Source organism: Hypomesus nipponensis, chromosome 20, assembly GCF_054491055.1.
Source record: "Hypomesus nipponensis isolate SF chromosome 20, ASM5449105v1, whole genome shotgun sequence".
In the NCBI taxonomy this organism is placed as follows: Eukaryota; Metazoa; Chordata; class Actinopteri; order Osmeriformes; family Osmeridae; genus Hypomesus; species Hypomesus nipponensis.
This window is the reverse complement of record NC_140380.1, coordinates 11,382,984-11,447,500: the sequence shown is the minus strand read 5'-3', so window position 1 is coordinate 11,447,500 and position 64,517 is coordinate 11,382,984. Positions and strand designations below refer to the sequence as shown.

Below are 64,517 nucleotides of genomic sequence, written 5' to 3'. Positions count from 1 at the left end.
ATCTGGAACAGGGGATGGGGGGAAGCAGTAAACATTGTGGTATATTTCAAAATAGACAATTACACGCATTACTGGTACAAATAATAATTAATATCAAATTGGAAAATGTAATTTGGAAAACATCTGCCCTTCATCTCGAACTACAGGTGCACTTCCAATTCAAACAAGTAGGACTACATCTCCCACGATGCACCTTGTCATCAGAGTGTCCACCATTCTTAATGCCAGAACCATCCACTGTCAGGGCTGCTGTCATGAGGCCATACATGCATCATATATGGAGCATCCACACACACTGCATCCACACACACTGCAGTCACACACACTGCATCCACACACACTGCATCCACACACACTGCAGTCACACACACTGCATCCACACACACTGCATCCACACACACTGCAGTCACACACACTCCAGTCACACACACTGCAGTCACACACACTCCAGTCACACACACTGCAGTCACACACACTGCATCCACACACACTGCATCCACACACACTGCATCCACACACACTGCAGTCACACACACTGCAGTCACACACACTGCAGTCACACACACTGCATCCACACACACTGCATCCACACACACTGCAGTCACACACACTCCAGTCACACACACTGCAGTCACACACACTGCAGTCACACACACTCCAGTCACACACACTGCAGTCACACACACTGCAGTCTGGGGTTGAGTGACAGTGCTGGAGCTGACGTGTGTCACTTCCTGAGCGCCTCCTGTCTGCATGTGACTTCATGATCACAGAGCAGTGTGTCAGCTGCATGGAGACCCTGCTTGGGATCCCTTCACATTCTGGTGAATGACGTGTGTGTGATGTGCAGTGGCGGTTCTAGACTAATCTACTACTTTACTGGGGAGGCAAAGGGGGGGCCAGTGTTTAATCAGAGGGGCACATTAAAAACGGAAACAAATGATATTTAAACATGAAATACTTTAATTTTGCTTTACATTAAAATCATACAAAATGCTCTAGCTCTCCCTCTTCCAGCTCCTCAACTCTCTCAATACCTTGATATGTTTCACTAACTTTTTAATGATATGTTTCTCTAACTTTTTTTTATTAAAAAGGCTGCAATGTCCCTTCCTCGGTTCATGATAACTACTAGAAGAAGAAAAACGTGTAAAAAAACAAAAAATACTTATTTTTTTGTCAGCTCAGGGGGGCAACAGGGGGGGCCAGGCACATTTTTACTGGGGCACTGGCCCCTGTAGGCCCCCGTGTAGAAACGCCCCTGGTGATGTGTACTGTATCCATGATGAGAGGCTTGTGTAAACGACACGAGATATTGGAAGGTGGCTCACGTGAGATAGTGTACCTGGGGTTAGGGTTAGGTGAGTTTGAGGAGCAAAATCATTTGGAATTGTTTCAAAACCGTTTTTACACAAAGCACGGTCTCAATTACGTACTTGATAATTATGAACAAAGTGTGCCATCACATTAAACTTGGAGTGGTGTGGTTGCAGTACTCAATTGTCAGTCATCTGTGACCTTGGGCCTTTAGAGGCGTCGAACAAAAGCAAATGTTCTCTCTTGACAAATGATCTTTTCTTCGTTTGATAATACTTGCAATCACACCTTGTGACGGCTACTCAAACAATCCATCAACACTTGTGATTAAGTGAGCCACTCCAAAAAGGTGCATGAAAAAGAGCAGGAGATATAATAATTGGACTCCTTTCATGTGAGTACCTGTGGTTTGGCTCTTTCTCTCTCTCCCTCCCTTTATCTCTCTCTCTCTCTCTTGGGCCAGAGAGCGAGTGTGGGCAACAATGCTGCCAGCTGCGACCTCAAGCTGTGAGCAAAAGCCATTCATTTTGAGAGGAGTTTTTGTTCGGCTGAGGAAGTGAAGTGGGAAGTTATTTCTTTGAAGAAGCCCCCCTGCAACAGTTGTTATGATCAGAAACCTGCATCTTGTCGAGCGAGACGTGTTCCTGACATCCCTCGTCTGCCTCTGAACACGAGGAGTATGGGCTGGGATCATTCCTGTCGTGCTGCACAGCGCTGGACTCACCTGAGGGTGAGACTCCTCCTTCCTGCTGCATCCAGGAACCCTGTTATTGTCTTTCTCTCTCGTACATGTTGACATTTATTACAAATATTGCTGCTGTATTCTTGTTGTAAATGTAGATTTGTTAAATGTGAAACCATATCTATTAGTTTATCACTATTTATCACCTAGCACTCTTTCATCAGCACGATTATCATAATAAAGCGTTGCTCACCAGTGGAATGTATCTGTACGTAGTGATGTTACAGAGCTGACCATGTGTTTGACAAACAGTCCTCTCTCCTCAACACCTCCACACTCATATCTTCTAAGACAGGAAGTAGGAAGGAGCACTTCCTGAGTGTTAAAGGTCAACCGTCCTCTCATTTCCTTCTTGGTGACAACAACACTACATTTTAAGAGAGAAAGAGAGAGAGAGAGAGAGAGAGAGAGAGAGAGAGAGAGAGAGAGAGAGAGAGAGAGAGAGAGAGAGAGAGAGAGAGAGAGAGAGAGAGAGAGAGAGAGAGAGAGAGAGAGAGAGAGAGAGATTTTGGCAGGGCAGTTATGGCAGGAAATATGACTGTGTGTGTTGTGACGTAACTGATGTGATTAAAAGGTTGGGAAGGAGAGATGAGGCAGAGTGTTCCGGAGAGGAATGCTGGCTGGCTTCATGCTTTGGAGCAGACTAAAGACGAAAGAGAGAGAGAGGTGGGGGAGAGAGAGAGAGAGAGAGAGAGAGAGAGAGAGAGAGAGAGAGAGAGAGAGAGAGAGAGAGAGAGAGAGAGAGAGAGAGAGAGAGAGAGAGAGAGAGAGAGGGAGAGAGAGAGAGAGAGAGAGAGAGAGAGAGAGAGAGAGAGAGAGAGAGAGAGAGAGAGAGAGAGAGAGAGAGAGAGAGAGAGAGAGAGAGAGAGAGAGAGAGAGAGAGAGAGAGAGAGAGAGGAGGGGGAGGGAGAGCTTGGAGAAGAAATGGTTGTTTATGGAGGATCATAGCCTTGCTACCAAAGCAAACTGTGAGGACAAAAACAAATCACTTGACCAGAAATAAGCAATGGAAGAAAACCCAGTCGACATTGATAGACTTGTCCACAATACAAACCCAGAACCAAAAACAGCTTGGTGTCAACTATCGCACACAAATCAAAACTTTTCTTAAGTCACAACCTGGATAAACCAGTAGATTCAGTGCATTGAATCTCTTAGCAGTGCTAAGATACGCTAACAAACGATGACTGCTGGCCAACAAACAGATGGTTGCCAAGCAGAAACTGTCATCGACTGTAACGCCACCAGACAGGTCAATCTGTCTCTCCTGGCTGTTCACAGCCAACTCACTTTCAGCCGCAGCAACCACACCGCTACGAACAGGCTAACCCTGACCCGCACCCACCACACCGCTACGAACAGGCCAATCCTGACCCGCACCACAGTGTTGGTCTGAAGCAACACAGAGGCAGTAACAATGGCGTGTGTTTAGACAGGTAGCATTAGGGCTGGGAGGGCCTTTCCTATCTCTGTGTGAGATCTCCCCCTGGACTGGGGTCCACACAGGGCCATTGTTGGAGCTGGGGGAGGGGAGGCCCTGCTGAAAGGACCCTAATCTTGTGGTCTGTGTGAGGTGAGGGGTTAGGGGGATAGTGTAGAGAAAACGCAATAACAGGGATATGGTGGAGGTAGTAGGACTCCGGTGAAAGAGTTGGGCGACTGACAGACCTCTTACATTCTTCCTGTTTTCTCTTCATGGTTTTCTATTTTTTAGCACATTAGATGTGGAAGAGTGACTCATTCTGAGCTTGGGTTTTACAGCAATTTGGAGGGGGGGAGGGCGGAGGGAAGTAACACTCACCAAAAGTCATTTAGTCCCAAATTGTACGGGAACCTTTTTGGATGTTGTTTCGGGTCACCGAGGACCGGTAGAGGAGACGGTGTCTGTGTCTGTGTCTCCTCGCTGAGAGGGAGCCGCCCCGGAGGAGATGGGCTCTGTCACATTCCTCACATGGAACATTTTGAACTAGCCAGACAGATTTGTGGCAAAGCCTTTGGGACTTCTCCCTCTCTCTGTTCCTCTCTCCCTGTTTCTCTCCCTCTCTCTTTATCTCTCCCTGTTTTTCTCCCTCTCTCTATCTCTCCCTCTCTCTCTCCCTCCTGTACTGCCAGAACGTTTCATAACAGGGCATAGGATCAGACTCCCTTCCATTGAGCTCCAAATTTGGCCTTTAGACACGAGATTTATCAACAAGCTCATGCACTGTCCTATTCTCACTTTAAGTCCAAGTCCTATTTACGGGCAGAATGCCTGGTCGACAGACAGACAGACAGACAGACAGACAGACAGACAGACAGACAGACAGACAGACAGAGAGGTAGATAGTGAGAAGTGAGACAGACCGTTGGACAGACAGCAGCTAACACCTATTTGCGAGTGTTTCCTGATATGTGTTGTTGCCAATTCTGTTGAAAAGAATTTGAAACGGCTCTGGTGAACACAAACAGTCTGAACTGGTACTGACTGATCAAATCTGGCTGGAATTTTGGATGGAAATTTCAGGACAACTTTATGTAAATGTTTTGTGAACTATTTTGTTTGTCTTTATGCTGATTCTGGTTATGTTTCTAGACAGAAATTCCAAAGAGTTAGTTCAAAATTGGCCCTGCAGCTTCAACTCTGACAAAAATCTGTTCTCCCTATTTACTTTTCGAACTGAGTGTTATCCCTCACGAGGAGACAAATTTGAGCAGCTTTTCCCTTCGGTTGGGTTGGGGCTCCACAACGGCTCACAACTGGTTCACATCTGCCACCTTGTGGTGAACTCTGAAACTGCACCTGCACTGGCCTGAATTAAGAATAGGCTACATCTAATTTTGACGACATTCTACTAATTTCTTCAACCAGACAAAGCCCATGTGAAGAATGACATTATTATTGAGACAAATCAATGAATATGAATATGAATTTTAATATGAAAGTATTAGCTAACTAACCATACAGTTTCCAACCATTCCTGTTTTTAAACTATTTATGAACCTCTGATCAAAGACGGAAAGTAGGAAATGCAAGATAGCGTTGTAGCCTAGCCTATTTATCTTCCGTTTTTATCTGCCAGGTCATTAATGACCAAATAGAAAAGTATATCGATATTTAAACCACTTTCCCCTTCACACATATATCACAGACTATTTTAAATGTTACAATGACTCCATCTAGTGGTCAAAATCCAGAAGCAATTTTCACTAGTCTGATGACCTTTGTCCTTCACAAGATTAACAATTGTCCACTCAAGTACAGGATACAGCAACAAGTTCTTAGTCTATCAGACTGTTTGTGATCTGATCACTGATCTGTGATCTCTGGTAACTTAGCGACGGGGCTATTAAATTCAGTTCATCGAGTCTGACCTCCGAAATACTGTAGAACTACGCAGTTCACATCCATGATCTTCTGCGGTAATATTTAGCCTACTATTTATTTGTACGTCGCTTTGGATGTGTCTGATGACGTAAAAATCTAATCAGATCGAAGCAATTACGAGGGGAAACCACAAGTGACGTTATCTTAGACTACTGTTTGTTGAAACATTTCAACTATCAAAACTTGTAATTTTGTTGTGTGTTAGCTTTTCATTCCAAAACAAACAACCAGCCAACCTTTTTTTCTTCAACTTTATTGAACACAAATCTTGACAGAATGCGAAGTCCAAACGTGTTTTTTTTGTTAGTACTCAGTATTTACACCAGTGACAGTGAAGAGAGAGATAGAGGTGATGACAATGTTTCACTTAGTAAAAATCTGTAGTGTACAAGAGAAAAGGCCCCAAAGGCAGGGAATAGTGGAACTAGGCTACCGCAGGAATCAAGGATTCTACCAGGGGACAAAGGCCTTGACTAAAATCCAGGGCATGTTCCAGCTTCTGTTCGGCTATCAGAGAAAGACATTTACAATCTTACTTGAGATCATCTGTGATTTGTTCAAACACTTGAAAATGCCTCTTATCTCCCTCGTTTCCTTGATAGGACATGGCGTGGTGAGATGGTTTGGTGAGAGAAATATGGCGTAACAATCCCTTCACCGAGTAATCGACGCCAAATATGAGCACTTCAAGGAAGCGAGGTAGGAAGAGAGACTCTTCTCACCTACAGTTTGAGAGTTTGGACAATGTGTTTTCTCCCCAATGTCTTTCCTGAAATACAATCCATGGCACAGTACACTGGTGAAAGTCTATCAATTCATGTAAAAACAAGCCTATTTAGAAATTGGTATCAAGGGCATTCGTGGGACATTTGAGGGACACCTGTATCCAGGAAGTCACCGCACACAAGAGCTAGCTCGTTTTGGAAAAATGAAAACCCATACTGTTTCAATTACAGTAGGCTATTAGCATTGTGGTATTATACAGCAGATTTTGTTGTTGTTGCCAATTTCCTCCCTCTTCCATTAAATAACTGAGCTTAGAAGAGTAAAAGCACTTAATGTCAGTATTTTCTTCGTGGTTGAGGAAAACAAAAAAGATTGGACCAAACAACAGATTACAGAACACTTCAAAAGATTCAATGTACGACAGGTAAAGCCTTCGTCAACTCGTTTTCTCAAGAACTAATTCGATGTTTTCAGACATTTTAAATCCGAGAGGAAAAAAACATGCATGCTAGTTTTATATCATGAGGGATGAAAACCGTTATTGTAGGTGTCTCGTGTTTGTGGGGCCATTTTGACCTTCATCTAATCTTTCCAACATGTCAGAATAACAAAAAACAATCATATGTTTAGGCTACTACATAGTGGAGCTTCAGACGAGAAGCCCTGTGATAAATACGACGAAATAATATACCAGCTTTGTTTTCATCCCTTTACACGGCAGTGTGAGCAATATCCTGGCTATTCTGAGTTTATTTCACAGTTAACAGATCAGCCAGCGTCTATTTCTGGACTGGCGCCTTCCAGAATAGCGATGAGCTGCTCTGTCAATGCAGAACCCGCCTGCTGCCCCCTGGAGGTAAAACAAGACAGCCGCGCAGCAGGATGGGATCGATGCCGCAACTTTGACATGTTTTGAAGGCACCGTCTCTGTTTTCTTTCAGTTTTGTTGTTGCATTGTTGTCTGTCATGGTTTTTCATGGAACCTTTTTTTTTGTCGTCTGCACTAGAAACTAAACCTTTCACAACCGAACTATGTTTTTTTTTCTATGACAAAGAACACATTGTTTTCACACTAGGATATTCACGCATTCACAGTGCACAAGCTTGCAGTCTAAAGTATGAGAAACACTGTACAAAAAAACTCGATTTAATATTTCATTTTGAATGTTTAAATCCACGTATCCACTGAGTGCTATGGCTTAAATAAGACATGTTTGTAATCTGGTCATTTACTCGGTTAATATGCATAATAAAGATGCTCCTGAACATAAAAGGCAAATTTCTTCCATCAGGCTTACTTATTTGAGATTGGGTCCGATATCTAAATTTGAAGTAGCCTACTGTTTGCAACAGCCACGATATTCTAAATATAAGGGGCAAAGCCTTCAGGGTACAGTTAGGATCGCTTTCAAGGCTACTTTAGGGCTTCGGTTTGTACATTCAGATTCTATCTTTGCTATACGGCTTTGATTACATCACTCTCCCTTAAGTCAGACTCCTGGGCACCGCTACTCTTCGTGCCCGCACCTGATCCCTGGTACCTGGAACAATTTGGGGAACTGCGTTTGAAAGTAACTATCCCTCAAAACCATTTAGCTGTGGAACGTCTCCAAAGCGCTTCTAACTGGCAACTTTCACGAAAAGGACTTAAAGGTGTGTGTGTGTGTGTGTGTGTGTGTGTGTGTGTGTGTGTGTGTGTGTGTGTGTGAAAATCAGAAAGAGGAAACACAAAGAAAATGTGTGTTCATATATTTGCCAAAAATAAAAACAAAACAAAAATCTTCAAGCGACAAATTGCGCAACCCTAACTGCCAACTTTGACTTCTCTGTTGAGTAAGACATTGTTTTTCTGCTTTGCTTCCTTTTGTTTAGGTTGAGTCTACATGGGACAGATGAACACCAGTGTAAACGTAAAAAAAAGAAAAAAGAAAAACTATGACATTAGAAAGAAATTACTCTGCAAAGTAGACATGCTAAGAATCTAGCTCTAGTCCTGGAAATTACACATGGAAAAACGAAGATAAAATAAAAGGCAGTTAATTTCTGCACAATATTTAAACACAAGAAAAAAACATTACAAAAGTACCCATAATTCATTAGCAGTCAGAATAATGATGGCAACACTGCATAACACGGAAAACAAAGGAACAGGAAATAGTGAGGGTAATGTCATGAGTTTGTGTGTGTGCACATAGTAAAGGCATTTTTCTGAAGTAAAGCTACAATCCTCTCATGGTTATCTAAGTGATATTTAACTGTCCCACATTAAAGACCGATAACTTTGATGTTACATATAAAAGACGGGCAGAGAGAGTGTGCTACATGTGAGGACATCCTCTTCTGCTTCCTATGAAAAAGTGAGAGGTGAAGAAAAAATAACTGAGAAAAATAAGGAGGAAATTCTAAGGCATGTGCATGAGGTCTTATATTTCGCTCTACAGGTCTAACAAACATCTTTTGTTCAGAAAACTCATAGAAGACACTGAAGAAACAGACCCTTTTAAAACTTTTTTTTGTTGCTTTTTTTTTGTTGTTGAAACTTTTCGTCATCAGATGGGGGGGTGGCTGTGCCGTGGGCAGGCTGTGCCGTGGGCAGGCTGTGCCGTGGGCAGGCTGTGCCGTGGGCAGGCTGTGCCGTGGGCAGGCCTTCTGAACCACGATCACGCTTTGCTCTCGTTTCCGTTTAACTGTGCCGCCTCTGTGGGCACCGTCTTCACCTCAGAAGGAGCTTTCTTCACCTCCGTCTCTGTCTCGGGTTTACTTTTGTCGTCTGTCAAGATCTTACCGCTGGAGGGAGAGAAAACCACACACACAAACACACACGCACACACACAAGAGATTCTCTTAGTGATGAATTTCAAATCTCTGTTTTAAGCTCAAAGTCTGTTCTAAGCTGTCTTTTGTGTCATTTCTAAAGAGAGAAAGGAAGAAAGAAAACCTGCTTAAGGTTTTGAGGGAATTTCTTTCCCCTGGAACCAAACGTGTTTCACACTTAACTGGATCTGCCTAGCTATCCTCTCATGACATCAAAGACAGGCACACGGATGTCATGGCAGTTTCTCATGGGACAATGCACAGTGACACAAGGGAAGAGGGGGAGGAGGCACAGTACACTACAATACACAAGGGAAGGATTCACTGTAATATGACTGTGTGGTAAAATGCTGTAAAGAAAACACAAGGGCTGTCTCGAAGGAGAAGCAAATCGGATAGGACACGACAGACAATCTTCCTGCAATAACTTGCGTCATTAACAGCTTGTCCTCTGGCAGGCTTTCCCCGTGTTTTACAGAAGGGCTTATTCTTTTTGAAGCTCCTTCACTGGAAGACGTTAAATTTTTCTTTGCCCTAACGCCAAGCTCAGAAATGGTCTTTTAGTCATTTTAGGAAATTCACTCAGACAGCACTATTCGATATCATGGATTTGCTCTTTTATCTCGGCTGCTCTGACAGGATAGTTTAGCCAACGATGCAAAGATTTCCCTCCATATGATTACTCTCACATGGTTCTTATTGATCTGTTGTTAGATATTAAAACTCACTTCTTACAAATCACATAAAAATAGCGGTTAAGTCAGAGGCCAGATAATCACTTATTTCTCACCTCCCTCTTTCTTCTAAACGTACCTCAACCCCCCTCAAGACCCTCCTCCAACAGTTACCTTTTCTTATCAGCCAAATCTTCCGGGCTTTGAGACAAGCCTAAATCAGACATGACAGAGAATGTCTTTGACTGTTTGACAAGGACCCGGGCTGGTCTGCTTCGCATCAGAGCCAGGACACAGGGCTGTAACCGTGGGGACGGAGGGACAACAAAAGGAGTAGGGTGACAGACCCCTGATGAAGCCATGAGCCGCACGAGGCTCCTCCATTAAGGACTGACAGGCAACGAGTCCTTTTGTTAAGGCCCTGGCTGGAGAAGGGTTTCACGTTACAATCTGCACCATCTAAACAGCCCTGCCTGCTGTTCCAGGCTGTGTAGAGAGTCTTTAGGGAGTCAGCCAGTACCGTCAGCTCCACTCCACAGAGCTGGGCACTGATTGTGGCAAGACAGCCCTGACTTCTCCCGCCACAAAGACACGCTCTGGACGTCCACCGCACCGCGCTCAGGCCCAGTCTACTGCCCCGTCTACTGCCCCGTCTACTGCCCCGTCTACTGCCCAGTCTACTGCCCCGTCTACTGCCCCGTCTACTGCCCCGTCTACTGCCCAGTCTACTGCCCCGTCTACTGCCCAGTCTACTGCCCAGTCTACTGCCCTGTCTACTGCCCCGTCTACTGCCCCGTCTACTGCCCCGTCTACTGCCCAGTCTACTGCCCCGTCTACTGCCCAGTCTACTGCCCAGTCTACTGCCCCGTCTACTGCCCAGTCTACTGCCCCGTCTACTGCCCAGTCTACTGCCCCGTCTACTGCCCCGTCTACTGCCCCGTCTACTGCCCCGTCGGACACGCGGGGATCATGGAAACACACCGTCCCTGCAGGGGGGAGAGGACGCTTGCCAGGTCTCGGGCATCGAGCCAGAAACCCCGCGCCCAGCTGTTTGGAGAGAGGAGGCAGAAACCGCAGGTCACCTTCACCTGGGCCCGGGTGCTGCTGCTCCCGCCTGCCTGCCCGCGGCCCTCCACCACGGGGTGGTGTAGCTGTCAGATGTGGGTGGCGGTGGGGCCCCATGGTTATATCTGTCACAGCAACGTCCTGATAGTGTTACCAGGTTGGCTGTCAGAGGCTGCGGGGGGGGGGGAGGGGGGTCATCGATCTGATAGCAGACTGACCTTGACAGCATAGAGCACTCGCAACAGGGAAGAAACTTTTGTGGAAGGAAGTCAAACACAAACAACGATGTTTTCCCAGGACTCCCAAACAAGTGACACGGCTTGTAATTAGGAACTAGGATGACAGCAGGTAGGTTTTTTTCCCCATCAAATCCTGCTAGTGTAGCATGAGTAGCATGCGTGGAGCTGATTAGGCTAGCAGTCTTGACTAGCTGGTCACAGTGATGTTGCTCAGAGACAAAAGCAAATCGGTTGGAACCCGGTAAGTGTGATTCTAGCACCTGCCACAGGAGGGACTGTGAAGCCTGAGAGGAACAGCTGTGGGCAGCGACAGCAGGTCAGAGGTCAACTGCCACCCAAACAGTCAGATCAAAGCACTCTTGATCCTTGAGTCTCTAATGTGATTTCTATGTAATCCACTACTTACATTTCACTCGGATGAAATTGTCTGCTGAATGAATAAAATGTAATTTATACTTTTAGGAGTGACTTTACCCAGAATCCCCGGGGATTGGCACAGGCTGGCTGGTCCAATGAGCTATGAGGGAGTGAGGCTGGAGGGTGGAGGATCTGAACTCCCGCACCTCTCTCTCACTAATGAGAAGACAGGCTCAGCTGACAGAGCAACAGTAGGCGTCCACTCTCTTAACAAGCTAGAATTGATCATTAACAGTGGTGGGAATCTTCGGGACTTAAATCAGGGAAAGGGTCAAGATTCTGCCCATCTACTGCAGGTGTGTTTCGACCCTGTATTAGGATGTGCAGTCTGTGAGACTGAATTTGGATTAAGGACCCAGACTCAGAGCGCAGCTTTCCTGTCCAGTCGCATCACGTTTACTTAAAATAGAACGAGAAAGAGAGAGAGAAGAGGGGGGGAGAGAGAGAGAGAGAGAGAGAGAGAGAGAGAGAGAGAGAGAGAGAGAGAGGGGGGAGGGAGAGAGAGAGAGAGAGAGAGAAGGGGGGGAGAGAGAGAGAGAGAGAGAGAGAGAGAAGGGGGGAGGGAGAGAGAGAGAGAGAGAGAGAGAGAGAGAGAGAGAGAGAGATAGAGAGAGAGAGAGAGAGGGGGGAGGGAGAGAGAGACCAAGAGCAGTAAACGAGAAGGCTAAACAACAAAACAGAGTTAGGGGATGAAGACACCAAAGTGTCCTGTAAATATTTTAGGAGGTATACGGATGCTATTCCTCCCCTGTGGACATCTAGTTTGTAGTCAGACTGGGCAAGCAAGGGGCACTGCGCCAACAGGGTGAGGCTAGGGAGCTGGTCGGTACCGACACCATGGTTTATAGATGGGTGGACAGGAGGCTTGCTTGGGACTGGGAAGACAAATCACCGTGGAGACCGAAGGGAGGGCCCTGCTACAATCACAAGTTATGAAGATAAATCTGCTGCTCATTACTCTTCCATCATCAAGACGATTCTGCCTTCACGCTCACTCTACGTTTGGGGAAGAACGACAACCTCCAATAATTCATAACTGGAGTCTTCAGTGGTTTTGAAGAGCTACTTTAGACAAGGCAAGGTTCTGGAACCAGGCGGGCGTCCTCAGGGCTTGCTTGAGATAAGACTGGCATCTAGGATCGTCTTTGGAGAACCAAAGCACGACCCAACTCTTCATCCCAGCCAATATCGCAGCCTGGCGCCATTCTTTTGCAATAAAGAATCTGCTTCCTGCCTTTACAACAATATTTTGGGAAGAAAACAACGATGCTTTGATGTCCTTTGTTCATAACGATTGTGGAAAGCTCCTTCCTTCTCTGGTTATGAGATCATAAACAAAGAGAATCCTCCCGGGCTCAGGGAGAGGCTGCAGTCACAGCGCCGCAATTCCCCGTTAAAGCAATGATGTTAGAGTTTGCACGAGAGACAGAGAAGAGAAGGAGAGAGAGGGAAGACAGAGAGACAGTTGAGGAGAAGGAGAGGGAAGACAGAGGAGACAGTTGAGGAGAAGGGCTGTGTCTACAGCAGAAAAAAAGACACAGGACTGTAAGGTGGAGGGGTGGGTGGAGGGGTGGGTGGAGGGGTGAGGGGTTGGTGGAGGGGTGAGTGGAGAGGTGGGTGGAGGGCTGGGTGGAGGGGTGAGGGGTGGGTGGAGGTAAATGGAGGTGACAGACACACAGCTTCTTTCCCAATCCCAGTGCTAGCATACTCCTAGAAGCGCAGGACAAATGCGTGTTGTCTTCCTGGGTGGTATGCTAGCCGGGATACTGGAACAGCTGTACAGCACAAACACACAGGTCGAAGAGGAAGTGAGGTCATACTCGTCCTGGGTGGGAGCAGAGGCTGGGGCTCTGGCGTCTCTGCCCAGGGCATGGAACCCATCCTGGGCCAGGCCGTCTATCTGTAAGTCCTTACTCTGAGGGGGGGCGTCGCCGGCGGGGCTTGTGACTGGCTCTGGCTTGCCCTGAGGAACGGTTGCTTTGGTGGAGGACGAGCCGGGGGCTAGAGGCAGCTCTGGAGCAGGGGCGCTGGGCTCAGGCAGGGCTGTGGAGGGTTTGGAGGCACCTGGGCTCTGGGAAGGGGCCGGGGAGTCGCTCAGGTCGACCAGGGGAGCCACGCTGGACTGTGGGGAGGGGGTGCTGGAGGGGGCTGTGGGGTTGCTGGTCTGAGGGGCCGGGGCGGGGGAGCTTTTGGGGGAGGCCTTGGGGGCCGCTTTGGGGTGGGGCTTGGCGGGGGCGGCAGCGCTGGAGGAGAGGGTTGTGCTCTCGCTAGCAGGGCTGCTCTGGGCCGTGCTAAAGCTCTCGGTGGCGGGGTCAGAGTTAGTGGCTGTGGAGGGGAGCATGTCCACCACTGTGGTGGTGTCAGCTGCAGGCCTGTGAGGAGGAGGAGGGGAGTAGGAGAGGAGGAGGAGGGGAGAGGAGGAGGAGGAGGGGAGAGGAGGAGAGGAGGGGAGAGGAGGAGAGGAGGAGGAGGGGAGAGGAGCAGGAGGGGAAAGGAGGAGGGGAGAGGAGGAGGAGGAGGAGGAGGGGAGAGGAGAGGAAGAGGAGGGGAGAAACCAAACAGGTGTTGCCAGAGGAACAGGAACGAGAGAAAGCCAACAGAGGGGTAGGGAGTGAGTGAGGGAGGGGTGAGGGAGGGGTGAGGGAGGGGTGAGGGGGCGAGAGAAGTGAGGCATAAAACATACAGAAGAGTGAGTGCTACATGCAGTGATAAAGCAAGTCACTAGAGATACAACATCTTTATAACAAAATCAGGGTGAAGTGAGGGATTAGGGGACACAAATACTAAAGCAAAACTAAGGACATTTAAATCAAAGTGATGTGAATAAGAGGTTTAAGGGTATAACTAAGTTTTAAGGCTGTTAGAGGTACTAGTTGGCATGTCATTCTTGACATTTATGTCGTGAGAACAGTTCAGGTGTAGGGTGGTGAACACCGGGTCTTCACTGCCCCTACAGGCACCAGGAGGAACTACAACCTATATAAGAACAAGAACACTGCTTTCTCTCACAAACATCGTTTCCTAAACTCACGATTTGACCTCTCCTCTACGCACCGTATCTTTCAACAGCAACGCTAACACTCTTCTCCCTGCCCTCTCCAGGGGAAGAGGGGAGGAGGGGAGGAGGGGAGGAGTGACGCCCCTGTGGTGTCTCCCTCAGCAGATCTGACAGCATGTCCTCCTCACGGTGGACAGCCTCCTCTCTGCCTCAGGTCTGGAGGTCAACTGTAAGCCCCGCCCCCCTGCTGTAAGCCCCGCCCCCTGCTGTAAACCCCGCCCCCCTGCTGCACTCACTCAGGCTCCGTGAGGGGCGTGGTCTCATTGGGCTCTGTGGCACCTCCTCCTTGGTGGTTTGGTGTGCGTTCCTCCTCAGTCCTCACCTCCACGATGGGCTCCTTGGACTCGTCCTTCCTGCAGGAGGAGGCAGGGAGCGCTGTCTCACACGTCTGGCTCTCACACGTACTTGCAGCTCTCTCTCTACCTCTCTCTCTACCTCTCTCTACCTCTCTCTCTCTCTCTCTACCTCTCTCTACCTCTCTCTCTACCTCTCTCTCTACCTCTCTCTCTACCTCTCTCTCCCTCTCTCTCTACCTCTCTCTCTACCTCTCTCTCTACCTCTCTCTCTACCTCTCTCTACCTCTCTCTACCTCTCTCTAGCTCTCTCTACATCTCTCTCTACCTCTCACTCTACCTCTCTCTCTACCTCTCTCTCTACCTCTTTCTCTCTTTGTCTCTCCTTCTCTCCCTATCTCTATTATATTGTATTATTTGAGGTATATACATATATCATAATCACACAGGTATATGGTTATCCCTGTTCTATGCATATTCACTGTCTCTAGCATACAAGCGCCTCAGTGCTGCATCTGCAGGAGCAGCAGAGCTGCAGTAGCAGAGCTGCAGTAGCTGCAGTAGCAGAGCTGCAGTAGCTGCAGAGCTGCAGTAGCAGAGCTGCAGTAGCTGCAGTAGCAGAGCTGCAGTAGCTGCAGAGCTGCAGTAGCAGAGCTGCAGTAGCTGCAGTAGCAGAGCTGCAGTAGCTGCAGAGCTGCAGTAGCAGAGCTGCAGTAGTTGCAGAGCTGCAGTAGCAGAGCTGCAGTAGCTGCAGTAGCAGAGCTGCAGAGCTGCAGTAGCTGAGCTGCAGTAGCTGCAGTAGCAGAGCTGCAGTAGCTGCAGTAGCAGAGCAGCAGAGCTGCAGTAGCAGAGCTGCAGTAGCTGCAGTAGCAGAGCTGCAGTAGCTGCAGTAGCAGAGCTGCAGTAGCAGAGCTGCAGTAGCTGCAGTAGCTGCAGAGTTTCTCCATACTCACGTGAAGGCAGCCTTCCCCTCCTCCATGTCTTTGCTCTTGGCCCCCGGTCCAGCCTTGCCACAGAAGTTGACGGCAATGCACATGAGCAGACCGCACTTGTTCAGGAAGTAGCAGGTGACGTCGACGCCCACCAGCAGCAAGATGAAGACCACGATCAGGATCCCCACGATGGCACCAGTGCCCAGGCCTGGACCCCCTGTTGCCATGTCTGGGAGGAGGGAGAGGGGGGAGGAAGGGAGGGAGGGAGAGAAAGAGAGGGAGAGAGAGACAGGGAGGGGAAAGGGAGGGAGGGAAAGAAAGGGAGAGAGAAAGGGAGGGAGGGGAAAGGGTGAGAGAGAAAGAGAGGAAGGGGGGAGGGATGGAGAGAGGGAGAGAAAGAGATGGAGGGAGAAGGTGAGAGAGAAAGAGAGGGAGGGAGGGAGGGAGGGTGAGGACAAGTGAGGGTCGATAGAGAGAAGGAGGGGTACACAAAGAATGCAGGACAGAGAAAATTAGAGTAAGAGGGGTAGAGAGACATTAGAGTAAGAGGGGTAGAGAGACATTAGAGTAAGAGGGGTAGAGAGACAGAGGTAAAGAGAAACAGAGAGAAAGAGAGAGAAAGGAGGTAGACAGCGTAAGAAAGAGAGAGGTAGAGAGAGAGGTAGAGAGAGAGACAGAAATGATGAGTCAGGATTTTATTCACAACCACTCATCCATAGCATGTGTTCAAGGTCTCAAGAGTGTTGCTCTTAACACAGCAGACTGTGAGCCAAGTATTGCATAGTAAACACAAATCTGTTTTGGATTAGGAATATATAGACAGGTGGTCAATTCTTGCACAAACTTGAGCCAACAATTTGTTTCAATTAAATTGTATTAGCTGCATCCAAATCACAAACAAGTGGTACCAACATATTGAAGTTAATATGTTAAACACACAATGCATTTCTCAGCCATATATGGTATGATATTAGGATTAGGCTTAACATGAGACAACACACATATTTAACCATATTGAAAAACAAACCAGCCATACCTATTGAAGGCATGCCAGAACGAAGCCTCAACATTAGAACATAAAGTGCAAACCACTAGAGCTTCAATCAGTGCTCAGCTCACTCAACAGTCTGGTAGAACCTTGTGCCCACAGCTTCCACAGAAGATGGCATTAAAGACAAACTTGACTCGACAAGAGTGAATTGCGGGCAGGAGGGCAAAGGTTGGGAGCACGGTCAAATGTAAAAAACAGGCACCCGGGCTTAGATATAACATAGAAGCAAACAGAATAAAATAATATAACATCACACTTTTGCAAAGGTAAAAAAAGCAAAGGGGTTGTGTTTTAAGTGAGCAAAAACACAAGCTACTTACCAGACAGTAACAAGCTCATACCCAAACATGTCATAAAGATGTTCACCAGCACACCACATTGTCATGAAAGTTTAAACATGCTTTTCGAGACTTTATGCACTTATAAACATCCCTCAACACAAACTTCACACACACACACACACACACACACACACACACGTGTTCAAATTCACAATGCTAATATGACAAAGCATTTACAAAACTTCTAAACAGAATCGTGTTGAAAGTCAAATTAATTGCTGCAATTTGTGTAATAATTAATAATCAATCTTGCAAAATCAGACTTCCAAACTATTTGCAGCCACTTGATATTCAGGAAACAAACAAGGAACTCTGAGATGTGATGCAATCAGTCCCTTGTAGATTTGTTCGTGCGACACAACCTTGTTTAGCGTATTGTTGATACGAAACAGGAGTGTCATGGTACAATTATAATGATTGCTAATGTGTAAAAAGAGTTGAGTGGCATTTTATATTTTCTTTCGTTCTTCTGGTATGAATCTATTAGTGGTCGAACAAGCTATAATTGTAATTTAGAACGGAAGAAACAAGATTTGGACTTGCCGATTTTTCAGAAGAACGGTACTGTGATACAGAACATGCATTTAGTTCTAAAACTTCTAAAAGTGGATTTGTGTCAAATCTTCTATTTACCAAGGTAACCCAATACTCTCTCTCGCCGCGAAATCATCCAGATCCACCAATCTTCCAGCGTCAAACAAAAGACAAACCTCGAACCTTCATTTATATTCATAAGAAAGCGTGCATTCTCAATCAAATGTATTGAGTCATATTTGTGCTGTTTCACCACCCCCCCCCCCCTCCCCCTTCAACTCCCCTTTCAAATTACCACGGCGGTAGTCTCTTATCTTACAGTAACACACGCAGCCTTTTTGGCAAACACTTTCAAACGCTTTTGCGCTCCAGGATCGAAGACTCACGTGTGTGTAGAGAGACTGATTGAATGTCAGAGCTGCAAATGTTTACCTTTAAACAAACAGTCTGTCTGCATTGGTACCGTACGAAGGACGGTATTTAGTCACCGGTTTGGAAGTATGTACAAGCATTCAGTCTCAAGCATTACATTTCTGGACATGATTGCCTATTTTTCATGTTTGTGTGGACACTTTAACTTAACAGACAATTCTACTGAGATACTTGTATAGTGGTAGCAGCACATAATTATAGTCAAAGGATCCCAAGTGTGTTGGATCACAGTACGACTGTAGATATGTTTTTTGAGTGTGAGAACATGCATGATATGCTCCAATAACAACCCTCATATTTCACTTGCGGAAATATCTAATTTTTTATAATGAGCGGATTGGCTGTGTGTTGCTGGGTTACCAGGCCTTGAGTGACGCGTTCCAGACATGTATCGCTACAGCAACAGAACAGTTGAATACAGAGAGCTGAATGTATTACAGTTGAGCACTATAGAGAAGGCATCGCTAGTCCTTGAGGAAGACCACAGAAGTCTGAAAAGCAATACAAGCTTTTCAGAATATTTCAATAAGTCTGACGTGCGTACTGTACTAAGTACTAAGCAAAGCTCCAAGCCGTATGGATATGATTTGTACGTTTTGTAGGAGTCTGTAAGAGATTAGCCCAAGGCTTGGGGGAGGGGAAAAACACATTCATTAAACACTAGTTTTAACATTTGCATTATTTGTTTAGTAGTTAAGGCCTCAGAACCTTGCGTCTAATAGTTGACCACGCTTGTACTGGCGTGAAAGAGAGGCATCGATCTGTCCCTGAAAGGTGAGAGAGCTTGGGGTTCCTGCAGAGGTGCCATCCACCTGCATCTCCCAGCTGTCTGAGCCCTGAACACTGACAAGGCTGCAAACCTCTCCTGGCTGAAACTCGCACACCTCCATCTAACTAAAGCTTACAGGCCTGTTGGGTTGGCAGATTAGAGAGCAAGAACACACAGCAGCCCCCAAACGGATCCTCACCTGATCCTCATCAGGTGATCAAGACTCGAAAACAATGACTTGATTATGAACGGTGAGTTTTAAGAGACGGTAATGGAGGGTGTTCAAAGATCTGAGTGGCCTGTCTCTCCCGGTCAGGTGGAGGAGGGTGGAGGAGTGTTCTGAGCCGGGTCGAGCGGTTGTGGTTTGTACCAGAAGGAGACGCTGTGTCCAGATGTCTGATCTGAACCCCTGCGGTGACACGGTCTCCAGAGAGTCAGACAGATGCTGCCCAGCGCACAGCGGTCACAACCCCTGCTCCTTCGTGACGTGTGGAAAAACCGCCTCTCATGGCATTAAGGAAGGACCAAACAAATGGGTTGGCACATGCGGACCAGGAGTTAACTCCAAGCGCATAACTTTATTACCTTCCGATGTTGACTTCAAAATGGGGTGGTGGGAGGGGGAGCAAAAAAAAAAAAAAAAAAAAAACGAACAAAAAAAGTTAATCTGAAATTTGAACACAACACAGCAATCCTTCCCTCAAGGGTGTTTTCAGTGCATCAGGCCTCAGTGTTTGAGGGCTCTAACCCTGGTTTATAGCCCCACTGCGGGGCACATCATCTGCCTGGCACACACCAGGCAGATGATGGGGTAAATAAACAAGCCTCATGTGTCTGGGGGGGAACACCGAAAGAGAGGCACTGCGTCAGTCTGGCGTTTCAGAATAAGAGTCTCCAATCTTACTTTGTCAAAGAAAAAAGGTAGTATTACTATTCCACCCCCTCCCATATATCTCCATAAAATCTACAATGAATACAGTATGGAAACACTGGTATGTACTTACAAAAATGTATTATAGAATATAATAATTTCACATTATTGAAAATGACCGACATATAGATTTTAGTGTTTTAACAGCTGTAGCATTAATTTTTTTTACGTGTTCTGTTGTTTCATCCAGGTAAAAAGAGGAAAAAAAAGAATCTATCAAAAGAACAGCCTACAGTATATTTTGTTTTTGAAGATCTTTTGAAAAGATTATGTACACTTTGTCACAAAACAATTAGAATGACAATCTGAACCACCAAAGCAGTGTCTTATCCCCTATACAGGGCAAGCACTGCATCCCTTCGATATGAGCCTTGTGGAAAATAAAACTACAAATGAACAGAAAAGATTACATAAGAAATGTTAATGGTCTTATGTTAACTAATACAAAATCCCTCTGCGAAGCCTGCCTCTGGAGTTTCATGATGTACACGAGGGATAATGGAAGCAGTTCAAACTTGTACACACACACGCAGAATACACAATGTGTCCCAATGGTACTCAAATCCATCATAACATGACAAAAGCCACACTGAACAGCATTATGCACCTTTTTACATACGGGGGGGAAAAAGGTGACCCCCCCCCAAAAAAGCAAAACAAAACAAAAACATTCTGAATGACATAAGTACTGACATTTTCGAAACCCCCTTAACATGAAATCGATATCTTGATTCGTCATGTATTATTATTCTTTTTTTGTGTGTGTGTGTGTGTCAGCACAAGGGTCAAAAGGCATAGAAAACAAGGATGCCCAGCTGAGGTGTCTAACACCAGGGCACCCTCTCTCTCTCTCGGGGACGTCTATACGAGCCACAACACAGTCAGCACAGAGAGCGTGAGAGAGGCCAACGTGTACGACACGGACGAACAGCCAAGGGTCGCTGAGGGCACGACAGGAAACAAACACCACAACAACAACAACAAACACCAGAAATCGTTCACAGTGACACAGCAAATAAATAAATACGGAAATAAAAAGGAAACATAATTAAAAAAAAAAGTGACAGTTACACAGGAAAGAAAAAAAAAAAAAAAAAAGGGAAAATTGTGTGTATGGAGATGTTAGGATCCAGAGGTGCCCAAGAAGATCACAGGTGAAGACATGGACAGGGAGGAGGGGGGAGGAAGAAGAGGCAGGGGGGGGGGGGGAGAGAGGGAGAGAGACAAAAGAGAGAGAGAGATAGAGAAAATAGGTCATATATACAGAAACACAAGTTCGAAAGGTTAATTGAGACTAAATAAAGGAACAGTAAAGGAACTCTTAGCAGGTTAGATGATCAACGTAAAAGAAGCGATAACACGTTAGTAGCAAACGGCAAACGACAGGTCAATCACGACAAGCAGGCGGGGGTGAAAGGTTCAAAAAGTGATGCGGGGTCACTGGGAAGGTTGGCGAACACAGACAGAGAAAAGGGCATTCTCCCTGGTATCCCCCCGGCAACAGCTGTCGTATTTCTTAGCCAATCACAATGGATCATAGGGGTTCTGTCTAGATGATTGGCTTGTCTTCATGCCTTTGAGTGGAAGGCAGGCAGTCAGGTGAGGCCAGAGAGAGAGCAGAGGATGTGAGACGCGTCCAGATCTCTCTCACTGGGACAGGAGCCCAGGCAAACTTCACATTCCAGTAAGAATATGAAGGAGATATTCAAAGTAAAGTTGATGTTTTGTGAAGGCTCAATGAATAAATGATGTTGCGTTATTAAAACCTGCACAAGCAAATAGCTTTTCTTTGTCGTTTCGCTCCATATCAGCCTCAGCTTGGGAGATTTGGATTCAAAACTACTGTCCTGTCATACAGAGCACGCTCACCAAAACCTGAGGGCCATGACTCCTTATCTGTCTTAACCCTAACTGAATAACCAGAATTTTTTTACAAACTATTTTCATTCCAAAATGCGTCCACTTCATATAAGACACGTGCAACTGCACTGGTCATCATGTTGCCATGCCAACTCCTCCTATGGTCCTGGGCTCATAGGACATGACTGATTTTGTCATTGTTCTTAGCAGAGCTTTAGAGCCAGTCTGGGTATATATGAATATCATCGTCCACTATGTTCTTGTCCTGCTAAAAACATCTTCCTGCTTCTCATTTGAAAAACAAGACTGCAGGCACAACCACCAGCTTTGCAGTTTGTGGCACAGCAACAAAAACAAATGAAAATAAAAAACTTGGCTAGTGTTCAGGTGAACCTGCTCTGGCAGGATAGTAAAGAGATCCAAACCTCCCTCTGCTATATGGCCGATTCCCACCAAGCGCATGTGGAAAAGCTGGCTGCCTGAGCCACAGACTGGCAGATGCCTGTTAGGTCTCCAGTAAAGCATTAACACATTAATCCTGTGGAGGCGTCCCCATGCAAGGACTGCAGGCTCCTTCCCCACTGAGCCAAGACACATTTTCAGGTCAGTAAATCCGGCAGCGAGTGAGAACTGAGAGCCACTAAACCTGGCTTTGGCAGGAGGGAGATGGGGGGGGGAGAAGAGATTCAGAGAGAGAGAGAGAGAGAGAGAGGGAGAGAGAAGGGAATTGGAGGGAGACTGACTTTTGATGCTCTTTCACGGCAACATCAAACAGCCAGCGTGGGTGAAGAAGGTAAAGGAGAGGAGGAGGAGGAGGAGAGGAAGAGGAGGAGGAGGAGGAAAAGAGGAAGAAGAGAGGAGCAGAGGAGGAGGAATAGAGGAAATGTAGCAGAGGAGGCATTGACAAAGGAGAGGATATATAAATATTAGTGGAAAGGGAGAGGGACCTTGATGGAAAGATTAAGGTTGGCAGGACACATGCAGCTTTATAGTTCTAGTTCTAGAGGGGACGGCAGGACAGATATGAATGTGCAGGGTCAAAAAAACAGAAATTCTAAGGAGTGCAACACAGGAGAGATGAACAGCGACAGGTTCAAAGCCCAGGTTTGGTCAGTGGGGGACACAGCTCAAGTTCAAATGCAAACCTTTCAGCCCACACAAACTGTCAACAGAGAACAAGCCGACTGTGTGCGTTGGGGAGGCTTCACCTGTGTTCAAAACCCTGACAAACATTCTCTGCTCTGACAGTACTGGTCAGTGTGAAACCTAACATGAAGGTACTGCATTCGGCCCCGCTAACAGTGATACAAGCTACCAGGCCCTTTTGATTTATTCATCTATCCTAGTATCCTCAAGCCAGTGTGTGTAATGGTGTGTTCAACCATTCTCTTTGGCTCTGAGGCTATCTACTGGACCGAAAAGAAGTCTTCACTGTGATGAATATCGCCCTTCAGGCAGCACTATGTGTGCGGCCATTTTAAATCAACAACGTTGTTATTTATCAGAAACTTGATTTAAAAAATCCAACTGAAATCAAGTACAAAATGACGAGATACAAGATACAAGATAAAATACAAGAGAGAAATGCTTTCGACTTCCCAGAGGAATTAGTTAGGAAACGACAACTACCTAGTTAAAACTTCAACAAATCTGAAGTGTTCTTTCCCAGACTCAGCATCTCTGTTGCCAGTGTGTGTGTGTGTGTGTGTGTGTGTGTAATATGATAACTGCAACTGTACAGCGAGTGCAGCTGGTGTGTGTGTGCAGCGGGCTGGGTGGGGGCCATACCTGGGACGGCGGTGGGTTCTGCTGCGGTTTTGAAGGAGAACACGGCAGGGGTGGACTTGCCCTGCTGGTTCTCAGCCACCACGTACACCACATACTCGACGTTCCACTTCAGGCCTCTGAGAACCACAAACTCACTGCTGGTGGGGAGGCGGATCTCTGGCTTCCAGTCCGACCCGTGTTTCTGAGGAGAGAGGAGAAGGGAGAGGGTGAAGAGAGGGCCGGGGTGAGGAGTGGAGAGAGGAGAAGGGAGAGGGTGAGGAGAGGAGAGGGGAGAAGGGAGAGGGTGAGGAGAGGGTGAGGAGGGTGAGGAGAGGGTGAGGAGAGGGGAGAAGGGAGAGGGTGAGGAGGGAGAGGGTGAGGAGAGGAGAGGGAGAGGGTGAGGAGGGTGAGGAGAGGGTGAGGAGCGAGAGGGGAGAAGGGAGAGGGTGAGGAGAGGGTGAGGAGAGGGTGAGGAGGGTGAGGAGAGGGTGAGGAGGGAGAGGGGAGAAGGGAGAGGGTGAGGAGAGGGTGAGGAGGGAGAGGGGAGAAGGGAGAGGGTGAGGAGAGGGTGAGGAGGGAGAGGGTGAGGAGGGTGAGGAGAGGGTGAGGAGAGGGGAGAAGGGAGAGGAGGGTGAGGAGAGGGTGAGGAGAGGAGAGGGGAGAGGGTGAGGAGAGGGGAGAAGGGAGAGGGTGAGGAGAGGGTGAGGAGAGGGGAGAGGGTGAGGAGAGGGGAGAAGGGAGAGGGTGAGGAGAGGGTGAGGAGGGTGAGGAGAGGGCCGAAGTGAGGAGAGGTCCGCCGTCAGGAGAAGAGCACGTTAGCCGCCGTCAGAAGAGGAGGCCACAGAAGGACCAACCCAGAACAACAAAGCACGATCTCCTTTTGAAGCACAGGCGGAAGGTTAATCCTTCACGCAGCAGGGGCCACAGAGAGACAGACACGACAGCAGGTCAGAGGTCACGAGGCGTTCCCTCTTGTACTCACGGGCTTGTAGCGGACCAGGTAGTGCATGATGGGGGAGCCCCCGTCGTCCTGCATGACCCAGTTGACCTTGAAGGAGTCGCCCGTCTTCTCCAGCCCTCCGTCCAGCTTAGGGGGGCTGGGCTCCCCTACGAGCACATAGCAGGGACACACGGTCAATCTCCACGGCAACGGCCAATGAGGCTGTCTCGTCCCCTGAGCCCCCTTGACGACGCAGGTGGCATGGCTACGACACAGATGTCTCTGGTTTCCTGGCACCGCGAGACCATCTGTCTAACTGAGTGTTTCTGTGTCATCGTGAGGTGGTGATCTCCCCCTCAACACCCTGTCATGAAGATGTTACTGTGCTCTTTCACCCCAGAGGGGGTGGGGGGACCCGAGACCTTTTGGTCTGCAGTCCGATGCTCTATCGATGAGCTCCACCTGTCCCCCAACAAACTGACAGAGCCCCGTTTGAACCCCCCTGCAGCGTGGTTGGTGCTGCTGCCGCCGTGTTTCCTGAGGGCAGTCGGCTCTGCGGTGACACAGGACGACGTGAGACCATGTGCTCTTTGACAGCGTGCTCAAGGGCTGCGTCTGTGTGATGGACAACTAGCGGGGGACCCCGGGGGGAGTGAGGACGCAGAGGAGAGCAAGGACTCTTCTCCAGGAATACCTCGTGATCTGGGCCATCCTGCACTCTAAGGACAGGGACAGTTCATGAGCCACCTCAGCATTGATTGGACATGTTACTCCATTACATTTAATAACATTATTATGGTCCACTAGGAGCGAGGGTCAGTGTGTTGCAGAATATGTCTGTGTGTGTGTGTGCATTTAATCACATAATCCCTTAACTAGGAAGCCATGCCACCTCAGTCCCAGGGGGCTGCGAGGAAAAGAGTCTAATCAGAAACACTCATTAATCATATAAACATTGGTTATACTTAGTGAGAAGCCAATATGCTCTTACAGCAATTACCTCCTGTGACTAAAAGGTAGAACCAGGATTCAAATGACTGCCGCAGTATGTGTAAATGACATCGGGTTTGGACTTTTGTCTGGGTTTGGCTGTGATCAAAGGAGTTTAAAAGATGGTTTTGTTGTGTACCAAGTGTCCTGCCCGAACACTCTGACCCAAGGTTGCTTGGCTACCAAGCCCTTGAAGTTAACTGCCATGTTTGACAGGAATTGGCTGCCTCAAAACATCCTGGTGTTATTTATCAACAAATGAACTGCGAGACGAGGTCAGTGTAGTAGCAGCCAACAAAAGAGCAGCAGACAGAAGCTTTGCTCCTGGGAGATATCAAACATCCCCAGACAACGGCAGCAGAGAACAATACGGTTTGGGGGTTCTACTGTAACCCTGACCAAAAGCCAGTCCGCCACACAATGGCTTGTCTCCTTTGACTTCAGCCAAACACAGCGAAGAAAGATAAGAAATAATTGGGCAAGAGGCAGATGAATCCTGATCCACTTTTAGTCGTGTCTGTCTAGGGGATTTTGAACTGATGTTCCCATTCATCTCCCAGATTGATTCCCGAGGGAACAGCATGCTTCTGTTTTCCTTTAGTAGCTCAGGCTCAAATCAGTAACAAGCGTTTTTAAATCTATGAATTGCTGGGTAAACTTTAAGAAGTCCCTCTGCTTTCACTACAGTGATCCTCACAATACAGTAACAAATCCCCACTTAAAACTGGAGTGATTTCATTGGATTTGGAGGACACTTCAATTGGAAATGCAAATTTGTCGTTCTTGACACTTGACAAACGGCGATCTCTTTGATTACACGATTAGTCAATCAACCATGCGTAAGGGCACTTTGTGTTCACCTCAGATGGTTAAACGTATCTGATTACATTCCCCTGAAAAAGCATTCAGCCACTCTTGGAGTAAGCATGATTAGATGCTGAAATTAGACAAAGGTTAGTGAGAAGAGAAACAGTACAGATGGTGTGACGTCCAGACAGTTATGTCCAGAAGATCTGTGATCAGATGAGTAGCATTCCCTGTTATGTGTGATGTTTCCTCAAGCTAATCGGGAGAGAAAGTAATTAGGGTTATACACAAAATATAGAACAAAACAGAAAACATGCTCTATCATGCAGATCGTATTATTATTCAATGTGTAGTGATTCTGGAATATTCTGTCAATCTTGACTCTTGAAGTGAACTTTTTAATCTGATCAAGAATAACGAATATGTTTATTGTTACTAATTTACAAATCCAGTGAGATTAACCAATTGTGGATAATTTAAAAAAATAAAATGTTATGCCCTCTGACTAGTCAAAAAAGGTGTGCATCTTCATAGATTTATACGTCTACAGTTTAGAAAAACACCATAACAGTAGGATTGTTACACAAATTGTGGATATCGTACAAAACACTGCCAAATTTCCAGTTTAATCAGTACAGGTGTGAATAACATGCCAGGTATGAGAGAGACAGACAGACAGATAGACAGAGAGACAGACATGCAGACAGACAGGCGGGCGCTGTCCCTCTGGACAGACGGGCAGTTAAGGAGGGGCAGACAGAAACGGAGTGAACTTGCATGCATGCATTACGTGGGTTGAAGACCACAGTTAGTCCGTTTGGTAACAGGTGGAGATCTTTTAGTAAAATGAATGATCTCCGTAAAAGAGTAAAGAACCCTGTTTCACTGGACAGTTCCCGGTGTGCAGGGCAGTGTGTAAAAGGTGGAGGTTCTGACATCGCTAGTGAGATGTTTGGGGCTGAGATGATGGTGGGTTTGCAACATATGCTGTTCGCTAAGTGGAGAAGATGCCCTGCTTGTTACAGCTATGGCAATGGCATGGTACTTTAGTCCCCCCCCCAAAAAAGGACAATATTTATACGATATGTCAGTATGTAAGATTTAGAGGTCAACCATTTGCTTTTTTCCCCCTTAAACTATGAATGAAAGGTGACAATATCCGATGTAATCATTATTCTACAGAAAAACAGACTAGTAAGGCACTGAGATGTTAAAACTTGAGTAGACCAGTCTGAAAACACCTCCGTCGACCTGTAGTTGGGAAGGCTCGGAAGCATAATGGCTGATCTTTAAAGAAAAAGTTATTATAAAGAGTTATTCCTATATGGATGGCTGGGGGGTGATGAGGTAGATAGGATGCAACTTGACAAAAAATAAAACGTTTTCAGTTGTTTTTCCTAAATGTAAATCTGTCAGTCTAATTGGAATTCTTATCTATTCGTCCAGTGTTTTATATAATCTGAACGGAACCAAACGGAAGAGAAATTTACCTTCTGTTCCCCAGCGAAGACGACATCAGCACCATGCAAGAGCCACATGACAAAGTCATATGAAACGCACGCACATGATTGGTTGAAAGGAAAGTGAAGGAGGAGGAGGGAGGGAGGGAGGGGGGGTTGGGGAGTCACATGGAAAATACAAAATATATTTTTTTAATGATGTAATTATGGGTAAGAAACAAAACAACAAGACAGTTAAAAGACAAAACGATACAAAACAAACAACAAAAATAAATGTTTAAATTTAAAACAGAACGTCTTTGCACATCAAAACACAGAAACATGTATAGCATTTAGATACATGAAGCATTTTGGACATCCAGCATGAGTTCTGTTACATAAAGATGTTTTTATAAAAGACAAACAGAAGTTGGGGATGTAAGGGAACACCTTATGGGAGAATTAATACAGAATACAACTTCCAATTCAAACAAAAATGGTTCTGCCCAAAACTGCCTCATGCATCAACGAAACAGTATTTCCTCTGACTGACATTCATGTGCCTTTGAATCGATTTCTGTGATAAAAAAACAAAATATGACAAATGTGACATTTTTGCCAACCCAAAGAGCCTTTTTGTTTTTGTTTTTACGAGTAACACCAAAAGGTGTGACACCAAAAGGTGTGACACCAAACCAAGCATGTACATGTTCTTAAAACAGAGGAAAGCCCGCAGTATTTCCAATACTGATCAAAGCACATCATGCAGATCTACACGTGGCGCATGATGCTGTCCTTCACAACAGGGACACATGGAGGGTTAGGGACGTCACGTCTGACAGTATTATGACTCTGAAAGCTGAAAGAATTAGACAACAGGGCAGCACAAATCTAAAAACAGAGACATTGTTCTGTCACAACAGATGACCTACCTACACACACACACACACACACACACACACACAATACCTCAGTTCTACAGGGAATTATGCTTTTCAAGATGAATTAGAAAAACTCCAAACTGTTGGGAATCGTTATTTCGAACCATTAGGCATGCACCATCCAAAATACTTACTCCATGTACCTTGTGCTAAACTCGTTTCATTATGCACCATTGTTACCAAATTGCCATATTGAGGCGAAATCTCACGATTGAGCAAGTGTAAAAGCTGTAAGCGTTTAACCACGAGGATCTGTTATCGTCTGATAATACTGTATGCTTTGTAACATTCCAGTCCCTTCTAAAGGTTGTTAAACAAAGTTAGTCGCTAATCTAGTGAACAATATAGCTGTTCTATGATTATGTTAGTTGAGATTGTCTCTGTGGCTGTTACAATAGTTACGTTTTCTTGGGGGGGGGGGGGGTTGAAACATGTTATACAGCACATAGAACTGGACTACTTAATAATATTAATAATAATAATGTGTTCATTTAGCAGACGGTTTTGTCCAGAGTAATGTACGGGGTAATTTGAACCTGCAACCTCATGATCTGTAATTCATGCCCTCACAATCAGTTTGATGAGCACTCACGTGTTGATCATGAGCTACAGTTACTGTCTGCTCTGAAGCAACTTTTGAAAATGCACGCAACAAAAACCCAGATGACAACTTTGTAGACAAAATCCAAAATTAGCTGAATCATCAGATAGTTTATCAACAAACGATCTCAAAGCGGTTCAAGGAAAATACTTTTTTTGTTTTCTAGTAAAAAAAAATAGCTGACCGGTGCAACTCGGTTATCTACCTCAGTCCTAACCTTTCAGACAGTCTTTAGTCACAAAGGGCTTAGGTAAGGAGAGAGGAACATTTCTTGCTGTTTGGTATTCATAAGGGTGAGAGATTGCCAATATGAACCTCCAGCTGTCTGTTTCTATTCCGTCTCTCTTCGATTTTGTTTCTAGCAATCTCACGGTAGGAATCCTTAAAAGAAGCCGTCTTCAGCTCCCAGCAGAAGTCTGTGTAGGTTTAAGAAGCACTTCTGCCCTCTTCTCCTAAGACCACACAGGTGTCCTTCCCTGCACTGTGTGCAGCGCTGTTCCCTACTCTGAGCCAAGGTCTAATCTCATCATGTATGCTGTCATGGTTACATTAAAATCATCCTGAACCGTCCTCCCTAACTGTCATTCTTGAGGTCACCAGGAGGTTAGAGAAGAAAGTTGGAAAATTTGTGTTCTTATACTTTTCTTTCTTTTCTTTACTTTTCTCATATAGTGTAGTGATGAAGCTGCTGGCTTGCTTCAGATGTTTTCATCACGCACGTACAGCCGTTATATTATGGGAAGGTACAAATCTGGAGGCAGTGTATCCTGCTGATGTAGAAGGGACAGGGCAGGTTCTAGAGCGGTTTTCTGGCAGAATTGTAACTCTTCTTTTGAACCGTAAAATCATAACAACCAAAGAATTTCACATTGCTGCATGCTGCATTTCAACACACAAGTCACAAGCAACAAAAATATTTAGATTATTTGTTTTTTCTGTATTATCATCATCAATACAAATGAACTTCAAATCAAGCCGTAAAAAGGGGTGTTCCAGATAGCCACTTGAATTAATTCATCCGGTACATGCACTGTGGTGTTAACTGAATTCATATCGCCCAGGACTAATGGGTCACGATGACACAAGGTTAACCCTAGACTGTGGTTAGTGCAGAGGTGTTCTACTGGGGAGAGGAGCATTGAGAAGAGCCAGGGATAAACTCATCTCATTGCTCCAATCCATTCCCGACTATATCAGCAAATCATCTGTCCCCCACCCCCACCCGGCTCACTACGTGTCATCGCTACAGGCCATGCTGGTGAGGCACCGCGGCTCTAAGATAGACACTAAACAGAGAGGCGGTTTGGTTGCTGACAGACACTCCACACTGCCAGACCTGTGGTATACTCACTAAGGGGTGCACTGGTTGGAACAAGGAGCGTTGGAGTCACTGAAGAAACTGCAAGATGGTGAGAACACAGTGAGGGGTCTGGGCAGAGCTCCCCGGGTCGGTGGAGGAAATAGTTTGTGGTGCAACAGACAACTTGAGATGTAGTTAATGTGATGTCGTTTGGACAGATGTAGACTCCGGTGCACTGATCAGATTTGTTCCCAAGGTTTGCCTGTTGTCCATTAGCAACAAGCAATACGTTATGAATGGGGAGAGAGGACTCGTTTTGACTAACCCCACCAGACTAGATTCAATCTGGTGAAGACACATAGAGCACTGTGAAACCTGTGTAGCGATGTTACAGAAAGCAGTAATCCAGTCTCGTGCTCACTGTACAGGCTTTTCCAACACTAAGCAGAACCAGTGAGTGTGGTAAAACATCACACTGCATGATTTGGAGTAAGATCACATGACTGCAGGAACAGAAAGACAATCACAAACTAACTAAGAATGGTGTTTCAGGAGTGAGTTATAATCTGTGTAGCTGGAGTGGGTTTGTGGCGGTATCGAGCAGTTGACAGATTTTACAATTCACACAGAGTTCAGGCAGATCCTGCAGTTGGTGTTAAGAATTCATAAAAATAGACCCAGGGAAAATGTTCTTAGACCATTAATTATTCCTAAGGATTTAGACAGAGACAGAGAGAGAGAGAGAGAGAGAGAGAGAGAGAGAGAGAGAGAGAGAGAGAGAGAGAGAGAGAGAGAGAGAGAGAGAGAGAGAGAGAGAGAGAGAGAGAGAGAGAGAGAGAGAGAGAGAGAGAGAGAGAGAGAGAGAGAGAGAGAGAGAGAGAGAGAGAGAGAGAGAGAGAGAGAGAGAGAGAGAGGGAGAGAGGGAGAGTATTGCGTCTAGAACCTCATCCTACATGTCTGTGAAGGCCATGAAACCAAGAACCACAGGTTGTCATAACCAACACACAAACCAAATACCAAAATGCCACACACCGAAATGTAAGAACAGTTAGATAATCGCATATTGCATAACTATCATTCAATATCGGCTTTGCCATTCTTTATCCACTTCTACCATTCAACACTATTCTTTTCTGATGTCACCTAAACCTTATTTCTCTGTAGCTCCAGACAGCGGCAGGCGAAGCCTGGATGGATGTGAAGTGAGTTTTGTGATCCGGCCCGGACCATTATCCAGGCACCCCCCCACCAGCCTAGCGCTGATGAAGCCATCCATCAGCGCCCAGCAGGGCAGCGTGGAGGCGTCTGTAACGTCACCAGACGTCGTGTTGGTCACGCTTCTCTGGAGCTTCCATCTCAGCCTTGAGAAGTAGAACAATAACACTGCAAGGTAGCCCCGCCCCGCCCTGCCCCGCCCTGCCCCGCCCTGCCCCGCCCCGCCCTGCCCCGCCGCGACCCAGCAGCTGAGCTGAACCCAGAGCTGTTTCTGAGGCGTGTGACACCCAAACGTCACAGATGAGTCACCTCTGCATAGTCCTCCTCCTCCCCCCTCCCCTCTCCCCTCTCCCCCTCCCCTCCCCCCCTCCCCTCCCCTCCCGACATTGTGGCAGCTACATTCTCTGTTTAGTTTTTGTGGTGATAGGAAGCCTGGTGATACACGTCGTCAATGCTCCTTTACTACTAATGGGACTCTTGGAGACTAGAAAAGAAAAGTTTCTGTTTGGGAACGAATCGGCTCACACAGTCACTCTTCACGTGTCAGGGAGAGTGGTGATGAGGGAGAGTGTTGATGAGGGAGAGTGTTGATGAGGGAGAGTGTTGATGAGGGAGAGTGTTGATGAGGGAGAGTGTTGATGAGGGAGAGTGTTGATGAGGGAGAGTGTTGATGAGGGAGAGTGTTGATGAGGGAGAGTGTTGATGAGGGAGAGTGTTGATGAGGGAGAGTGTTGATGAGGGAGAGTGTTGATGAGGGAGAGTGTTGATGAGGGAGAGTGTTGATGAGGGAGGGTTTACAGGTTTGAAACACAGGGACCGAGCGAGGGGCTTGGAGTCAGGGACTAAGAGGATGCTAGATGGGCACTCAGAACAAGCTTACAGCCTGTCGTTATAGCTACCACACAGCTACACCAACCTGTCTCCATGTTAGCGTACTGAAACGGTATGCCGTCTGGAAAAATTTGCAAGAACAAATGCACAGCGTGAGGTCTGGAGGGTCGCTAGCTTGTCAAATAGCACCTTGTGTTCTTAGGCCACAGGCAAACAGACATGTCTCGCGTTAAAACAATGGGAAAGAATGTGTAAAACCATATATGGAAAAATATACTGAATTTCAACATGCGCTAGCAACAGAATTGTCAGCAGAAAATGTGTGACAAATATGGATGAATTGATGAGAAAAGTAACAGAAAACAGGAGGTGAGAAACTTACTTGTGAAAGTATAGCCTGAGGAATCCAATGGAACAAAAACAGATGAAGCAGAACCGATCAGAAGGAACAGAAACCATGACAACAGAATTACACAAAGTGATATGGGGGAGACTCTGTCCTGACAGGAAATAAGCTTTTATGAAATAGATAAAAATAAGAAATAAATTATAACACTGATGGTATGTTGATGAAATCTTAGCCTTGTGAAAAGCCTTGTATTTCCTTTTACATGTTTCTTTTTTCTTTTCTTTTTAGAAATTTGTGAGAAAAAAACATCTTTAAAATGGTGAGGTAACAGGACAAAGCCCCCTTAGCAGAGCGTGAAAACAGAAGGAGGGATCGAAGTTTCTACAGAAGCACGCGGGGTAACAGGAAGCAGATGGGAGCGTGACAGGAAGCAGCTAAGAATCAAACGAAGATTGATTCAGAACGCACACAGCTGACTCAGCCCTTGCCGAACGACAGCGACGCTGCCTTCACTCTACACAACCAGATGGGGAACGAACCGTAAGAAAACTAGGACAGAGAGAGAGAGAAAGAGGGAGAGGAGAGGGAGAGAGAGAGAAAGAGGGAGAGGAGAGGGAGAGAGAGAGAGAAAGAAACTGAGAAAGAGAGAAACAGACAAAGAGAGAGAGTGATGGTGAAAGAGACAGAGAGAAAACGAGATAGAAAGAGAGAGAGCGAGAGAGAGCGAGACAGAGCGAGAGAGAAGAGAGTCTCTGAGAGAGAACCGACCGGTAGCAAACTCCAGATCTTCCAAACCTGTGTTCATGTAGACCAGCACAGTCTGCGTCATGATGAACACTTTGATGAAACACTGTATTCAACGACTGTATTCATTCATTAAGGCTTCACCCCCTCCCCCCCCCCCGAAATAATAGCCAAGAAGAGCAGCCAGTCTAAAATGTTTCGAGGGTAAATCTCTAACTCTATTTTGTCTTTTAAAAGCAACTCTCCATCTGTCTTTGCCACTCAACATTAGCCACATTCATACAGGATTCATTTCTATAACTCTTGGATTTAACACAGGCTCTATGATTTAATATATGTCAGTGCACTTTATCGTTATCTACGTTATCTTCAGAGAAGGAAACTATTTAGACTTGCGTACAGTACTTATGTACAGTATAATGTTACATGAGCATTTTATACCAATCTGACTTAATGTTAACGTAAATATGGTCTCATGAAATAATGTGATTTTATGTATCAATTGGACGAAAGGTTTGACTTGAACATCATCTTAGAAGAGCTAATGCTGGTGTTTGGCCAGGCTACAGTCCCATAGCTTCAGAAGATCAACAAGCAGCTCTGAGTTGACACTCTCTACAAGTCCATGCAAAGGTTTGCTTGGTTCTTGTTCAACAGTTTGATCTAAGTAAAATGAGCGACGCATTCTGGCAAGATGCCTACATTATGTAATCCACCAATAAGTTATGCATTTACAAAGGGACCATCAAATGACCTTCATGAGAGAAGTTCAGATTACCTCAAACTGAGCCCAGAAAGTTCACATGATGAAAGACAAACTTTACACACAGACTAATGATGCTTTTTCGCGGGGAACAAATGCTGACACAACAGTCTAGGAGGCTGCGTGGGATGTTCTCTGCAGCCTGGAACCATCCAGGAGAGAAGCCCAGAACGCTGATCAGGCCAGGTCAGAGCACACACACACAGAGAGGAGAGGAGAGGGAGGACTCGACTAAATCAGACCCTTCTGCCGACGTTACGGAACAAATGAGTGGAAGTTTAGACACCTCTCCCCCTTCCTCACCCCGCTGCACAAGACAGGCAGGTGGGTGGGGGTGTGGGGGGGGGGGGGGGCAAGGGAGGGAGGAGGGGCAGGGGAGAGAAGATGCATTCCCAGAGTAGGTCCTCCTCCAGGGAGGAGTCAGAGGGATGCATCCAGCCTGATGGGGGTGGGGCGGAGGGGCAGGGGTGGGCCGCTGGACTGCAGGGACGAGGGGAGGGAAGCGTTAGGGTGAGGTGAGCGCTAACATTAGCGGGGGACTTACGGACGGGTTCGGTCTTGAAGCTCACGGCTGCGCTGCTCTCGCCCTCCCCCTTGCCGTTGATGGCGGACATCTTGACCTCGTAGGACGTCTCCGGCTTCAGCCCCACCATGGTGAGGACGTCCATGCCTGACCGAAGGAAGACGTCAGTCAGACACATTCACAAGAGCCAGAGACCTGCTTCTACTGCTGGTCGTGGTGAGGGTCGTGGTGAGGGTCGTGGTGAGGGTCGTGGTGAGGGTCGTGGTGAGGGTCGTGGTGAGGGTCGTGGTGAGGGTCGTGGTGAGGGTCGTGGTGAGGGTTGTGTGTTTATCTCACCGTCCTCTGCCTCGTACTCCTTGCTGGTCCAGTCCTGTCCGCTGGCACGCCACTCTGCCCGGTAACGGAGCACCGGCACGCCCCCATCAGCCTCCGGCTCCTCGAAGGTCACCAGGGCGGTGCTGGAGAAGGGCTCCACACGGCTGATCCCTGGAGCAGAGGGCACATCTACACACACACACAGAGAGACACACACAGAGAGACACACACACGCAGAGAGACACACACACAGAGAGAGACACACACACGCAGAGAGACACACACACAGATAGAGACACACACACAAAGAGAGACAAACACACATAGAGAGAGAGACACACAGATAGACACGCACACAGATAGACACGCACACAGAGAGACACGCACACAGAGAGAGACACACACACACAGAGAGACACGCACACAGATAGAGACACACACACAGAGAGAGAGACACACACACGTCCCGATTGCTTATCAAGCTGCCATCACAACAGGTCAGCCAGGAACTGGGACCAAGACTAGTATTTGGGGCACAGCCAATGGCAATGGATGGACATGAGAGATACAGCCAATCACACGGCAGGTTTACTAGCCTAATCCAATCAAAGGTCTCTGGAGGTTTTGGCCGGAGAACACCATGTCTGAGCAGTAAGGACAAAATCCAATTCAACAACGCCCTCCAAATTGCGTTGGCAGCCACTAAACTCTTGTGAAGAAAGGACGTGTTGGGCGACATGGTTTGGCTACTTAAGTTTATTGGCGACACGTCTACAAGACAACCAGGCTGTCTCTGATTTGACTTTTGGCAACCAAAAATAGTCACATTTACTAGCAGGAGAGCTGCGCCAAACCAAGCCTGTGTTTATAACCCAGACTCCATTCTGTTGATGTCGGGGAAATAAGTTTGGCCATGACGATAACATTTCAACATCTAGCCTGATTTTCCACCTACTGAAATAGCTCCTGAAATGACAGCTCACTCACTGTAAATGCTGGAAATTACTCTCATTATGTTTTTTATCACAAATGCACTTCACCTTAATGAGTGCAGAGAAACCTGGATGCAGAATGCTAATTTGACCTCCAGATGTGCAGTTATGGAGCAAACGTTTCATGTGTGGTTTCACAAGCTTAGGATAGAGATCATGCCGCAGCACCTTTCCAAATACAACACGTCAGCAAAACCTTTTAGGTGCCAACATTACAATTCAATTTTATGTCCAGAATGTCCTACCCCTTGGTCTCCAGTTTGGCTCTAAACTTTGACTGGTGTAAACATGTGACAGGAAGCAGTTTGGGGACCAACCTGCTTCTATGAGAAGAAACTCCTTGGACTCTACGCCAACGTCATTTCTGGCAGTGCAGTTGTAGCTCCCAAAGTCATTCTGAGAATCTGGGGTGACCTGGTACACACACACAGACACACACACACACACACACACAGGCATGAACATCATCCCACTGCGACCTAGAATGTTCCAGTCACTTTTGGTCATTTCCAACTGGGTTGTTACAAAGGATTCTCATCCTCATGGGAAGAACCAGCTTGTTATTTGTGAATCGCCGCATGTCCTTGTCCTTCTGGATAATGGACAGGCAGGGTTACTGGCATCATTAGCCTGGCTGGACAACTAGGGAGCCGGTGCCAACAGATCTAGCAGACCTCTTTGTGTCCCAGGGTGCACTGGGGGTTCAGGGGATGCCGGTCAGCCGGTTGTTGGAACAGAGGACTCATCCCCGGTTCCTCAGGTGCTCAGGGTGTAGCTGAGAGGGTCTACTCAAAGCAACAGGAACACAGATGGAACACAGCGGGGATTCTGGAAGGATCTCCAAATACTGACAGATGAACGTCCAGGCGCTACTGTACATCACATGTTCATTTGTACTGTCACCATGTTTTGGAGTTGGGGTTGTATATGTTTTAGGAATCAAATCAAGTTGTGTCTTGTTTGTGCCAGCACGTGGATACAGATTGTAAGCTCTGGCCTAATTGCTAAATCCTTCTAAATGATAATAATGAATAATATAAAACACAATGCACCTACTGTAAAGCCAACCAGAAGTAGCTTATCACAGCCAAATGAGACAGAACCATCTATCTTACAACAAAATATGACATAACTAATTAACATCTACACACATTTCCTTCTTCCGTCAGAAACCATCAGGATGAGTCACATGATGTTATCATTTAGTTGACAGCTCAAAGGAGAGTTGACACAAGAAAGTGTCATGATTAATCGGTTAGTCATGGCATATTTTGAAAATTTGAAGATAGTATTATATTCAGGCTCTGGATAAAATACTTTGACCATTTTAGCTTGATAACATGTTCTATCCTCAAATGCATTCTAACATTCGATGCATCTTCAGGAAAATATCTGAAATGCTGTTTAATGTTCAAATCTTTTGTTTTGACCTGAATTTGCACACAACGGCATTCAAACTGCTGTCAAATTCCTTCCCATTCCGCAACAGAAAGAGAAAGGGGGAAATTTCAAGCTACAAATAGATTTAAGTGGCAAAAAACAACAACTTTTAAACACAGTGTTTCAGAGCAACAAAAAACACTTTCCACACCAACACATCAACGTGTTAACCAACACCTTTACCAGGGTGTCACCAACTCAAATGGTCTCGGTCCGCCGAGATTTCTAGAAGCAGCAGTGGCTTTTTAACAACACTACACGCAAACATTGAACTTATTCTCTCCCCACCTAAAACTATGTTTTCTACTTAGTAATTGACGTCAGTCATTTCATGTTCGCATGAAAACCCAACAGGCATTTTGATGCCTCAGAGTTTTAAAGGCGCTGATCTGTGGGGATCCGTAAAGTTGTCTGCAAAACTGCTTCACCAAAAAAAGACCACTGATGAAATGTGATTTGAGAAAGTGTATAGCTAGGCAGGAGAGCATTTGACAGACAGGTCAAAAAAGAGTTAACAGGTTCAAATCCCCCCCACAATCATCTGCTAAACAAATACGCATCATCACTCCTCCCTAACTCCCTGAGTGTCCCCAGGCGTATCCCCTGGTCTGCTCGTACCTCCAGGTAGCTGACGGCAGGAGTGTTGTAGATCTTGATGTTGGTGACGTTGGCATTGGGGAGTGGCTGGCCGTCTCTGAACCAGCTGACGGAGGCCCCGGGGTGGGCCAGCACCTCGCAGGTGATGTTGACGGCGTTCCTCTCCCAGGTGTACCAGGTGACGGAGCCCTGGATCTTGGGAGCATCTGGAGAGACGGAAGAGCAGGTCAAAGGTCAACACGCCAGCAGCAAGGCGACGCGCTCGCCGTAGAAACAGCCGACGCAACGAGCAGGTCATCGCAGAACGTTGTTTTTCAGGGCATGTGGACGTAACAGAGGATTCTGTTTGAGGATGGATCATTTTGAAGGAATGTGTTTAGCGGAGATGGAAACTAGGATTCCAGGTTAGAGTACTGTACGTTGCTTGGGATGAAAGTGTCAGCTAACTGAATAAAATGTCCTGTTTCGCTGTTGGGCTAGTTAGGTGTGCTAGTGCACGTTGCATCTCCATAACCCAGACTGAATCCCACAATGCCTCGGTTTGACTTACTACAAGTGAAACATTTACAGTGTTAATGATTTCCCAATCCTTTAATGACACAGAGATTGTATAGATCAAGTGGTTAGTGTAATCACTTTGATTTAATAACTGAATCCCCCTGCACTGCAGACTGGAATCCTACTGTGGTTTGTCTCATTAACTTCTGAGAAAAAACGTTTTTTCCTGTCATTTGTAATTGCTAAATCATAGGCAAGCAAAAACAAGATATCCAATGTTCTGAATCCACAGAGGAGTGATATGTCTTTGATAATACCAGAGCTTTGGCCTACCCTTCAATCTTCACTGTTAGATGAACCAAATCTTTAATTGAACTGTTGCTTTTTACTGGGAAATACTAAATAAATAAAAAACCTGAATATATCATTGCTTTTAATCCTTGGGTTTTGAAATCTAAAAATAACCGAAGGTGAAGGACTCATTTTCTGCACGGTTCATACAGCGCCCCCCTTTGCACATCTCCAGGGACCGGCTTTACCAGCCAGATTACTGCCTCCAGCTCCCCTGCATTTAAACGTCAACTGCCATTAACATCTATCGATCTTTACCCAGAAGTGTTTTTACTTAATAATGTCTCAGCTTTGCAGTAAAATCAACCAGCAGGCCTCAAGTGAAGAACAGCGTTTTGAGCTGTTTTCACGTCCCTGATGTTTGTGGGCCTTGGAGTTGACCCTGGGCTCTCGATAACACAGCAGTCCCCAGCTGCTGGGAGAGATGGATGTCGCTGAGTCGACAGATCTTCATTCCTCAGTGCCCTGATAAGTCCTTCTGCCTCTTCTGAAACTCGTTCCCTCTCCCGAGTCTCTCCTTTCAGCCCGGCCACCCTGCTGTCCAATTACCGGGGCCTGTCTGCTCCAAATGGATTTCTCAAAATAAACCCGCTCTTATCAGGAAGAGAGCTGAAACAATCATTGTTTTCATAACATCTTTATTTTAAACTAACAGAAGCAGATTGAAGGAGCTGTGCCCAAACGGACCAGACATTAACGCTTTGCTCTCAGAACGTCAATAAAGCACATAACTAAACCTCTAATGTAACGCTTGTTTCTAGAATATGTATGTCGGAGAGCAAAGTCCTGTGACATGTCCGCAGACTCCGTGTGTGTCGCTGAACGGGAGAGATCTTGTTGGAATTTCAAGATGGAGATCGAAAGGGCGTGCTAGGATTAAGACAAAGCACCTCTCTTTATCGCTAATCACTCGGCAACAGTGAATCAACAACCCGAGTACCCAAATAGCTCGACTCTAACCGCAACGCCAAACAATTGTATCAATTGAGTATTGTGATGCTATCTCATGTTCAGGAGCAGATTGCCCAAGTTTTAGGGGGAACGGGCAATTAATCCAATTAGATGCTCATTATTTAGTGTGAGTTTCCATCCCCTCCTTCGTATTCAGGGAACTTTTGAAAGTGCAGAATGAGATTAAAACTGATTTGGCTGTTGCATGTCTGTGCATCTCTCTGATGGTAATGATGCACAGATCTCCTCATGCAGTCGGAATACTGAATCGACTAATCTGACGAAACAAAAGACCCTAAATGTGCCTCTGGAACTTGTTGAGAGATGAAACTTACTAGCCCATATTTCTGATAGTCGGGCAGAAAATGCAATTAAGTCTTTGGCAGGCCTACAAAGCAGTTCTAATGGAGTTCGATGTTGGGTAAGCAACTGCTGAATCACTGATACGGCAGGACAGGAATATCTGGAATTATACTTTGGATGAGAGTAGCTCTGCAGCACAGAACGTCAAGAGGTCACAGGTTCAAGTCCCCCCCCGTTCAGACCTTTTTGAAAACGACAAATCTGTCCCCCCCTGTGTTCATTAAAAAAGTCATACTTAATGGCTGAATTCTCAGTCACATATAAACAATGATCCATCCCACCTACGTTGGGAAACGACCCCACGACCCCACAATTACGAACCAGGCGACAGAGAAGGAACGCCATTTCTAGGGAGGTGCGTGTAGCTGGTCGGTCACTCACATCGCACTTCCAGGTAGATGCTCTGGGTGTCCTGACCGATGGGGTTCCGAGCAGTGCAGAAGTACTGCCCGGCGTCTGTGAACTGGACGTACTTCAGCGTGAGAGACGAGACACGAGCGTGGCTGCGAACCATCACGTTCTTATCCAGACTCTGAAAGGAAGAAAATATGAAAGCGTTTAAAGATGTCTTTTGTAGGACGTTGTGTGTCCTTGGTCGTTGTGTGAAGGGGAACAAAGCCATTGTGTTGCTTTGTTCACACAGAAAGGACTTGGTGTTCTCTGTTCTGTGAGTCTCTGAGCCTGTCTGACTCTTTGGCTCTACGAGTTAACGTAAATAACTCGAACATTGAGATCATCTGTTTGTTGTCCTTGTTTACAGCTGCTGCTGCCTTGTGGAGACTGGTCTTGTGCCTAGTGAGTATGTGAGAGGCGAAACTCCCTGTAAGGTGAACGGCAGTCTCGGGAAGGCAACGACTTGCATCCAAGATTAACTGACAGTATTTATCTTGTTACCATCATTACAGTTGTAATCAAACCCTGGTAAATATCAGACTGGTCTGGTGTCACTTGGGAACCAGTTCTGATTCCATTCCATAAAATTAAAATTGCGTATTTTAAGTTTTTAGATTAAATAAGCTGTTTCCAATGGTTACATCAAAGACAACCATGTTTCACATCTCCAAAGACATTTTTAATTGCCCAATTTGCTACCCAATTAATAACACTGATTTTACAGTAAACATGAAAACATCTAGACTGAGCTTCCTTCACAGGCCCAGTGAGGTCTGATCCCTTCCATGACTCAATTAAATAGATTCATTAGTCATCATGCCAGATGACTTCATATTATATAGCACAACTTGATTACAAATCAGTAACAAACCTCTTGTATACCATTAAAGATGTGTGTCTCTCTCTCTCTCTGTCTCTCTCTGTCTCTCTCTGTCGCTCTCTCTCTTTTGTCATTTCTCTCGTTCCCGGGGAGAGGAGGAAAAAGAGGAGAGCCAGCTAAACTTGGAGCCACTATAACAGAACACATCCTGCTGTTTCTGTCAACAACAACAGTCCTGCTCTTCCTCCACTCTCTCTCTTATGTTTGGACTCGTGATGAGTACTTGACTGCTATACTACACCCTCCAAACGGATGCTGACACTTCAACACCCTCAACCTCCGAATCACTGTCGATGTAGACTTCAACTTTTGGAAAAGGTAGAAAGATTCAACCAGGAAAATCTAAGACACATGTTGTAGAGGGTAAACTACGTGCATTTGCCTACAGGTTGGGGCACTGATTCCATAGGGAACTAGCTGGCAGGGTCTAACAGTGCAAGACTAAGGAGAGTCCACTATCACTAGTTACCTACAAACACTCAGGATTACCACTACGTTTGATTATCAACATATAATAAGGGATTGTGATTTCCTTCACTGTGGCCTTCTTTATAAGATAGCACCCTTCTCGTTTTTGTATTGTTTGTGACATGGATTAGAAGAGAAACTATTAAACTGGAATCGAGTCGCACATTAAATCATCTGGTATCTTGGTAGAGTTCTCACTCCAGAACTTTCTCCAGTGTGTAATGTACTACAGGAAGTGAAGTTCAATCTGAAGGGTTCCAACATGGTGCAGGTGTTGGTTAGTGTTAGGCATAACTACATGTCTTGGTCCAGGGCAGAACGTGTTGGCTCTGCTTCTGTGTCTGAGCTGCTCTGAGGCATCAGCAATCAGACAATCACAATGCAAAGGGAAAAACGGAATTCAGCAAAACGTGGGTGAAAGATTAAACTGATAAATCATATCTGTGGCGAGAATCTGATCAAATTTGTCTGAAAGAGAGCAGAGCCAACGAGGTTGTTTTGCGGTGGACCAGGTTCGTCTAACATGTGACTGGGTTATGTGCTAAGCTCTGCAGCTCGGCTACGCTGTTCAGCAGCCATACCTCGTACGTGTCGGGGCGAGTCCAAGAAGCCTAGAGGGGACGAACACACAAAACAAAAGCACAAAAATGGGGAAAAGGAGTCTTAACATGAGGGGGGAGGTGGAAATCATGCTGGACCCTCATGCACACAGGTTAGAGTGGGCTGTTCCTGTTTCAGAGTTTAGCTGGAGCACACCAGACTGATGGAGACACTTGTAAACACCGAAACAAAACATGCATGGGGTGTTTAGAAAGAGAAGAGACTGTTGAAATGTCAACACAAAATGCAATGTTCCACTGCATGATTCTAGGAAGCAAACACCTTTCTGGGAAACAATGTTTCTGATAACGATGAATGATTATTTCGAACTTGAAGTGGAATTATTGATTTCATATTTCACACTTAACATCGTAGATGTAAACACTCTACCCTTGAGCTATAGAACGTCTTCCAAGGACAGAATGTACTAGAGCCAATGCCAGCAGTTGGAACTTTTGGTATTTTCAGATTTTGTGCTCAAGTCTTCACCTAGTTTTGAAGGGTGAGATGTCTGTGGACATGTCAGGATTGTCGTGAACATTGGTATGACTTGTTATGCTAAGAGAGGTCTCTGGTATTCGTTTCAGTACTCCTATTAATAAAACTAAATGATTTAGATCTTAATTTATCCCCTCAGCTTTAAAGCTTTTATGAAAATGTTTAATAGGAAGAAATGAATTGACTGTAGATGTGTTTTATGTGTTTGTTTCTGTTGTATGGTATTGACTGTTTCATGTTATATGCTTGTATGCTGCTGACAAATCGCCATCGGAAATGAATAAAGATGAACGGTGAGGTCATCTCTTCTGGGTCGTCTGCTGAGGTTATCGTCTGCTGAGGTTAAAGGTTGTTTCCACCACAGGGGGAGCAGTATGACAGGCTGTCATGAGCTAAACGATCACCTCCTCTTCCACAGCTTCATAGGAGCTTCTCAATTATTAACCATTAATTTATAAAATATAACGCAGTATACAGAGAGAGAGAGTTGTTAGTTTAATCATGTGATTATCAGTACATATTCTATCTTAATTAAGCATTGAGACAGTTTGTATCAGCTATGGTTGCAGTCCTGCATGATAAAACAATCGATACAAACTTTTCTTAAGTGATTTTTCATAGCTCAACAGAATGTACAATTGAGTCACAATCAAAAACCTTTTTTTTGTCAGGTGGTTTTTGTGCAAAAATGAAATCCATCCTACTCTGGGCAGGACTATGACATCCAAAGGCTCAGTAACAATGAGATACAAGAGTTCCATTCTTGGGTTGAAAAATGACTTTTGTCATTGCGTGTTATGATTAATTGGCATGTGAGTGTGTATGGACTAATAGATCAGATCCACAACTCTGATAACCCAGGGGCCTGAATGGAAGACAAGAGAGATAAAGGAACTACTTCAACAATAGATGATGAGGGTGACAAAAAACGATCAGAATCTGTGACAGCTTTGATCAGAGGAACAGCAGGACCTTAAGCGCGCCACGCGCTGGATTCAACTGCCTTTGACACCAAAAAGATCAGCAAGACGACAGAGAACATAAACGACTGAACAGAAGATGGTATCAGTGAGTCTTCATATCCCCAATTTTAGCTCAACAATGAAATGTTTAAGGAGATAGTTTCACGAGTTTTAGACTGGCATTGTAGGTTTTCGACAGGCAGTACACCTGTACTGACCTCTTAAATCACATTATCTCATTAAAACACCTTCCTTTCCTTTGTACCCTGTTCCCATGGAAACAAGCACACGGACATCCAACGCCACACCCAGGTATCAGTTCATGTCACCTGGCCATTTTCGACAATAGGGAACAATCCCTCTGCGCTGGAAAACGTGTTCCATCCCACACGGCCCCCCCTCTCTCCTGGCCCCAGGAAGGACAGATAGTCCAGTTGTTGGCAGGCCCTTAATGACACGGTTCTTGAGTTTGTCTACTTTCTGCTGGATTGTGCATTTAAACTAAAGTAGGCCAGCAACCCAGATGTACAGCTCTCCCTCTGGAGGGTGACTACGTATGTTCAGGTATATTCAGGGCTCTGTTTCCCCAGAGAAAGTGTCCAGTACTCACGGTGGCTCAAATGAAAAAACATATTGCTGCTGGAATTTAGTATGTGCACATAAAAACACTAACACTGGCGTCATCTGGTTTGTGCCAATTTAAGACTAAATCAAATATTCTCTTTTCAATGCCAAGTGATGCACTTTTCTATGTAAGGTAATACAATTCCTTGTTTTTACAGTCACACAAATACTACAAATGTGGTGTTTTGTAACTCTACGAAATATGAAAAGGCCCAATGTATGTATTCACAATTTGCATAATAAAACATGTTTCCATGCTTAGAAAACAAACAAATACACACAAGTGGAGTGCCTTTTAAACATTATTATTCATGTTCAACAATACATGCTCATCGACTTTCCTGTTCCAATTGGAAAGGTAATTACCAAGAGATAAAATACAGGTCGACACATTCTAACCATAGCAGGCAATTACTCTCCCAGATCGGCTAATCCACCAGATGTTTCTAACATGGTGCATGCCGCCATCGGTGTGTGACAATACCACAGCTAGAAGATAGCAATAACCCTCCAACAATACATCTGAAATTGCCTTCTTTGCCTGACTGAAAAGCCTGTTTAGTAATTGCACCTTTTACATTTGACATCTTGTATTATACGATAACCTGGAAAGAAAGGGAGGGAGGGGGAGAGAGAGAGAGGGAGGGAGGGGCATTCATACAGACCTGCCGAGCTCGAAAAGCTTAAGACTTTGATCGCCTGGTGGAAGTACCTCAGGTATTCATGAGTGAGTAGATAGAGCAGATGTTGATGCATGAGCCTGCTGAGAGGAACATGCACGCAGGGAGTGTTAGCATCACCCTTTAGAGGTGGATGCAAATGCTGTCGTCTGACGTCACTGCAGCACCAAGCTCTCTCTCTCTCTCTCTCTCTCTCTCTCTCTCTCTCTCTCTCTCTCTCTCTCTCTCTCACCATATCTCTCTCTCTCTCACCATATCTCTCTCTCTCTCTCACCATCTCTCTTTGAGAGTTTGTGTCTGTTTTAACTCCCTCCCTCCCTCTCGTTGTCGTTCCCCAATAACAGCACCAGGTCAGGTGTACCGAGCGAGCAGGCGAGCGAGGTGACACTGGTGAAGGTGTGGACGAGGCAGCGTTTAGACGCTCCTCTTCCTTTCACCGACTCCCCTTTTTTAGTCAAACACAGATCAATGGCCGAGGCACATCCTGATGAATTAGCCTGCATTGTTTGACCTTTCCAACGTGAAGCTTGGCTCCTCCCCCCCAGGTGTAGAGGACATTACCCAGCTTGGCTCCTCCCCCCCAGGTGTAGAGGACATTACCCAGCTTGGCTCCTCCCCCCTAGGTGTGGAGGACATTACCCAGCTTGGCTCCTCCCCCCCAGGTGTAGAGGACATTACCCAGCTTGGCTCCTCCCCCCCAGGTGTAGAGGACATTACCTGCTCGCCCTCTTTCAGCACGCGGTTGCGTGAGCTCCAGGACACCGTGGGGATGGGGTCCCCTGACACCTCGCAGGTCAGCGTGATCTGCTCGTCAAGCTCTGACGCAGACTGGTTGTTGAAGTAGGTGATCTTGGGCGGCACTGGAAACAAACCCCAGTACAGGCGGGTGAATGTGTGTTTGGTTTTGTGTTCTTGGCTATTTGCAATCAAAAGTTTGTTTACACACAAAGACGTCTTCAAATGTCCTATAAGGAGGTGGAGGTGTTTCCAGACATCTTACCAAACACATTTAGGCTGACTTCTCCCTCCTTCTCCCCGGCCTTGTTCCGGGCGATGCACGTGTAATCTCCCTCGTCCAGTTTGTTGACGTCCAAGATCGTCAGCTCCGAGCCGTCCTCGTTCAAGCTGAACTTGTCGTCCGACACCAGGACCACCCGGTTCCTAGGGGAGGGAGAGAGGAGCGGACAACACCCATCAGCATCATATCCAAGTCCCTACAAAAGAACCCTGACAGCGCGCTTCCATTCAAAGGAGAACGAGAGCCGGAGGGCAAGAACACAATCCCAGCTGTCCTCCCTGAAGAGAACACGTCCAGCGATCAGACAAAATGTAAACAGACACCTTCGATTCGGATTTATCACAACAACTGGGGCCTTGTCATTGGCTTTCTAGCCAGAGTACCGTGTGGTGTTAAGCTAGGATGTGCATCTGAATCTCCTGAGCGTTTGAGTCCCTCTGCTCTGCTGCATGTCTGAGCCCCTCTGTCGCTCTCAAACAGCAGAGCTGCTGCTCAGTTCTGGACCCCGAAACCTCATCGGTATTCTCGTAGACGTAGAGATCCCCAGGAGATGTCATATTGAAACCAAAAGACAGCCCTGTCAGGCACTCTGGGAGATACATAACAAATGTTGAGAGTGCTCTGCCTCCCACCCCAATCTCCTGCCTCTCCTGTCCTCCCTGTCCTCCCGCTCTCCATCTCTCCCCCGGCAACGGTCTGACACCATGTTCCTCGCCGTCCCACATTTCCTCTCGTTCATTTGTATTCAGAGACAAACTGAGAAAGGGAGGAGGTGCCGGAGGAGCGCTGCGAGCAACAACCAAGACAATCAGAGCCAGCCTTGGAAGTCTCTGATGCTTCTGATGAGAGGACGTCAGTCCTGCAGCTGAGGTGGTGGAGCTGCTTCAGTGTTACTTTGTGTCCAGACGAACGCGGCAGCACCTGCAGGGGGTTTCTGAGAGACAGGAGGGAGACACGTACCGCGCCCAGGTAACGCTGGGTTCAGGGAAACCGTCGGCGTCGCAGGCCAGCATCACCGACTGTCCGCTGTCTGCCGTGGCGTTTACCTCCGACTGCCTGGTCCTGATGGTGGGCAGCACTGGAACACACACAGCGTCACAGTCACACAACTACTAGCTACTAGGCTTTTGCACTGACCTGTCAAAGGTAACATGATCCTTCCTACGGTACATGATCCTGCCTAAGGTGATGTTGCCTCCTGAAGTCTCTACCTTAGGTTTCATTAGACCACTTTCTGAAAAGGGTACATCTGTCCCCCTCACTTTGATTCAGAAAATGACATTGACAAAGGCCACATCCTCTGTTGTACCGAAATCGGTGACCTATCAAAAACTGTGACCATGGGTTGCTGTTCAGCAAATGTTAGGGTTAGAACATTTGCTGAACAGCATGTAGAGGGTATGTTAGGGTTAGAACATTTGCTGAACAGCATGTAGAGGGTATGTTAGGGTTAGAACATTTGCTGAACAGCGACCCCTTGTCAGTTTTCGATAGGTCACCGATTTTAGTAAAACACTAATCCCTTGTAGCTGTCCCACCCCCATTAGAAAACACACGCCCCCCGTCTCCACTAGGGAACTGCCCATCTCTCCCTGAGGAGGAGCGTGTGTGGGCGAGCGAGGAACAGCGCTGTGCTCACCGTTCACGATGACCTTGATGACTCGGAAGTCGATCTCCCCGCGGGCCATGACGCGAGCCTCGCAGGTGTACACTCCCTCATCAGTCTTCTTGATACCGCGGATCTGGAGGTGGTTGTTGGCCAGGATCTTGAACCGAACTGGAAACATGACGAGTGTTCAGAAATATATACAACGACTTATACATATATATATATACCGCAATATACACACATAAGCGCAGCTAGTTCTGGCAGGGCAATCGGGCAGCGCGCGTCAGCCAGTTATAGGGGACGTAAGGCGTCTTACTCCACCTTCCTTACTCCACCCACTACCACACCCATGTAGCAGCGCATATCCATTGGGCCACATCCGATAAGGCGTCTTTAAAAGACGCGCGGATATGCACACACTCACCCCGGTCGTTGTATGATCAGTGCTGCTGCCAATGTGTTTGTATTCCTGCGTTGTCGGTTGTTGCTTTCGCCTGTGTTGCTGTGTCCGGCTCTTGCAATCCGGGGGTGGCCTGTTGTTGTTGGGGGTGTTTGCGGGAGGTTTCGGGCATTCGCCTGGATTCGCAGCCTCTGAGAACCGCCCCGACGGCGGTTGCGACGATACAGGTAGCCAGGCCCGGCGTAACTCGCGTCGGCTCAAAGATCGCCTACTACCAGGATTGGCGGGTCAACGCATCCTGGACTCTACTATGTCTTGGTCGTGTCTCTTTCCTTGAGTGTATCATGATGAACTGCACGTTCGTGGAGTGCTGCAAGGCCGCTCTTTCTCCTTCCTTCTCTTCCCGACCGGTGCCCGCTGAGAATGCTCTGGTCCAGGGAGGAAGACCCGGTCCTGTTGGCCCCTCTGGACGTCGAGGTCTCTGGCGGAAACGAGTGCTCGGGTCGTCGCGCTGGAGGAGGGGTCGACGACAGCGGTGGATCCGCCGATCCCCGGTACTGCTTCGGAGGCGCTCCCGTGGCCTTCGATTTCGCATTGACTGTAGGGGAGGAATGACGTGGTACCGTGTCTTAGGACACCACCGGCTGGTAATCAGGAATGGCGTACCCGAATGAAAGGGTTTGTGTATCTGCGGTTCTTTAACTCGATTGTATTGTTTGATTGCCATGGCATTCAGTAGGCTTAGTATAGCCTACGCTGTGCAAACGGAATACTCGGATTTCGGGAATGTATTAGCCGGTGCTTACGTAACAGCTTGTCAATATTGTTCATTGTAATATTCTTTATTTCAGGGGTGCGCACTGATCAATAGAAAGTGTAAATGAGCAGTCAGCCAGAGACGCTATTTTCGTCTGCTGTCTCCGGGCAGATGTTAGGGCAGCCAAATTAATTCAAACGTCAAATACATCCTTAAGTGAAATATGGTATCCCTATATTATCGGTTAACCAGTTGAGTAGCGTCACAGTATCTGTCTGTCGTCGTGTGTGGGCCCACAGCGTAGACTACCATCTCGGATGTGTGACTTCGGACATTTCAGATGAACGTCCAATAGACATACGGTTATCTAGCTCTATGCACTACGCTGGTGTGGCAAAACATGTACCGGCAAGAGGGTGCCGTAACGGTAAACACCAGCGTCTAGCGTTGCTAGCTACGAGTGTCATGCTAGGTACTTGACGGAAGGAACAAGCTAGCAAGCTGTGGGCCCCAACCGTACTCATGCTGTGGGAGCGTGGGGATAATTGGACTCACGCATCTAAGTGTGCGGAGTGTGGCTATGCAAATCGTTGCGGGTGTAATTGACGTGTGATGGGCCGTCAGAGTGCCCCTACCCTGTGGCTAGTATAGGCTAGTGGGTCGATGGGTACTCGCATGAAGGTACGTCTATCTGCATACATGCTTCGAAACTTTCAATACAGACATTCCACGTCTCCCGGGAGTTCCGGGTGGGAGAAGCCAATATTTAAATCCACCGCGTGTACAAATGCACTACTATATTGAATTGTATTTGATTTAAAAAACTGAATGAGATTAACCCCACCTTCCTGAGTTTGGGAAGAACCCTTGGACCAAGTGTTGATTTAGTGTTACTAGTGGTAGTGCTGAAAATAATACGCAAATACCTTGTATAATTCTGGGATTTTTTGGGAGGTAAAACATATATACTGTACATTTAAATTTACAAACTAAGTCGAACCATCTTTTTAGGTGTCTGAATCCAATAGTACTCAATATATTTAGGCAATTCCGATACATAGGGCCTACATTCCACGTCTCCCGGGAGTTCCGGGTGGGAGAAGCACCACCCGGAAATGGGTCTCTGCAGGTTGGGATGACTGACACCATCAGTGTTAATGTGACTGCGTTACATCGGTCATTTAGCAGACGCTTTATTCTGAGTGCCAATATTTAGATTCACCGCAAGTACATAGGTTATCAGTTACGAGAAGCCAAACGATTGCAACGGTCCCTCTTGTCGTCTGTTCTGAGGGACTGGATTTAACTCTGGCATTCACATCTCAAGTAGACAGCTTTCTCAGGCTGCCTGCATGTCAACGACCGGTGGTCCGCGCATTTTGCTGCATGCCTCTCAGTGGCACCTAATTGGCGTCGGTGGGCAGCAGCTGTAGCCTACTCTCGGTGGTATCGGCCGCCGCAGCGGCCCGCACACATCGACACACTGTCGGTGGCTCCATGTTGGATCCTGGTAATGAGCACCAGTCGGCATCGTGCACCTGCTGGACGATTTGTCGGGATGTTCCGTGATCTCCACCCGCGCTGCCTCTAGGTGTTCGGACGCGTCTGATTGCATGCACATTTCTCTGTCCTTGAGTTGACCGTAGGCCCGTCACCTTGGTTCTCTGCATTTCCTGATAGTGTTTAATGCGGGCGTCGTTACCCTCGGAGTGTGTCCTCTGCGTCGTGGCGGCCGCTCGGGCACCGCTTCTATGCATGCATCGTGCCCCAGAGTTCGTGTCCCGTCTGTTGGACTTCTCAATGCGTGCTAGTTTTCGTGATGGCGTACACGACTGGTGCGGTCGGATATACGTTCTGGGTGGGCTGTGAGGCCTTTGGCGCGGCGTCAGTTCTTCTATCACGGTTCCGTGGAGTCGTCCTCCGCCTCGATTTTCGTACCGACGCGGCTGCCTCTTTAGGTTGGGGGGTTATCGAGCTCTCCGGACAAGGCCCTGTGGCCACGGGGCTGCTTCCTGGCTCTTGAGACGTATCTCACGGCTTTATACGAATTGCATTCCATCGTGATGCTTGTTATTGCGTAGGGAAAGTTTACTGTTGTAATATCGAAGCAAGGTCCACATCATAAGGAGGTCTGTGCATATTAATCTAGTCAGACTGCTCACTTGGACCAGAGTGTGGGAATCTCATTGCGCACCGCAGTCTTTCAGGCTATAGAGACGGTGTGGCGCACTGTCTTGTTCATTTCAGGAGTTCTGATAGGCAAGCATGCCGCCATTTCTCGGACGGTGCTAGACCATAGGCCCGGGTGCGTGCGCGGTGCACATGTAGGCCTATGTTTGTCTGCCGGCGAATACATGAGGATGGTTTTCAATCCACATTGGTGGATGAAGGATGCAACTTTGTGGTCTAAGCAGAGGCAATGAGCGCACAGCGCAGACGTGTTAAACACGGGTTCGGGGTATTCAATTAAGGTGTTTGGAGCCCTCAGCAAGCTGCTGAACGGGCCAAGAGAGCAGAATTCAGATCAAGATTACGTCTACTATCATCTACCCATCTTGCACATAGGCCACTGAGGGTTAGGTTGGTTGAGGGCCACTTATGTGAGCCCTCTGTGACATTGCTTGTCAAAGGGCTATGCTCTTCAAATTACTGGTGTCCAACTGAACAAGGGTACTCGGGCCTATACAGCGATAATACTCGAGTCAGTGTTTTCACAACCTTTTAATGTTTCACGGTGTGGGGAATTCACCACCATTGTGCAGTGAACGTTTAGTGTCCTGAACATTCCAACCTGATACTTTGCAAGGTGCCTCTATTGTGATTTCTCGATCTAACTGCGTTTTGTCCACTCTCCTATGTCACGCCGTGTCGCCCGGGGTGACGCCTTCCGAGTCCCGCCTTCCGAGTCCCTGTTGTCACCGATGCCGGCAAGGCCATGACGAAATCCTGGTTTGCTCAACGATTCGCTGTGGGCTGTCCCAGGATTGGTATACATCGCAAAGCTTCCGGATTGGGGCTGCCACCTGGGCATCTTCAAGTGCCTAGCCACGCTGGAATGATGGGGACTGGTCGTCCTCGGCTTACGAGCACCATGTACGCCCCAATGCCCTGGACATCGTTAGAGTCCAGAGATCTATGAGCTTGACGTGAACAAGCTTGCGGCCATGTGGTCAAAGGACTAATTGCTGTGTGTCAATACACAAGCCTGCATTACAGATGGTGGCTGGGTCGGCTTGTTAACCCATAACAGTAGAATATCTCTTTAGATCTCGGTTTAGGCGTGGTGATCCGCAGACGTGCTCTGATCTGGTAGCTATCAATCAGAATCCATAGTCTGAATCGAGATATCTCTGGAGATGCCCTGGACTCCAGGGAACGGCGGGTGCTCTGCCGACACATTTGTTTCTCATTCTCACATAGGGACATTGATGGTACACCATGCGCCTCGCGTACATCTTTGGGGTTGCCGACGGGCGCTAGAGGAATGGGTCTCTAGAGACAGCTGTAACTCTGCCCTGTATGGATGAGAGGTTACCGGATCACAAGCATTGTAGAATGTCTCCGTAGATCTTGTCTCAGCACTGGTGATCCGCAGACGTGCTCTGATTCGGTAGCAATCGATCAGAATCCAGCATCCGAGTCAAGATATCTGCGGAGACACCCTGGATACCGGCCAGGGAACGGCAGGTGCTCTGCTGACACTAGTTATTCTCACTAGATAAGCATATCTTCGTGTTCCGGCGTACATGCTGCCTTTGTGTACATCCTGATGAGTTCGCTGACGGGCGCAAAGAGGGGCAGCTCTCTGGAGGTAGCTATCTGCCCGATGTCGGATGAGAAGGGTACCGGGGAGATGGTCGGTGTATTTGGCTTGTCGCGGGTTCACCTTCCGTCCAGCACTGGGTCTGGACGGGATGTGCGCGTGGGACGGCTCGGTAAACCGCACATCAGATGGTATGTAACACGATGGATATGCACACATAGTCTTAGTCATCGTTAATGCTAGCATGACCCCCGCATCCAGAAAACGCTTGTTTTCGCCACTAGTACGTACGTAGTGGGATGTAAGGGGGTCCTCCTGTGGCTCAGGAGCAGCGGCGCTCCGCTCTACACATAGTCTGCATGGCGGAGTGGTGGCGTGTGTTGGGGGATTATATCTCTATTGCTCCCTGCCTCATATGTCATGTATGTATGTGTTGCATCGAGGAGGCAGGGAGTGCTTCCCTTAGATCATCCACTCCGCCAAAGTTAATCTACATGTCCATGTCATGTAACAACAATAAATGCTCAAATCTAATACGTGATTGTCTTGACTGAAATAAGCGCAGCTAGTTCTGGCAGGGCAATCGGGCAGCGCGCGTCAGCCAGTTATAGGGGACGTAAGGCGTCTTACTCCACCTTCCTTACTCCACCCACTACCACACCCATGTAGCAGCGCATATCCATTGGGCCACATCCGATAAGGCGTCTTTAAAAGACGCGCGGATATGCACACACTCACCCCGGTCGTTGTATGATCAGTGCTGCTGCCACCCTCCACCGTCCCCTTCTCCCCCATGCTGTCTGTATCTGTCCAACAGGGGGATTATATCTCTATTGCTCCCTGCCTCATATGTCATGTATGTATGTGTTGCATCGAGGAGGCAGGGAGTGCTTCCCTTAGATCATCCACTCCGCCAAAGTTAATCTACATGTCCATGTCATGTAACAACAATAAATGCTCAAATCTAATACGTGATTGTCTTGACTGAAATACATTTGCATCCACATACATATATATCCACATACATATCTACTGTAAATGCATCCACAAACTATATTTAAATTAATTTGGTTGAGTTTCAGGGAAAAACTGTTCTTGGCCTATCAGTAATGTATTTTTAATAAAATGTAAAAATAGAACATGAACTATTTCTTCTCAGTGGAACAAAGAGGGTAAGATAACATTTTCCAAAGTGGAACCATGTGTCAGAAACCAGCCATCATGACAAGCAGAGAACTTAAATGGTTTATTTAGTGGCAATGTGTGTTCTGTGAAATTAGGAGTGATGTCCTTCAACATTAAATCTGTAGGATATACTGCGAGTATCGTTGTTTTTGTACTGTGTGTATTGTAAACATATCCAGTACCTTTCTGGTAGTACACAGTACTATATAATACTGTGGAGAACCTAGTTCACAGGTCATCTAGTATTGTTATCTCAACAGTTCTGTGCTGGCAGCTCCCAGCTGCTTGAAGAGCAACAACGTGTCACAATTTGAAGTCTTGTGTATATAGTCTGAGAGCTTGCTTCAGTTTAAACATCTGGCAGCCAGTGTAAAAATATTGTATGGCAACCACAGTATTAACTCGACTTCTCGTTTGAAGTCATGCCAGATGGAAATCTGGTTCCATGGAATGTGTAGTAGAGGGGGGAAAATATTTTGAATTAATTAACCAAGCTTTATAAATAGCTCTCCCTAAGTGTGAAACAGGCATTGGCATAAAAAAGGAGAGTTGTAATTTTGTCTACAAGCATGTGCAGCTTTGATATGAAAAGGTTAACTGTAGCAATGTGGAACATGGTATTTACATAAGCAGTTTGGTGTTTCAATCTCATCTACAATTAGTGGTTTCTCCAGAGCAGAACACGCCCCCGTTCTGCGTCCAGGAGAACAGAGAACGCTGCGGTCCTCTGCCTGCCTTCCAGCGGCCGCGAAGGGAGGGGTCTTTTAAGGTTAAAATAGTCCAGCTCAAAGGAAAAAGCAAGCGACTGAAAACCCCTGAAAAATTAGATATACCAGAAGACTTCACCCTCTATCTGCTGACATCACCTCGTTTCCTGGGCACCCCCTCCATCAATTATCTCAGAAACAGCTGGTAAATAACTCACAATCCACGGCTGTATACTGTACAAGGAGACGGAGGACTCTGTGAGACGGTGGGGGTGTCAAAACAACAACAAAAACAACAAAAACAACAAAAACAAAAGATGAAAGCTGTGGTGGCAAAGAGGCTCAAGTGGGGAACAGAACCACCCACGTTGGCATGACGACTTGTTATCTCACCATCTTTGGCGACCTGAATCTTGGATCCTTTGTGTTTCCAGATGATGGTGGGGGGAGGAGAGCTGATCACGTCACAGACAATGTTGGCGTCGTTGCCCTCGTTGAACTCTTGCGGGGACGGGGAGCTGTTGAAGGTAATCTTCTCTGTAGGGAACAAGCACAGCGCGTGTTTAGACTGTCGGGATGAGAAACCGATAATCTTAATGGACAGTCTGCCCTGTGAGTTTAAAACAAGGCAGTTCTCCCAGCCTTATGTCTGCAGAACTGAAAACCAAATATGAGTCATGCTTATCGCTTATTATTCATAGGTTAATTCTGAATAATTGAGGTAAACGTACGTCACGCAGTAGCAAAATGCACATTACGAAGAGGAACCAACAAATGAGCAGTAAGTCCACAGCAAGGTTATAAGAACGCCATTTGTTTATCCACAATAATTGGGGTGGAAATAAGGGTGAACCAGTGCAAAAATGACAAAAATAAACATTTCACAGATCGTTTACCCGAGCAAATCAACTCCCCTGACCCAATCAGAGTTGTGTCAAACTAAAAACAAGAACCAAGTCTCCAAGATAAGTCACTAGGCCAAACCCCGGGGACTTACGGAAGATCTTGACGTGGACGGTGGCTTCTGCTTCCTTGTCCCCGTCGGTGGCGACACACTTGTAGATGCCGGCACTGTCCACGTCGGCGCTGTAGATGGTGAGCGTGGAGGTCGACTCGTCACTGCGGCTCACGAAGATGTCCTGTCTGTTGGGGAGGATCTTCTCTCCGCTGGGGGCGTACCAATCGATGTCCTTTGCGACTCCAACAACTGTGAGACAGGCGGGCGGAGAGTTCGGAATTTAGGAAAAAAAATCTGTTAACTGGTCTGTAGATGTTCATGAGAATGATCTACAAATCTGAGAAAATGCTGTTGAAAAGTGATGCAATCACTATATTCCAATATACATACAAATAGCATAACCATAACAAATTAAATTATCATTCTGCCTAATTGATTTATATGTGACCGGTATTCCTCCATGGACCTATGTCTAGATAATGCCTAGACAAAGAACATTTTCCTGCAAAAATACAATACAATCATGCACTGTTTTCTAACAATTCGCTTGGATGGACTGTTTTATGAAAGATCTAACTATCCACTGGTGTTGACGCCTCAAGAAGACAGCCAGAGATAAAACCCATCTTCTCCTCAACTGACGATGTCTTCTTTTATTCATAATTGAATCAAGAGCTACCGCTCAAGGGTAAATCTCAGACGTCAACAACACAGGGAGAAAAGTTGAAGGCGCAGCTAAAGACAACATTGAGAGAAATACAAATATATATCATAATTTATTCTCCTTTTCAGGATGAGATATAACTCTTTTTTATTGTCTCTGTCTCTGTCTCTCTCTGTCTCTCTCTGTCTCTCTCTGTCTCTCTCTGTCTCTCTCTGTCTCTCTCTGTCTCTCTCTGTCTCTCTCTGCCTCTCTCGCCTACTGCCCCCTCTGTTGATCTTAATGGAATCCGTTACTCACAAGATGTAGAGGACCTCCACGTTGCATTCTCTCCCTCTCTCCCTCCCACCTCTCTCTCACCCCATTTCTTTCTTTTCTCTCTCTCTCCCCCTCTCTCTCCCTCTCTCTCCCTCTCTCTCCCCCCTCCCCATCTCTCTCTCCCTCCCAGTCATGTTGTTCAGTTCTCTCGTCATCAAGCTGTCTAAACACTCCTGCACGTGCTCCAGGGTGGTGGTTGAGGAGGAGGGTGTTGTGCCCATGGCACGCCCACCTTGACAGAGGAAGAACTTGGAGTCTCCCACGCTGATCTCCCCCTGTGTTGGGACGATCTCCACCTGGAGGGAGGCTGGGGGAGAGGGGGAGGAGACAGGGGGAGAGGGGGAGGAGACAGGGGGAGAGGGGGAGGAGACAGGGGGAGAGGGGGAGGAGACATGACCGAGGTTAAGGATCAGGAGCAGCTGGCTTCAATGTGAATGGACGGCATGGAGATGAGGACTACATATAGACTGCTTTGTGTGAGCACAAGGAGACAGCAGGTTGACTACATATAGACTGCTTTGTGTGAGCACAAGGAGACAGCAGGTTGACTACATATAGACTGCTTTGTGTGAGCACAAGGAAACAGCAGGTTGACTACATATAGACTGCTTTGTGTGAGCACAAGGAGACAGCAGGTTGACTACATATAGACTGCTTTGTGTGAGCACAAGGAAACAGCAGGTTGACTACATATAGACTGCTTTGTGTGAGCACAAGGAGACAGCAAGTTGTCTGTAAAACCAGGATATGTCAAGGAACAATTTCCCTTTTTTAATGTGAGTTTACAAAAAGGTTCTGCTAAGATTTAGAGCAGAAAGGACATGCATTCATGTCAAACATTACATACAAACATGACACAGAACCCATTTCTTTTCACTTGGTACAGTAATACAGCTATATTGCAGGCTGACACCAATCAGTAGAAATGAGTACTTTTGGTCTCACACATAATGATGTGTCAATGGGCTTATACCTGGCTCAGGGACCTGCATTAGGCAGCAAGACCCAAGTTTACCATGATTGCTAGGGTGGCTGATGTCACCATAGCAACCACGAATACCACCATTTCTCATTTATTGAAATGCTTCCATGTCAGACATGGCACAATCTCCGACTAAATATGACAATTAAAGCCTCGACACTATCATCCAAAGAGCGAAATTATAGGGTTCCATCAAACTTACTTCGATATGCAATTACGACGATCCTAGGTGAATCGATGGTGTTTCATATCGTCAACTGAAGCTTCCATTTTCACTCATCACTGAATGCTATCTAACCAAGATGTGACAGTGAGTCTCGATCTTCTTCTTTTGTCCCCTAGCCATTGAATTCAGGAAATATAATGCCATAAATCAAAGCATATTAGACTAGCTTCTCTGAACCGCACATAATACGCGTGCTGCATCGAGTCACCGGCATGAAAGACAGAGGCTGTCTGAACCCGCTCCCTGTCCACTCTATATCGCTCTGTTCTGTTATAGGGCAGCCGTGAACAACCTTTTCCACTATGCGTTTGAATTTGAGTTTTCATTGGGTTGGTAGTGCACCTGTATCGCCCTAGAGGACCACTCGTTAGCCGCGGCCCACAGTTTGGGATCATAGACTAAAAGAAAAAACTCAAAACAAAGGGTTGACAGCTGACAGGTAAGAGGATTAACAACACGATCCTCTCTTCCACTCCAGCCCTGCGCAGCATGGCACGTCGTCCCAACACTGCTAAAAAATTCTGCGAATATAACATTGGGGATATGTTAATAGAAAGCGAAAGGACCTTTCCTTGTTTCTGGACGACGCTCTTGCATTATACATGACACATTCTGTGACATTTTTCAAAATGCCCTTAAGCGTCGCCCTAACTTTATAATGAATTACTGGACATTCTCAAGGTTGGAGTTTTATAAAAACACCCTGATATGCTGTTGGCCCCCCCCAAAAAAATGTATTTTCTGTTAGGTCAAATGAGGCCTCTTTTTACAAGTCTAGCTGCTAATAGTGAAATGTTATTGTTAATATATTGTTATTCCTACTAATCATTCCGCTTTTAGGTTTGATGAGCTTGGAAGAGACTAAGATGGTTCATATGTCTGATCTTACCAATTAATTAGGGTTGTATGGTCTTCAAAGGCATAAGCATTTCTTGATTTTCTAACATGACTCATATTAATGCTTTCCCTTATTCCAATTTAAACATTTAAAAAAAGATCTTCAAAAGTCTGACTCGGAAAACAGGTGATTCAAGCGAGGACGTGGACAGAGAGATATTGGTCTTTGGAAGACTTTCCTGACAGCCATGCTAAAGCCTTCTTGCAAATGCACGGTGAACGTCCTACAAATACATTTTTGCTAGAAAAATGCCGTCCTCACCCACAGCCTCACCCACAGCCTCCCCCACAGCCTCCCCCACAGCCTCCACCATAGAACTATTGATCAATTTGATACATTGTCTCTATCATTATTGGCCTTGCTTTGTTATTTTACTTTGCCCAGGGACTATAGGTGGAAAATAGCCATCTGCTAGAACCTGGAACAATGCATATTCTCTTGTTGTGCAAGATTAATGTATTATTGTGCGCTGTCCCTGTCTTGAAATGAATAAAAAAAAATCAAATTCAAACCGATTGGGGCTTCGTTACAGAGTAACACAGCCCTGAGAGACATTGAAAACAGCATTTTAAAGGGATGTTTACCTTTCTGGTATGAGACATATCACACACACACAAAGACAACATCTCCTATTCCCTGCCCCACCAAAGGGAGCACATGCTTAGCAGGAACTCACTAACCGAGACTTAAGTGCCCCCCCCCATAACAAGCGGACATATAACTAAATGAATATATTATGTCCGCTAAATGAATATATTACATTACATTCTCATATTTGTTTTTTGTTTTCTGTTTGCCTTTAACCCCAAATGGTATTGTTGACACAGCATAGTCACACAGCAGGAAACGTAATGAGAGAGGAGATCAACAAGCGAAAAAACGGAACAAATCCTGAACACTTCAATATTCACCCCCACCAGGCTGCCTGTTCCAGCACACAGACCCAGACCAGCTTCCCAGCTCCCCAAACCCCCATCCCTGCCCTTCAGCCTTCACCCCCCTCCCCACGGCCTTCACCCCTCCCCACCACTCCCTCCCTCCCGGCCCCTCTCTCCCTGCTGAGATGAACTCTTTCACTACTTTACAGATCTCCATTCTAGACCTGGATGTCCGAAAGACGGGATTCGAACATGTGCAGCGCAGGCATGACATCCTCATTAGAATAAACGGAGGCGTGTGATTAATGTGGAGACAGAAGGCCTTCCACTGGCAGCCAGAGCAGCAGCTCCTGTGAGGAGGTTTACTGGGCAGCTGTAAACGCCTGATGTTAATATTACTGTTGGGGTGAGAGGGGCAGACTGTTTAAACCTGCCTGACCAATTTAAGTAAAAAGCTATAATGTTAAAACTGATGAAATAGGTCAATTGGATAGAGGTTAATTTATGAGCTGAAAATGCAATCTGAGAAATGTCCCAAGGCTAACAGCTTTGAATAAAACAAGTTTGATATCCACTCGTACAGTATATTGCAGCAAATAATATCCAGGAAAATATAGGGTTGTACTACGGTTTGAAATACAGGACTCTACCAAAGCACTCCATACATCACATTAAAAAATACAACGTTTCAAACGGGTACATTTTTTAAAGAAAACAATATCCTGTACATGGAATGACAATAACTTCCTCTAACTGTCTGAGGTGATCTACACAGCGAACACAGAAACATCTGACTAACTAGCTTTTCAACCAATCAACACGCTGTACAAATGCTTAGAAACCCTCCCTGTCTCAATATTTCAACAATTCTCTTGAAAAATTGACCTTCTTGGCTTCGCCCAGCTGCCCCATAGTTCACCGTCAGTCGGTCGACAAAAAATGAGGTGGCAGCTATTGAATGTACACTGGCACTGCTTAAAGGTGAATGTGATTATTCAGAATGCTACACTAGACAGGCCATGATTAAATGATCAAAGGCTATGGCCAAGTGCCTTGCCTCAGTAGTTAAATTCCTCACACCAAACTGTCCATACAAACACAACCTCACTTTGGACAGTCAGCAAACTAAATGAGCTATATCTGAAAAACCAAGAACCACTTGCAATGTACCTCCTCAGCCTTCCGCATCTCATATTGTACATAGAAAAACATACTGAAGAAAGAATAAGGTGCGTTAGCTCGATCCTAAAGCCAGTACGATAGTAATACACAAGTAGTCAGGTGAAGACATGATGAGCCCTATCTTTAACCCCAGCGTGTGTTCTCACTGGCTTCCAGAGGAAGCTTGCAAGGGGACACTCAGTGAGATTGTAATGTATGCTAAACCTCTCACACTTCTTAATCGTACACTTGGGTTCCTTCCCCAGCCTCTCACTGCTAAGTGAGCCGTTCCTGCACATAAGTGAACTGATCATCATAATCAATTACGTCTAAACACCACCCAGTGTTCATGCAAGGTTCACCAGTATGTCTGTGTCCAGATAGCGCTTGGCCAAACATCTGCTTCGATGACAACCGTCCAGATTTGGCCTCTTTGTTCCACAACAGTCGATTTCCTGAATCCAGTCTTTTTTTTCTGAGGATGCTGGGCAAATTTCCTCCCATCATTAGTTCTGCATGAGTAAGGAATGGAAGAAACTTCCAACAGTGGTAATCACATACCCCTCATCACAAGCACAAGGCTATGAAGTGATACATCATCATTCAGTTACTGATATTCCTGTTCAGGGGTGTGAAGGTTTGGAGTCTCAGCTGGGTCTGGAATCCCCATCACTGACTCGTCGAGCAACAGACGTTTCCAGAGGATCCAGGTTGGTGACGGAGGATGCGTACAGAACCATGACCTTCGCATCCACGACGAAGCAAGGACGAGTTGTTCCTGAACAGCAGCCGAACTGAACCAGGGTGGACGGCCCTACCTGCGGGGCATCTTAATTGCCCTATTTTTACCTCCAGCATGCTGAGGTGGAAACACGAGGCTCCTTGGGTGCGGTTGTGCAACGTGCGCAGGCCTGTTTCGGTCTTGGCTGCGGAGGTATGCATGCCTAATTTGAGCTTGGAACTTGGCGAGGTCACAGCTTCGTTACAATGCAACTTCAGCCAGCCCAGCTGTTGGGATCTTAATATGCCAGCCATGTCCGACCAAACACACAATACTAGCCGGGTCTTTCCACAGCTAAGCCTGCAGTGTGAACCACAGGGGTACGTACCAAGGGCCAAGTCACTGCACCAACTGTACAAAGAACAACTGCCACACGTATAGCCATAAAACACTTTCAAATTTAGCTCGCTTAGAAGAAGAATACAAAACAGTTATTAATCAAGTGATGTGACACACACACAAACAAATGCTGATTTAAATGTATATCAAGTTCTTTTGTCATGTGCAGGAGAATAAAATGACAGTTTCTAAACTCTCCTATCAATGAAAATAGACGTACGGTGAAATGAATGCGCATTGAAAGTGTGAGGGCATAGTTTAGTGTGTATGTCTGCATGAGTGTCTACATCATACGAGTGTGTGCTTGTGGTCCGTATGTGTGTGTGTGCCAGGGCAGGAGGGCACACAGGGTGAAAGGGGAGGATGGTGGGGGGGCAGGGGGGGGGCGGGTGCCCCTCATTAGCAGCCCCTCCTCCCCTCCACGGTCCGACTCATGTTCTTCCTCATGTTCTTCCTGCTCTGTTTCTCTCCAGCCAGGCGTGTGAACAAGCCAACTATGCAGCAACGTGTCTTTAGGAAACACACAAGTGGAGGAGTAAAAACAGACTTCAGATGATTATGGGCCTTGTGATATGGGTCTGGGGTAATGTTAAAACTCCTGCTTGTCTCACAGAAGAACAGAAAGTCGCAGCTAACAGAAAACCTCTCCGCCCCGAGGTGACTTGTTAGCGGTCACGCCTCAGTGTGGATGAGGAGAAACAAGTCCTGCGACCAAAAGGACACACTCGAAAAGTAATATCAGCACAGCGATTAGGTGAACGGCCACAGATCAATAGTCTTCGGCGACGCACGACTTGGAAGTCAGCGAAGCCTCGGCGACTGAGATCATAAGCACACGGCCAACACGTCTGCCTTTTCTATTAGAAGAGGAGTGGAAGAGAGGAGGGATGAGCTTAGCTACTGATGCACGTTATGTTTTCTCATCTCTCCCAGGTTCACTCTCACCTCTCTTGATGATAATTGCATTCTGGGGAGGTCGAAGGGGGCTATCATTACCCACAATGCACCTCTATTTGGATTCTGTTTTGGCTCCCTCGCACCGCTTTCATCTCTCGAGCTGGGAGAAGATTCAGAGATTTTCTTTGGAACTCGGTGGTGAAGTTGGGAGTCGTACTCCCCCCCCCCGTCCAGGCTACTTTGGAGCCCCATCGAGCCTGACTAATGACATCAAAGAGAGTGAGCATGGAGAGAGAGAGAACACACCAGTGGCAATCGCTGTGCCCTGTCAGAGGGGCCCTGTCAGAGGGGGCCCTGTCAGAGGGGGCACTGTCAGAGGGGGCACTGTCAGAGGGGGCCTCGCACAATTAAAAGCGTGAGAAATGGAGGGGATCAATGCAGAGGCGAGAGGCAGTCACGAGAAACCCAGAGCGCATTCATGCACCTTAATGAATATGCCAATAAAGACAATTGGAAAAATGAGTCTTTTCAAACAAAACTAATTGTTACGAATGCAGCGAGGGGATAGCTTCTTTTGTGGCAGGTTTTTTGTTTACAGCGGTCAATGGGAACGACCTTTTGAGCGGAAGTCACAAAACTTGGAATGAAGAGGAGTGGGGCAAGGAAAGCTTAATGTTTCTTTGCAGAACAGGGAGGCTGAAAGACCACAGTATTGCTGTATTTTACTTTTCATTTTTATCTGATCACATTAATTGTACCCCATAGCCTCCCACTACACTCAGCAGAAATTGCAGCAGTGCTTTTACGATTGGCATCATGGAAATTAAAACAATCTCAGAGCTTCTGCTTACGTGGGCTCTTAACCATCTAGTGCTTCCTGGCACTTAACAATCCCAGACACCCACAGCACAGAAACACTGGATCTAGGGGCTCACTCTGGCTTTATCCACCTGTGTGTGTGTGTGTGTGTGTGTGTGTAGACCTACAGCATGTGCGTAGGAGAGAGGAGCAGAGAGACAGGGCCCCCAGAAGGAGGAGCAGAGAGACAGGGCCCCCAGAAGGAGGAGCAGAGAGACAGGGCCCCCAGAAGGAGAAGCAGAGAGACAGGGCCCCCAGAAGGAGGAGCAGAGAGACAGGGCCCCCAGAAGGAGGAGCAGAGAGACAGGGCCCCCAGAAGGAGGAGCAGAGAGACAGGGCCCCCAGAAGGAGGAGCAGAGAGACAGGGCCCCCAGAAGGAGGAGCAGAGAGACAGGGCCCCCAGAAGGAGGAGCAGAGAGACAGGGCCCCCAGAAGGAGGAGCAGAGAGACAGGGCCCCCAGAAGGAGGAGCAGAGAGACAGGGCCCCCAGAAGGAGGAGCAGAGAGACAGGGCCCTCAGAAGGAGGAGCAGAGAGACAGGGCCCTCAAAAGGGCCAAGACAACAGGAAGGCACCAGCGATGTGTCAGCCATCTGCAGATAAACCCTCTCTGTCTCTCCCTCTCCTTCTCTCTCTCCGCCTCTCTACCTCTCTCTCTATGAGGGACAGGAGCCTTTCTAATTCGATGAAGAAAGGCTTTCCACCACACTGGAGCCGCACAGAGATAAAGATAGAGAGGGAA

The 64,517-nt window shown here is 46.6% G+C and overlaps 1 protein-coding gene and 1 long non-coding RNA gene across 4 annotated transcripts; one reads left to right on the top strand and one right to left on the bottom strand.

Annotated features, from left to right (window-relative positions):
• Positions 1-5,300: 5,300 nt before the first annotated feature.
• Positions 5,301-7,410, top strand: LOC146246399 (uncharacterized). Of its 3 annotated transcripts, XR_014734593.1 has the most exons (3): positions 5,301-5,458; positions 6,026-6,122; positions 6,910-7,410. It is a non-coding gene; the product is annotated as an uncharacterized LOC146246399 (long non-coding RNA). The 3 variants fall into 3 exon arrangements; XR_014734592.1 differs by lacking the exon at positions 6,910-7,410 and having other exon boundaries at positions 6,026-6,217; XR_014734591.1 differs by lacking the exon at positions 6,910-7,410 and having other exon boundaries at positions 5,301-5,483; positions 6,026-6,217.
• Positions 7,411-7,803: 393 nt separating this feature from the next.
• Positions 7,804-61,777, bottom strand: ncam1a (neural cell adhesion molecule 1a). The gene is made up of 21 exons (XM_084684083.1): positions 61,265-61,777; positions 56,990-57,064; positions 55,818-56,027; positions 55,214-55,357; positions 48,039-48,176; positions 47,360-47,477; positions 46,382-46,542; positions 46,099-46,241; positions 40,658-40,808; positions 38,135-38,319; positions 36,394-36,490; positions 35,106-35,273; positions 34,791-34,916; positions 32,773-32,787; positions 30,396-30,443; positions 24,309-24,433; positions 23,348-23,528; positions 15,663-15,870; positions 14,653-14,769; positions 13,179-13,730; positions 7,804-8,936 (listed from the first exon to the last, which is right to left on the bottom strand). Exons 1-21 carry the CDS (start codon positions 61,407-61,409, stop codon positions 8,810-8,812), a joined length of 3,234 nt encoding a protein of 1,077 aa, XP_084540209.1. The 5' UTR covers positions 61,410-61,777; the 3' UTR covers positions 7,804-8,809.
• Between the last annotated feature and the right edge of the window lie 2,740 nt (positions 61,778-64,517).

Coding starts and splice junctions, on each gene's coding strand:
- ncam1a (XM_084684083.1), bottom strand. CDS start 61,409: ATGATGGGAGGAAATTTGCCCAGCATCCTCAGAAAAAAAAGACTGGAT. Junction 56,028..56,989: donor CAAGTTCTTCCTCTGTCAAG/GTGGGCGTGCCA, acceptor CCTGTCTCACAG/TTGTTGGAGTCGCAAAGGAC. Junction 23,529..24,308: donor ACCTGGTCCGCTACAAGCCC/GTGAGTACAAGA, acceptor CTCTCTCCTCAG/AAACACGGGTCGGACTGGAA.